A 57,047-nucleotide genomic window follows, 5' to 3' on the forward strand; every position below is an offset into this window, starting at 1 on the left:
AAAAATGTGGTTGGTGTTGAATTCAGGCCAGCAAAATAAGACACTTGAGAATTCCAGCTAGTCAATCAAATGAACCTCTTATTTTTATTTCGTTCTTTAAAATCTGTGTACCTCGCTATCACTTCATTAACAGTCTGAATAGATGATGACAGAGTGACCGAAAGAACATGACAATGACAAGAAAGCTAATTCCTCAGAACTGCATGGTGAATTTAATGGTGACTGGCTGTGGTTGCATAGCTGAGAGAAGTAGAGAGGGGAGTTGATATGAATGTTTGAGAGAAAAAACCTGCTCTTAGGCATTCCATCATTTACGTCCCTGCAGCTTCTCTGTCCCACAACCCCTCCTCCTAGAGAGCAAGAGAGAGAGAGAGAGAGGGAGAGAGAAAGAGACAATACGCAGGGCAGCAAACGGCAGGAGGACTCCAATCTGCCGAAGCACAGCACCGCTGCTCGCCTTCTTGAGAGGAGAGAGGCAGAGAATCACAAGCCTTCTCCTCCTCCATCCTCTGTGTGAGCGTGTGGCTTTTTACACTGGTACACACGTTGGCTGGTGGAATCACACAGCACCGTTCGCATTAGTGGAGGAACTGTGCTGTGTCTTCCAGAATGCTCAACAATCTCACAGAATGTGAAGAGGGCGATGGGGGACCCAACAATCAGGGTGAGTACCCTGATCCTGTCACAGCAATTGGGAATGCGTGTGTGTGTTTGTGTGTGGTAGGGGAGTGCAGTGGAAAAGCAAAGAAAATGGGCATTTTTACCAGTCACTGCTGATGTTACTGGTGTATGTGTGTGTGTGTGTGTGTGTGTGTGTGTGTGTGCTGTTGCAGTGGATAAGCACAGAATGAGAAAATATGAATTTGTAAATATATCTATGTATATTGTATGCAATGCGTTTGTATGTGCAATATATATGTGTGTGTGTGTGTATATAAACAGTATATACAGTCTATACTGTCTATATTTATTGTATCTGTATATTTCAGTATGTGCGAATATGTGTCTATTTGATTAAAGAGGGTAGATGAAGACCAATCATGCACCAAAGATTGATGTCTATAAATGCTTTTGTGTGTGTGTGTGTGTGTGTGTGTGTGTGTTTGTGAGAGAGGGAGATACATTAATGGACAAATCAGAATAGGACTGTAAATATTATTATGGATGGTGCCATTAATGCATAAATGCATTTATATTTGGCATCGAAACAGAGAGACAGAGACAGGGAATGTTTCAAATAAATGATAGGGTTCGGAATTCTTATATGTGTGTGTGTGTGTGTGTGAGTGTGTGTGTGTGTGTGTGTGTGTGTGTGTGTGTATGCTGATGTATGTACAGTTTGGCACAGGCTTGTGCTGCAAGGTTGCTGTGAGGAGAATGATAATGCTTTCTGTGTCTGTCTGAGTAAGTATAGACAGCGGTGTGTGTGTGTGTGGATGGTCCAGCATCGCCACCTCCCTAAGGATCATCTCAGCCTGTCTCCATCAACCTCTTATATTTGTCTTTATTTTTCGGTGTCTGTCTGTCTGTCCCTCTCTGTCTCACTCGCTCTTGCATAATCTTATTTAGTTTTTACAGGCAGTGGATGGCTTCACTGTGTCTCTTGTTCCTGGGGAGTAATTGGGATAATTTGAGCATCTTAGTAAAAGCAGACCCTTCAGTGCATTTAACATCCTTAAGCCTTGAATGTCTTGGAAAGGGAAGGGGTCTCGCACATGCAGGATGCTCAATTTGTACCATAAAAAGCTACATGTAGCCCAGTACAGGTTCATCTGCAATCTGTAAAAGAGAGAGTGCCTGACCTCCTCTGTCATTCAATGCATCCTTATCAACACCCTGCAGTACGGCAGAACATGCACTCATTAGGTGAATCCAAAAACTAGTTAATGATGTGCCATGGATGATATATTCTTTTTGTGTTTGTGAATACATATATTACTGGACATATACATAAACATTTATGTGTGTGTATTTCAGTTCCAAATTCAAACTGCTTGGGTTCTTCATTAGACGTGACAGGGTACTTTACAAGTGTGGTAATTTGATTGCAGAAGTTCTAGCTGATACTCCATGATGATGTCCATGGTTCTGAAATTGATGCCCATTGAGCCAATAGCATCAGTGGTGCTGTCCAGGGTCCTGAAACTGAACAGAGTGGTCAGTGATCACATGCAATTTCACTGCATTTTGAATGTACACCCATTTTGGGGTCTTTGTCACCACAGGACTCTGCTGTTTTGAGCAAACCTGAGTGGAGCTGGCTGCAGACTATTGCATTGAAGCTGTTGCCTTTTTTCAAAGGGTCTCTCTCTCTTTCTCTCTCTCTCTCTCTCTGCCTTTCTCCCTTCAAAGTCTAATGCTGCTCTGAATTTTATATCTCCCTCTCTCTTCCTCCCTTCCAAGGTAGGGACAGTACTGCGGTAGTGTTAATACCTATTTGCTCATAAAATTCATGCACATTTTCAAATGTATTGCCCATGAATAATACTGTTATTTAAATATGTTGAACTTGTGTGACATCTTGCCCCAATTATGGGGCATGCTGTCATACAAAATGGGGTAAGATGTCACAACAGAAACTGTCAGAAATAATGAAAAAAAGTAAGACAATTATAAACGCAAAACAGTTCATGAAAGAACAAAAATGAAAAAGATAATGTAAAAACATTCAACAAAGTGATGAATTGTAACTAATAAAGTGTATACATTTATGAGATTTAAAACAACCTAAGTTAAGAGGGTTTAAAACTTGCTGTTTGAAACCAACATACAAGACCTAAGCTCATAATTTGACTTTTACTCCAACTCTTATTGTTACTGAGATATTGCTCTTGTTACATCTTACCTGTGTGACAACTAGCCCCGATTACACTGCATTTTCTTCTAATGAAGACACTGAAAACATGGTGGCAGGTCATTGTCTCCATTTGAACACTGAAATCTGAAGGGTTGGCAGCTTTAAGGTTGAGAGAATGCCGTATTTGTAATTACAATTCAATTGTAATTTGCAATGAATTAAACCTAAGCTACAGTGTGTGAAATGCCATCTTCTCTTGAAGACAACTGGGTTTGACAGATGTACAATCAAGTGTCACATGTTTCAGCAACTTCAAAAATATAATTTGTTATGATGATCATTACTATGACAGTGGCTTAGTTACATCACTCATAGAGTAGCCTGACACAATTGTTTTTGGCCTTTCCTCTTACTGGCCAATGAGGTTTAAGATCTGACTGATTGCATTATGACACAGATTATCTTTGGCATTTGTCGGCGATGAAGAAGACTAGACTAGATTGAGTGAGAAATTAAATGGAGGGGAGAGGAAATTGATTGTTGATCGACTTCACTGGCAGTGCAGAACCTCCAAGCTATTTGACACATCACATCACAGCTCTAAATGACTAGTGATACCGACACCAATTACGATCAATTTCAAAAATACATATACTGAATCTCCGATTTGAGAATTAGAAAAATGTGATATGTATATTTTTTCACATTTCACATTTCTTGGACTTAAAGGAATAGTTCTCCCAAAAACAAAATTTCTTTCATCATTTACTCACCCTTGCCATCCCAGATATGTAGGACTTTCTTCCTTCTGCTGAACACAAACAAAGATTTTTAGAATAATTTTTCAGCTTTTTTTGGTCCATACAATGTAAGTGAATGGGTGCCAACATTTTGAAGCTCCTAAAATCACATAAGTCAGCATAATAGTAATCCACGTGACACCAGTGGTTAAATAAATGTCTTCTGAAGTGGATATGATGCGTGGGTGAGAAACGGGTCAATATTAAGAACTTTTTTCTATTAATTTTCCTCCCTGCTCAGTCAATCTCCACTTTAACTTTTTCATTCTTCTTCTTCTGTTTTTGGTGATTCATATTTTTCATGCATACGCAGCCAACTGGGCAGGGAGATGAATTTCTAGCAAAGAAGTACTTAAATATTGATCTGTGTCTCACCCACACCTATCTTATTACTTCTGAAGATATTGATTAAAACACTGGCTTTATGGAGTACTTTTATGATGCCTTTATGTGCTTTTTGGAGCGTACAAATTATGGGACCCATTAATGGGACCCACAGAGCTGAAATTTTCTTCTAAAAATCTTAATTTTTGTTCTGCAGAAGAAAGAAAGTCATCCACATCTGGGATGACATGAGGGTAAATGATGAGAGCATTTTTATTTCTGGGTGAACAATTCCTTTAAGAATACGTTAACATTATGAATTTTATATTTCACATATTATCATCAGAATCTATTGAAGCTGTGTAGGTCAAAGCACACGTCACATCATGCCCCTTCATCTCTGCAAAATTTTGTTGAGAATTTCTGCACGAGCAGACAAGTTGTAATTCTGACTTCAAGATGCATTGCATTGCACTTTTGCTAGTATGAAGTTGTAAAATTCGACTTTTCCGAGTTTAATGGAATGCAGCACTACTTTTCAAAACTTGATCCGACACTGAATGCTCCAGCAGCCCAATTTACACTTAGAAAACTCCTGATGTTGCTATATCAATACAAAAACCACTTACCAATTTACTTGAAGTAAAAATCAGCCCTCCTTTCCTGATTAATAAGTTAAGCAATCGCATGGTCATGCAGAACATCCCGTGTTTTTAAATCCATAAGGATCTGTTTCTCAATGGTAATAGCGCCAGTAATGCCAGTCGACTCGTCAGCAAGATCTCGTGCTCTTCACTTTCAAATTACATACATCACTTGAAGCGTCACTCAAGGCCAGGTAGAAGCCCTCGAATGGGACATATCCTAAAAATCATGACAATCAACCTGAATCTAACAATCTGACTTAGTTGCCCATTCATTTGCCTTGTTGAGGGATTCTGTAAAAATTCTGAAGGCCTGACGAGATGGAGCTCAAACTCACGCTCTGCTTCGGGCATGAGATTTGTGAAACAGTTGTCTCGATTCGCTTGAAAGCATCAAGGAATAAACAAAGAAAAAATTAACTTTTAGTTTTCTCTTTTTGTTTGTAGATTAATTAAGAGTCGAAAGATACATAGGCAAAAAGGTGATTGAAAAGGAAAGGATGAAAAATATTTATTTATTTGGCATGTTAGGCCAGCAGAGAAGGCTTTGCTGGTCCTGAGAATTCACCACTGGCTGTAATGTAGTTGGCAGGCAATGACAGGCAGATGAAAACGATGATGATGTGAAGAACCCAAGTGCAGTTTATTCACAAATGTGAAGTTCAAAAACCATGAACAGAAACACAAACATGAACTAAACTATACTTGACTTAACTTGACTTGACTTGACTTGATCTGACATCCAAACAAAGTTACATGAAAAAAATACCTGACCAAGGATCATGGCAAACATGCGGGTATAAATTCATGGACAAGGGTAACAAGACAACCAATAAAAGACAGAACTATAAACAAGATAACAAGACTAATAAACTTAAACCAATGACAAACTAGAACTGATAACAAGTTAACAAGACAAAACACATAAAGTGATAACCTGAAATAGTTACATTAAGAGCAAGTTCTACTTGATCTAACCCTTAAAATTGTTTTGTTGGTGTTTTAAGGATGATTCAGTGATAATCATCATAAATAAAATTTTTGACTAAAAATAAACAAAAATAGTAATTTAGATGCTACCACATAAAGCATATTTTAGCTAAACATTTTTGCATCAGTGTATTATTTGTGCTATCTTTCAAGGTTTTATAGAAAGAAATAAAAAACAATTTGTTGTGATTATTGTCCATATTATACAAGATGTGGCATTTAAACAGGTAAAATTAAACATGAGATACCTTGAGTGAGTATTCATTAGTGGGTTTGTCATTAATAATAATCATATTAATAATAACAATAATTCCTTACATTTTATATAGCGCTTTTCTAGGCACTCAAAGCACTTTACATAGTATAGAGGGAATCTCCTCAACCATCACCAGTGTGCAGCATCCACCTGGATGATGCAACAGCAGCCATAGTGCGCCGGAACGCCCACCACACACCAGCTATTGATGGAGAGGAGAGTAGAGTGATGTAGCCAATTCAGGAATGAAGATTATTAGGAGGCCATGATAAATGAGGGCCAATGGGGGGAATCTGGCCAGGACACTGGGGTTAGAAGTGCCCTGGGATTTTTAATGACCACAGAGAGACAGGACCTCTGTTTAATGTCTCATCCGAAAGATGGGGCTTTTTACAGTATAGTGTCTCCATCACTATACTGGGGCATTAGGGCCCACCCAGACCACTGGGTGAGCACCTCCTGCTGGCCTACCTAATACCACTTCCAATCATTTATTGACAGACAGCTTATCAGTCGGGGAAATATTTTTTTGTTTTTGTTTTAACACTCTTTTTATGGGGGTTCAGTTAAGGACAAAAATGCTTTTATCCTAGTTTTATCCTTTTATCCTTTTATCCTGGTTTTATAATTTATCCACAGAACTGACCAAAATTGGGGTCACACATGTGGTCCAAAGGTGTCAAAAGCAGTAATACTAATTAGAGATGGGTGGCTCTGCACTGCATGTTAATAATGCAATTAGCACTGTAAAACAAGGAGATCACAGAGAGATTGAAAGAAAAGACATGCTTTGATTCTGCAAAGAAAGGGAGAGAAAAGAGCTGCTTGTCCTTGTAGCAGATTATCAGGTCAATTGAACATCAGGCCAGATGGCACAGACCTGTTTTAGAAGCAACAGACACATGAGGACATAAAAGCACAACAGGACCACCCTGTATTAGCAACATATGGAGCACTGCTACTTAAAGTCCTCAAAAAGTACACACAGTCACAGATGTACACTCGCAAACAGTGCAAGAGAGAAATATTTGTTCGGATGCAAACATAATTGCTCAGGTATTACCCTGCTGAAACTGAATGCATTTCCTTGCTGGTTCAAGATGGTTTATGCTGGTTAGTAGAATAACCAGCATGGTCTCTGGTAGAGTTATCATGTAGTTAAGAAGTCTAATAGAGACACCAGCAAACCAGCTTCTCCATCAAAACACAACATATCCCGGTCTGTTCAACAGGAATATAATCCTTATTGTGTCATGTACTTAATAGGCAGATGGAGCCAACACCACACTGTAAGTAGTCTCTCTCTATTTCTCTCTCTATTTTAAAACCAGTGGTGCCAGAAGCCATACATTTTGTCACCACATATGTAAAAAATCAATGCTGCTGTATTACAAACTTCATCAGTGCATGTTACATCATAAACTGCATTCAGGTTTGCCGTCAGGCATTTGAAAGCTCAGATATATTTAGAATACTTGTTCATAACACACAGATGCTACTAAATACTATTACCGTGCACTGCTGTTTAATCATAACCATGGCATTATCTGGAACAGGATAATATCAAACACAAGGTTAGTGGATCTGTCCGATGTAACATTTCCCTCTTCCAAGAACTAATTAATCAATGTTCCAGATGTCAACAACAGCAACACCTTGCTCTCAGCCAATGGGCACACAAGATCTTCTGCACGTAGTGTGAGTGTACCTACAATAAGATCAGAGTCATACATTTGTTTAAAATGCAAACTGCAATGATCCTCAGTCTTTCAATATTTCAGTTAAAATCAAGCAATTAAAATGCATTTCCTCTGACAGGATCCAAGCTGAGACTGTGCAGCTTATTTACAAACTAAAATATCTTCTTCAGTTGCTTAGTTCTGCGCTATCACCATCATGGAAATGTGGAACGCTGCGACTACTGGTTAATTTGTTGCTGTTTATCTTTCAAGTACATCAGGTTATGCGCATATCACTTGACAATTACAGTTGTACTACTTATAGTGCATACTGCTTATCATTATGGCTTACTACTGCACTGTATTTGCATTTTGTGTGTTTATGAGGATATGTGTCTTGAAGGTCAAAGTGATATAGTTCTTATGTAAATGTTGCACTCATTGACTCAAGTCAATTTTATGTCACTGCAAAAGAACAATGCATTATATAAGAAGATTTTTCTAATGCCAATTTTTAAAAAATATGCCCTCTTGTAATCCTGCCGATGTATTTGCCCTTGATGGATGGCTTCATTAAGTTGTAATGGCCAGCTGTCTGTGGCAGGTGCCTGGGAAGCCATTTTAGTGTGAAAACAGAGGGTAGGGCAGAGGCTGTTAGGTGTGACATGTAAAAGAGAAGGATGAAGAGAACAGTCTGAAGTCAAAAGAAGAGATGAGAGACAGATGTTACAGTAGACTCACACACACACACACACACACACACACACACACACACACACACACACACACACACACACACACACACACACATGTTGGTTTTTAAACCATAATGGTTTTTATACTGTACAAACTTTATATTCTATCCCCTAAACCTAACCCTACCCCTAAACCTACCCCTCACAGAAAACATTCTGCATTTTTACATTTTCAAAAAACATAATTTAGTATGATTTATAAGCTGTTTTCCTCATGGGGACCGACAAAATGTCCCCACAAGGTCAAAAATTTCGGGTTTTACTATCTTTATGGGGACATTTGGTACCCACAAAGTGATAAATACACACACACACACACACACACACACATTGGTGCAGCTATCCTTATGAGGACACGTCATAGACATAATGATTTTTATACTGTACAAACTATAGATTCTATCCCCTACCCCTAAACCTATCTCTCAAAAAAACCATGTCCATTACTGCTTATTTTTTTCTTATGCCACCTTCTTGCTGGTCTGAGCGAGTTAAAATGTATTACGTGCCAAATGAAAGATGACAGTGACACTGAAAAATAAATGATGTTAGCCTTGCATAACAGCAATGAAAATTGAATAGGAAGACAGCATGTGAGAAGACCACACCAGTGTTTCTTGCTCTTTCAATAATGTCTGGCAGCAAACCTAGCTTTAAATAAGCAGCTAAGTGCCTTTAAGTTTGACCTTTGACTAATTCCCATGGTTCCCATACCTATAATTCTTATTCTTACCAATTGTTTTCTCATCATAACACTGCATCACTGGGCCATTCATTCTCAATGAGAGTAATGCCAGTAAAAGGTATTACACCTCCTATTGTAACTACTACTACAAATGGCTTGATTCCAATAGGTCTTAATCTTGCAGATTACACAGCTATATTTTTATATGCTGTGAATGAAAATGTGAGGGATAACAGTTTGTTCAGTATGTCATACAGTCTTAATGTCAACAGCCTTGTGATACTTTCACAACCCAAGCTTTCTCAAGTTTTTTTTGTTGTGTAATGAAAACAGTATCCTTTTAGTACCTGTATGCATCAAATTTAATATGGTGTCAACCCTGACTAAGGTCTATAGTTTGTACTTGACCAAAAGCACTGTAAGATGTTAGGGCATCTAATATACAGTGTAGTGTGCTTTGGAAGAGGCACATTTGTCTATACACCGCTGAGAACAAGAGAACACCTTCAGAATGGAGATGGTACATGCTGTCCCCGAGAATGCTGGATGAGTCAGTTATACCCCAAGCACACTCTGTGCTTTCTCCATTTCTCTCTCGTTTAATCTCCCATTTTCTCTCTCTCTTTCTTTTCTTAGTGGGGTGAGGATGTCCCTTTTTCATCTGTAACTGTACTAAATCCCTCAGCCTGTTTTCATGCATGTCTCTTTGCTTCTGTTCTTCATTTGCAGTAGAAGCAACTGTCCTCTTTACTCTCTCATCCTCTTTAAATAGAAGTCAGCAGAGCAGCACATATCTCTCTTGTAGCTGCAGAATAAATGGATTTCCACCTTTTATTTCTCTGTCAGACAACAGTGTGAATTTATTTCAATTCATGAACACAAAATGAAGGTCTAACTGTCATCTTACATCTCTGTCAGTCTTTTTTGCTGATAGCCTTGTGTGTGTGTGTGTGTGTGTGTGTGTGTGTGTGTGTGTGTCTGAATGTGTACAGTCATGTGTGCTTGTCCTTGCAATTCACTATACAGAATTTAACTAATATCATCTGTATACATATTTATACCTCTAGTATGGTATGTAAATGTTTGATTTGTGCATCTGGTTTTCTTGTGGTTTTGCATATATTTGCATTTCTTCGTCGTGAAGGCATTTTAATTGCAAAGCGACTTACAGTACAAGGTGTACACTTTCTCAGTATGTGTGCTAATTGAGAATATATCAAAAGAAAACACAGTTATGTGCAGATGTTTCCAATAGCAATACAAGTGTGAGACCCGCCCCCTGTCCCCTGTCTTCTACTAAGATTCTTTTCAGATATATATCCTTTGATATACTGTATATTCAAAGGACATTCATATCACTCAAATGAATCAGCATAATGCGTAAATGCTAAATTTCACACACGCCTGCCAATACACTAATAATGATTAATTCTTTATTAAATATTCTCAAAATGAACTTATAAAGCAATAGTTCACCCAAAAATGAAAATTCTGTCATTATTTATGTATTGAGTTACCTAATAAATGGAAGGGGATCATAGTTCTAGCTGGAAGACCAGCAGGTGCACATCATCACATCATTAGCTGGGTAACTCCTAGCCAATCGCACGTAAGCCAATGCTTTATAAGTCTGCTCACAATCTGTCACATTGCTGTTTCGGTGTGCTAACACTGCAACCTCCACCTCCCCACCACCACCAGTTGAGCCCTGTCCCGAAGGGGGGGTAGGCTCCTCGCCCCTGCCTCCTATCTCCTGCAGGACATGACGGTTCCGGGTACAACTACCTCGGACTGCCGGACGGGGCCTACTCCAAAGAGAGAGACATCACCTCCCGTTTTACATCTATCAAATAAATGGCATCTCAAACTTCACTCAAGCCTGCGTGTCTTCCCGATAGAACTAAATTTATATGATAGTTGGGGATGGGAATCAAAATTAATTTACAGATTTTGTTTTGATTACTCTTAACGATTCTTTTAGTACTTTTGAGTAAGAAATATTTGGATGTATGCATATAAATTCTTATTGCCTTTACTGCCCTCAGCAGCCTTTTGCCAAATTTTCAGACCATTTCATATTTTAACAGAGCAGATTCTTGCAAAAGGTTTGTTTCCACCTGACTTTATAATCAAATGTTTATTCATTCGTTAATTTTCCCCAAAAACTGTAATAAAAATAAAAATAAATAAATAAATAAATAAAATCATAATGTAATAACAACAACCATAGTTGTCTTACATTAAGTCTTTCCCACATAAGTCTTACTAAATTACTTACTTAATAAATAAAACCATATGTTGGTTCATTTCAGATATGGTGAAATTAATGGCTTGATTGAATGGGTCTGTAAGTTTGTGATTCATTAAAAAGAACTGGTTGATAAGAGTCATTCTTTTAAGAGGTAGGCTAGTGCTGTATGTATTGCAGTGTAAATTCAAAAGAATCAACTCAGAAGAGTCATTTGATAGGGAATCAGGCAACACTGGTCACACTGCATGTTTTGTGTTTTAGATTCAATAGAACCAGCTCAGAGTCAGTAGTTCGGGAATCGGACTGCCCTAGCGCTCCTGCCAATTGTGGTGTTGTAGTGCTGCTAAATGTTGGTCCAGGAAAACTGTCTCTGTATTTTAGTACAATGTATCATTAGCATGGGTGGAAGTATGCACGTTCGAGAACCGTTTACTGAAATCTTTGTATTCAGTCCTGGTATTTTTTCAAAAGCTCTGCAGCTCTCAAATATCATTCTCCCTTCCATTCTACATATTCAGCATGTTCTGTCCACTTATAAAACACTTGTAAAACAATGGTGTTTTAGCATCAATGATATCAAACCTGGTGTGAGACGTTTTGAGAGCTATTGCAAAAGGAAAGATTATCAGTGAATTAGATTTGACATTTTCTCCAACAAAGCTATATTATGGCTTCAGAAAACCATGTGGACTACATTTATGGTGCTTTTATGCCTTTTTTTTTTAGCTTAGTGTAACAGCTGTGGTCACCATGAACTGGAAAAAATCTGCATAAAGACTCTTCAACATTTATTTCATAGAAAAAAATGACAGCAAACACGTTTGGATCAACATGAGGGAGAGTAAATAATGACAGAATTTTTTATTTTTGGTTTATCTATTTCTTTCCTGAAATTTTTAAAGCTTCAAAAATGTTGTTTTGATCAACTTATTTTTAATGGATGTTTAATAATTAATAGTACCTATATAATTAATAATTAGTTTTGAAGTCAACATTAATATTGAATGTAAGTTTCAAGTCATCGATACCTTTTAACCGTGACCTGTTTAAAAGCTTTGGTCTGCATATAAATGAGCGTATTGATGAAGACAACAGGATCTCCAAGGGCAAGATGATTTATTACATGAATAAAGTGAGGCACGTGCCCAAGGGCGCAACAGTTTTTTTGTATTGACTGGGATTTTGTTGAGGGTGACTTGCAGCTTATGTGCAAGACTGTGAAATATGACATCCCATCCCATGTGTGAAAGAGGTGGTGTGTGTGTGTGTGTGTGTGTGTGTGTGTGTGTGTGTGTGTGTGTGTGTGTGTGTGTGTGTGTGTGTGTGTGTGTGTGTGTGTGTGTGTGTGTGTGCGTTTAGTCTAAAGGACTGTCTTCACACCATGTGCCATTGGAGTCTGCCAGTTCTCTTAACACTTTTCCTACCCTCGTACACTGTGGGACAAACCTTTAATAGCCGCTCAGCTGGCTGGAATTCTGTCTGCGGCCGCAGATCTCTGTACTCTTGGCTATTAAGTAGTTGTATGCAAGACTATCTTACAGAGACCATCCTGACCTAAGACAGCTTTAGTGTCAGTTCAGCCAGCAACTCTATAAAAAGGCCATTCATGTGGTATGCTGCATCTATTAGGGGAATCCACAGAACATTTTGTGTTTGGAGGAATCACTGTAGTGATGAAATAGCTGAATGACTCATGGGGATTTTAAGCATGGACACAAGCCTGGTGCAATACATGTATATCTACAGTAATTGTGCGTGTGTGTGCATGTGCGTGTATTCTTGTGGCAGCTGCATGCACCATCAGGCAGTAGTTCTCCACTATGTAGGTCAGATTGCATGGAGGGAGAAAGAGAGGGATCTGTGCTTGCCTAGCTTAACAGCACCAAAACCGTGACTCTGCTTGCTTATTTATTCATTTGGAAGCACTGAAAAAAATAATTTTCTTACTGAGGATATTTGTCTGGAATTCAGTTAAATATCTAAGCATCCTTAAAACAAGATAACTTTCTCACAGAACCAAAATGACATTGAGTCTAGTTTTCTGATTAATATTTTTTTTTTTGAGGTTCAGGCTTAAAACAAGAAAAGCTATTTGTCAATGGATTAAGAAAAATATAGAGTGAAAAAAAATTGTTAATCAAAAATGTGCTTCATGTGGAATCGTTTCTATAATATTATTTAACATCACTTATAAACCTGACTACATAAGGTTTCACCATCAAAATTAATTTTATGGGTTAGATCAGGTCAGACTGAAATAGAAGGTTGACGGTTTTTTAGCGAAAATCGGTCTGTGCATACAGAAATACAAAACACTGCCCCCAGTGGCCAAAACGGTAAGTGTTCTTGGGTGTATAGACACATGTGAGCTGCAAATGTCCACACAGGGGTGCCAAAAACAAGTTGTGAAGTGATTTGTTTTCAGTTGTACAGGCTGTAACACAGTGAAGAGGATTCTTATTTTATAAACTGTGACACCCAACCTAAACCCCTAAACTTAACCATCAGTGCAATACAAAATGCAATGTTAGTCAAAATCGCCCTTGTCACTGATTAGACGAACGCAATTACTTTCTGCTTTCAACACAGGACCCAAACTCTGGTCTCCAGCACTGCTGACTTCTGGTTTCACAACAAGGAAATGTAAACATATTGGAGCTGATGCAAAATCGTCTGATAGCTTGTCAGTGACTCGATGTCATGATGAGATGAATCCGCCTGTGAAACTGAGTCCGCATCTGACGTCATAGTGATTCCTAGAAATCCTACAAAATCCTTTATGACGTATGTCAATATAACTTTGTAAATACGACATTTAATAACTTGCAAATCATATGTTATATATGTGTATATTACCACAGCTATAGATCGTGAAATTCAAGATTTCTTGTTCTGTGTGTTTTTCAATTTTGCAAGTTATCTGCTACAAAATGACTGAACCACAAAATTACAAAATATTTTACATATTTACACACCTTACAATCTGATATGCACACCGGCAATTGTGATGGAATAATCATTGTGTCCTGAGCAGATTTGAGTAAATTTAAGAACATTTAGGTAAATCCAACTTTCCAACTTTTTTTAACACATGCATTTCTTAATAAACATGTTAATTGTTTATGTGAAGCCAGTGATGTCATGTTCATATGTACGGCCCTTTTCATAATACACATCGTTTCAAAGCTGTTGCGATAAAGTGATAGGTTTTTGATCAGGCATTACAATTTTAAGGGCGGACTGATTTCATCATAGCATCTGCATATTGTGGCCAATCCTATGTGCGCTGGAACTCTCTCTGCCAATTTCCGTATATGATCATGTTACTCAAGTATAAGTAGTTCCTTAAGTTTGTTTTTTTTTCTAAACCCATTGACAGCGATTTTTTTTCTTGATGTAAGCATAAACCTCAATACCTTTTGTTATATTTCTCTAGAAAAAGACTCATGTCATTTTGCTTCTCAGGTAAATATATCATCGTTTATAGGATGTTTAGATATTTTTACTGGAATACAAGACAAAAATAAATATTTTTGCAGTGTTCAAAGTCAAATATTGACAACTAAATAAGGTGCTCTTTTTTCCAGTTTGTTTTTAATGCTATGATGAACTATTTACAATCTATTTACAAGTTTTCATGCTTTCAATAAATCCAATTTCATACAATTTGCTTGTCATAGAAGCCTTACAGTAAGAGTGACTCCCCGGGGGTTTCAAGATTAAGCCTCAGAGAACTCTCTGGAGGGACAGGGGTTTGCTTGTTTGTTTGTTTTCATGCATGTGTGCGTGTAGTGTGTGCAGGTCCATGGATGGTGAAATATGCAAAGGACAAAGATGCATTCCTGAAAGAAATCCCCCCAAAACATGCCTACAGGGATAGGTATCTCTCTAAGGTGTAGCCTACTGTGGTGCATATCTGTATATAGAGAGGCTGCATGTCAAGTCATCATCCTGAGTTAGAAATGTCACAATTTCACTCAAGACAGGAGATTGCCGAGCATTTACATAATGTAGACCTTCTCAGAAAAAAAAAAAAAAGAATTTGAATAAAAATGCATAGATTCAGGGACTGATTTTTAAAGTAAGCATATTATGTAAGTAAGGATATGGTAGTGCCTGGTTTGATAATCCAATAATTTATAATATAATATAATATAATATAATATAATATAATATAATATAATATAATATAATATAATATAATATAATATAATAAGAGTAAGGGGTTCATATTGACAAGCACCCAATAATGTTACGATCCCAGAATGGACTTCAATTTATAAAAAATATATTTGTATTCAAAAGTCATTTTTAGTGTCAATGAACACATAAAAGTGTTGAAATCTAAACTGGTAAAATGGTTGAAAAGTGTGATAACACTGTAGTTAATGTTAATGACATGCAGAAGTGAGTGAGATCAGAGGCAGTACAACAAAGTGAGAGAGAATGAGATGTCTGTGCCAGATGCGCCATTATAGGATATTAAATCTGATCCAGACCAAGAGCAATCCTGTGAAGAGAGAGATAGACTCTCGGCTTGCCTTAATGTATTAATAGCTGTCAGTGGGTGTCAACAGTTGTATATCAGATTGGAGAGACTTTGATCTGATTTAAAGTTTGGCTGGACAAAGCGGGTCAGTCTCTTCCCTAGTGATACCCAGCACTAAGACGTCTTTTCCTTAAGTGTCTCCAAATGTGTAGTAAAGCAATAGCCTCGAAATCCATTTGAATTCCAAACCTGTGCAAAGTCATTACATCATACACTTGTATTGCTGCGCAAAAGTAATAATTTCCTAGCGCTTCCCCTATCATTTGAACTGTGCATTTGATTTATTAATAATCTAATAGATTTGTATGAATAACCTTAATGAGATTACAAGGACTCTTTCTTGCTATTATAGCTTGGCATGAGCTAATTGCTCAGTTGGAAAGACCACAGTTATTATTAAAGGTATTTGGGATGTGGGCTGAATTGCCATTGTTATTTACATTTGAAGTTTGCTTTTTGTTTTTGCATTTTTGCCAAGGTCCTTGATCATTACACTGTGGCCTTAAGAGTTTGTGCAGAACATTTCAGTGTGGATTGTTTGTGACACTGTGATGTTGTTTTGTTACTCGTTTCACATTCACAAGGTTAGCCAATGCTCAATAACAGAGCTTATTTACATTTTCATGTAACATTTTAAAAAGTATAGCAAAACAAACAAGAGAGAGAGAGAGAGAGAGAGAGAGAGAGAGAGAGAGGGTGGAAAATGGTCATGCATAACTAAATTAAACTTTTTGATGCAGGAAACCTTCAGTAAATAAGATACTGCAATGTGTTGGATATGACCCCTTAAAGTTTAATTATTGCAAATAAATGCTCACTGCGAGAATGTTTAACCTTCCTGCACTGAAGGACTCTGCTTGACAGGCTAGGGAAGGTATGTTGTGATTAAGTTGTTGAAGACCAGTCTAGTTTTCGTTGTTACTAAGCAACCAGTTTCTCTGCAATACCTTACTTGATTTTTGGCAACCTTTGACTTAATTCAGAATGACTGTTTCCCCAGTGCTTGCATGCTGTGTCATCTCAAGTCTTGAATGAAGAACCGAGACATTAGACTGTGCGTATTTACATGTGCATGCACATCTTACATGATTATGAAAATTGTGGAACCATGTACAGTAATCACTAGCACCTGCATTCCAATCTACATCTTGATGTAATCCTTCCTCATGATCACACAGCGTGATTTCATCAGCAGAATGGGAGGCTGAACACTATTAAAGTGTGATGAGACTCTCGCTGCACGTGCAAGCCATTCACGCATCACAAGCCAATCAACTATTTAGCCCTTGTCGGTGAATCGCGCCTGCAAAATACTAAAACTTTATTTCCAGCTTTAAATTATAGTATGAATGGACTTGAAAAGATTTTTGAACCCCACTATATAGGTTTATGTTTTCTCTTTTAATAATTGAATGTAATTTTGAGTGTGACCATGGTTTAAGGAGGGTGTACCTGTATGCTAGGTTGGAAATCTCAAGGATTAATAGTAGTGTTCCCTTATTACATCATGTGTTGTTCTGAAAGCAAAAAGAAACAAATGAAACACTGAATGTAGGCTATCATCCACACAGCCTGATCGAAGCAAAGCGGTCGTGTTTACTCGCGCAATTAACCGAAAGTGAATCGCTGCCGGCTCATTATGCACGAATGGCTTGCACGCACTGCACGAGTCTGTTGGGTATACTGTCTCATCACATTTGAAATTTTTGTTTAGCCTCCCATACAGCTGATGAAAACAAGCTATGTGATCATGAGGAAGGATTACATCAAGGTGTAGATTGGAATGCAGGTGCGGAATTTATATTAATAAAATTGTTCACTCTCTCGCCGATGCTAGTGCTGGAACGCATGCCATAGGATGCCGACCCCTGATCTATATGTTTGTAATTTAGAATGAGATTATTTTTGAAAGTTATTGTCTTTCTAGTTCCCATCATGCTTTTCATTACACTCGAAAAGGTAATGAGTGTAGAATTAGGTGTTATTTTATGTCATATCTTTGTACCAAAGGAATATAAAGGGGGAGACTTGTTAGTGTATAATGTTTTGTTATGTTGAGATTTAGAAGAATTTCTGTTATGTTGTAGTTTTTAGGGTTACCATCATGGTGAAAGTGAAGCTTGAGTCTAGGTTGGGGAATGATACATCTTGAGTATACTACAATTGCACTATCCATTGAGCAATTGCTGTGCCAACTATAACATAGTCTGCATCTGAAATCAGTAAAATGCTGTAAACGGATGTAGGAAGGGGCACAGGCATGTCTGAATACAATGTTCGTGTCACATCCTGTCAACTGAGATACCTTCATCTGATTGATTTTTGAAAGCAGAATAGATGTATCCTTTGCTGCCTTTGAACCCCCACAATCCTGTGCATGCGGCTACATGGCGGTTGAACTGAAGAAAGAAAATGACGGCTGAATAGAGAGTTGATAGTCAGTTTGTGTATACTTTTTCCAACTTTTGATTCGATTTCTTTTGAGAAAGTAGTATTGTAGTTATTTAATTTATGCTTGGTTCTCACCAAAACTCTCTTCAATTTGTTCTAGATTAATAGTCCGTTGTGGTTCATTTGGATTTAATGAATGATGGTATCCTAGCAAAGATGTTTTGCAGTGCTGCCTCGGAAGCCTGTCCAAAACCAGTTTTCAGAATTCATTCGTACACAAATGCTGTCTGTTAAGTCACTGAATGATAGGTCAGCGAGGCAACAAGGTAGCTACATTTGGATTCAGATGCAGCCATAGTGACCAATTTGCACTCGGTAGTGCCAACCACCAGCATGCATTAAACGTGCTACCATTTCATGTCACTAGCTAGCATATCACTAAATATTATAGATATGTTAAATTTAGTTGGCTTTACTTGATTTAGTTAGGATCCCTCTACTTGAAGTATTTAAATTGAAATTATTTGGTCATTTAAGAAAACTACAATGTAATGTCCATGACTGAATCAAGTTCAGCCAAATCGTTTTTTTTTTTTGTGTGTGCTCTCAGTTGCAAGTGTTAAAAAATTGCTGCGTCAGAGCACTAACTCTAAATTCACTTCACTTCAGTACAGCAAGGGCTTTTGGCCACAAATCTGTTTTGACAATGAGTGGCTATAAAAGGTACGTTTAACAATTTAAGAGGATACGTGGCTTGCAGACCGCAGTGTGTGAAAAGGGAGACAGCTGGAGGATTTCATCAAATAGTCTGCGATAGGGAACAAGAGTGTGTGGAAGATGAAGATAGAGAGAGAGAGAGAGAGAGAGGGAGAGAGGGAGGGAGGGAGATTTTACTCCAAAAGCAGCACCTTTGCAGCTATGCACCATTTAGTACCCTGGACGTAAGATATCTGCAGAAATTAATCTGACATGTGTGGCTGTATGTCTGAGTGTGCCTTTACATGGGTGTGTTTTCTTTCAAGTGGCCTATTTACTGAAATTAATGCAATATCTCGCACGACACGATGAGTGTGTGTGTGTGTGTGTGTGTGTGTGTGTGTGTGCGTGCGTGCGTGCGTGCGTGTGTTGCTGTGGGATAATCCTAGTGAACAACACATCTAGTACGCCTTTGAAAGCTGGTGTAAACTGTCCATTTGTATATAAAAGTATCATTTTAGGGACACAACCTGTGCTAAACTAACCCTTTGCTGGCTTTGAAACAGCCTGCTATTCATATAGATGCGTGCCACCATATAATTACAACTTCAAACTGTGTTATTCGTGTGTCATACCTGAAGCCTAATAAATCTGTAGGGAGGTCTGTAGAGAACCGTATACATCAGTAGTCAGCCTTATTTGACTGTAGATCTGTACAGGTCTAACATCTTAATACCTTAAGATGCAGAAACATTAGAAGTGGATGTACATATTACCATTTTTCTATCCTGCTCCAGGTGAATACGCATGCTGTAATACCAACACTGATACACAATCACATTCATTCTACAGCCACTGCTGAATGATCTCTGCATCCCGTCTCACACACACTGCAGCTGCAGCACTGCCTCTGGCTATAGTCCACATACTCAGACACTGACACACAGCTGTGGTCATCCTCTCTGTGCTTTTGACTTGTGGTCTGGACAGTCATTATGTAAGCCTTGAGTCACGGAATTGGTGGTGAGCTCTCCGGGGGAACATGAAGGTTTGTGTCAATAATGTTCACAAAGAGCACACAAGGGATTTCAGAGCAAGGAGTGTGAATGGCTAGATATTTAGACACAGAGCAATGCATACTTTGATTGTAGACAACCTTTTGACTCGGAGTTGAATAGCACACTAGAGACAGGCTTATAAATGATAGATTAACACTTATAAATAAATATAATGTGGTAAGAGCTGACTGAAATTCCAATTTCCATTCTAAATGGCTGGCTTCAATGCAATTTCGTTAGTCAGGGTGCTGAAGTTTTTATTAGCTCACATCTACAGAAGAGCTTTTGGCATTAAATGAATGACTGCTTACTCAGAAAGGTTACCTGATCAAATTTTTAAATTGCACATGTGTCAGCAAATCAAACACCGTGGTAGTGAACTCAGATTGTTTATATTTTAACCACACAGACGCCTACTGACATGAAGTTTATTTGGACTAAGCAAGTTGGCATAGTATTAACTTTCTCTGACACCAATAACACTTTGCCAGCTCCATGAATCAGCACTTCTGGCCTGAGGATAAAAGCCTTTGTATTCAGTTCAACTACTGAGGAAAAGAAGCTTTGAATGTATGAGTATCAAAACACACAATTCCAGAAATGTCATTAAACCAAGATAAGTCCATTTCTGCTGAACTGTTGAGGACTGAGAAAGAGAGGTGACATTTCTCAAGCTCCTCTCTTTTTTATAATCTCTCTATTTCCCCCTCACTTCTTCAATCCCGTCATTTGTCACTTATATCTAAAATGCTGTATTTCATCTCAGATCCATCCTTCTCTTCAGCTTCAATTTACATCGGCCATGGATACATACCATATTTATTAACATGAATGAAAACATGATATGCATTGTCCAAAAGGGTTGGTTTACCCATAAATTAACATCCTGTCATTATTTTCTCACCCTTATTTTGTTTCAAACCCGAATGGCTCTCTTTTCCGTGGAACACAAAAGGAGATTGCAGAATGTTAGTCACCATTCATTTTCATTGTTTTTCAATATAATGAAAGTGGATGGTGACTGAGTCATTCTACCTCACACATTCATTTGTGTTCCATGTTAGAAAGATAGGGTGAGTAAATCATTACAGAATTGAAATGTAAAAAGTCCTATATCTCATTTTTTCCAGCCTGATCCACTGGAAATATTTTAAGAAGACATTTTTTCAAAGTTATGTTGGCTAAACAATAAAATGTGCCATCTAAGCTGACAAATGGCCATTACTATGTAAAATGCTGCTTACATTGTTTTTTTATAAATTACATTACACCTTATGAGCAAACATCATGTGATTTCACTTTTAATATTTCAGGTCTTTCATTTCTTTGTCATGTAAGCTCCTGCATCTAAGGATTTATGTTATAAACAGTAATATGTTTTGTAACAGTCATTGTTGTTTTCTTTTCTCCCCCATCCATTCCTCTTTGTTCTCCCTTTAATAAAAAGACCATGAATGTGACCTTACATCATATGGTCAGAAGTGAACAGCCACAAAAAAAAAAAAAAAAAACAGGAAGGCTTGGGCTTTATCCTGCTTGGGATGTTTTCTTTGATTACTGCATTCTGTCTGTTCCAGGATTGACCCTGTTGCTGATGCTCCTACTTCTGCCCCCACTTTCTGTCTATACCAGATAAGACTCTGAACTTGTACAAAGCAGACTGTTCCTGTAGCTCAACTGGTAGAGAATGGTGCTAGCAATGGCAAGGTCACAGGTTTGATTCTCAGGGAATGCATATGCTGATAGAATGGAGTAGGGCTTAAATGCATTGGAAGATGCTTTGGATACAAGCGTCTGCTTAGCGAATTGATTTATATGTGCCTTTCTGTACAGGGGTGATGTAGTTCTTTAGAAACTTGTTCAAAAAGATAGCTTCTCTAAAACGGAACAAGTCATTACACCAAAAGCTGTTACTACCAGATAACCATCAGGTAATACAAGATGGTGATTAAAAAATGTGGGGGAAAAAAGTACAGGAAAACTCTGAGTAATCCATCTGACACAGCTTGTGCAATCACTTACATGGCTGATGTGGCGATTGCCGGTTTTGATTTAATTTGAGAGAAGCAGTATTTTCTGGGTTATTAGGGCGAGCAGTATTTGCTGTTCCATTCTCGGTGCATGGTTATGGACAGAGGCTTGTATCCAGAGGAAAAGCTACACCAAGTGCTATTATGACAAAAAGGGATGTCTTTTTAACACTGGCGGCATTAAAGACAGGAAGAGTAGAGAGAGTACAGATCAGTTTAGGCAACATAAATAGATTTTTGGAATAGAATCCCTCTTTCAGTGAACAAGGACCAACTACATATGATGAAATGGAAAATGTATTTATTCTCAAGAGACCAGATAATGCTATTATTATGGAAAATAGAGGAAGTAAAGAAACTAGGAAGGTAGTACTGAAAAGAAACTGAAAGCTTCAAAGTTGCTGACTACTTTTAACAAACTAATAAGGTTAATTTTGTCATTTCGGATCATAATTTGATGTATACAACATCTTCATTCAGTGTTCAATAGCAATGACATGGCTAGCCTCCTCTGGTTAACCCGAATGCTAATTTATTTCCTAGTTCCTTAAATTGTATTGTTGGTTTTTTGACCTGTGTCAATGTGCCACTTAAAGTTTTCTGGACTGAATTTAGTTTGTAGTTGCATTGTGAAACTTCCCCTTTTGAATACAGAGAACAGGCACAATGAGGACACAACATATTCTATGATCATATTCTAGGGCCTTTCACAATGAACAATTGCTTTTCTATATAAACATGCACTAGATGGACATTTTTGACTGTTGCGCCATGTCTCATAGTCTTTTTCAGTGTCTTGTGCAGTAGTGCCACATTTTTTAGACACTCTGTCAAGTTTAAAAGAACTTCAAAGTAAAAGAGTAAAAATTATTCTCACCTGTGTTTTGTTCCATTCCTTGCACTGCATATAGCTTTTCATCGCAAGAACACATTCAGTCTGAACGGCCCCTTAGACTGTGCAACTTTAATGCTCTGCCACCCCTAGGATCAGACCAAGCAACTTTTGTCTAAAGCAAACTTGAAATTTAGCAGTTCCCGTTTTCCACCAGGAAAAAAGTAGCTGAGGAGGCCTTAAAGCATTGCTGAATTGTGGGATTGTTTCCTCAGCAACAAACCACTAGTCACTCAAGACCAGCTGAAAAAAGAAGAAACGCCATCAGGTCTGTGGACAAGAAGGAACCAAAGAGGATGCAAACATTAAATTAAGCTGTCTTTCAACAAATTTGGTTCTAGTTTGTTCGTGCTTCCATCACCACATGCTGAGTGGGTTTTGGGTTTTCACAACTTTTTTACCCTTTTCAAAACACTGCATCCTCCATCGTATTCTTTCAGTCTCAGACTGTCTATCTCAGCTGATCTACACAGGAAAAGTGACAGAACCTGAGATAATCAGCCCCAGGGAGCTCAGGACATGAGTTAACCAGTTCTGTGGAGTTCTCAAACAACTACCATCTCGTTCCCTGAGTTAGATAAAGGTGCCTCAATTCTGGAAGTGCCAAAGATGGCATATACCAGTAATGCTAGGGAATATAGACTATCTGATAATGAAGCCTTTTGAGAGGCTGGGCCTGCTTGAATACATGAACTTTAGCAAATCTGGAGCCATTGCAGTTTTCCCAACAGGCTTCATTTATATGCTGCACACATTCGCTCCTAGACAAGGCTGATTCCACAGTTACGATTACTTTCTTTAGTTTCACCAGTATAGTAGTTGTAACACCATTAGGGATGCACCAATGTATCGGCTGCTGATATTTATTGGTTGGTATTTTCCATTATTCATTACACTACTATAGAACTTAAAAGCATGTTTTGTTCCTTTGGCAACTTTTCATTTTTAAATTGATGTGTTTAACATTTCCGTAAAATTGCCAACATAATAATTTGCAAAATATTAATTTGAGATGTTCTATTACAAAGTATCATGTTATGATCTTTTTATATTTATCTTTCATTGTGGCTCTCTTTACAATTTTAGCCTGTCATGGTCCAACAGATCCAATCCATGTTCAATGGAAATTACTTGTTGTTAGAACAAAAGCTTTTGTACATCTTTTTAAGTTTTTAAAACACAATTCATTAAAGTGTTGATCTGATGACAAAATAATGTGACAAAATATCTGTATATCCATTGTTATTGGCCAATAGTTATTTGTCAAAATCGGTTTTGGCCAAAACAATTTCATATCATTGTATCCCTAAACACCATCCTGCCTCTTGGACTCTTCAGGAAGATGCAGGTGAATTTATTGTCTCCTAGGTCATTAGCTATTACTGATAGACTATAATTTGTGAGGCTACAGGACCATGTGTTAAACATGACAATGATTGGCACCAGGCCACCTCAGGAAAATGTCTTGCTTTCTTGTCACCATTTACATAAAAGTTCCAATTTAACACTTCATAACAGCCGACTCTTCCATTGTTGGCTGTATCAAAAATGGAGTGTCAAAGTAACCTGGCAAAATAGGAATCCACAACATGATCACACTGGAAATCAACATGCTGTTTCCGAATGTTCATGTACCCTAAATTTGATCCAGTCTGCCAGATTCTGGCAAGTGCCATGCCCCATCAGACATTTTTGCATCAGATCAGTTTTCCCTGTGGCGCAACTGATTTTGAGGCACAGGTTCTGGTCATATGGAAAGCAGGAAGCAATCACGCTCACAAAAACAATGGTGAGCATGATTCAGAGTTGGATTTCTGCTCTAAAATTATGTTTTTACTCGACTGATGGTTAGGTTTCAGGTTAGGGAAACGGTTTAATAACTGCAACTGCAACTGCATTTCACCTGGAGAAAGGTCAACAGCACTTCCAGATTCAGCCACCGGGGGCAGTGGTTCAAATTTCTGCAGCAGATCTTTCGACCTCCTGTTGCCAAATTCAAAGTGTGATCAGTCTGGAATCCATAATGAATAATTCTGCACATCTTCTCAGCAGTGCAGATCATGGGAGAAACTTTGGATGAAACATGTTACATCTGGCATTAAGCAGTTAGACTTTGCACAACACAAGGACATCAGATAATACATTCATATTTTTCAGAATGTATACAGTGTTATTGGGATAAAGGTGTCATGAGGATTCAGTAGTTTGGTTCTGGCATGAGACTGACTACACAAATGCCAGCGAAGAGATAAATGGGTAGGCAAGACAACATAAAACAATTACAAAGCAGATTGCTTTATGTCCAGAGCTAAAATGGGCTTTGAAAAGCAGATTTTATTACTGTGGATTATAGAAAAGTAAAGGTGCTTAGAGGGAACAAGTGCAGTGCTGTTTTAATTTCACTGAATAGTTTCACAGTAATACAGTAGCTGCATCTTAAAGAAGCTAAGCAATATGTTCTCAGTTTATATTGTGTTTATATTTGAGATTTTTATGGCACACTGGGGATTTTACTGTAGTTTTTCATTGTTTGCTTTATATTGGTTTTATAGGTTATACAACATTGAATTTAGGTGTTGTGCTGATGTATCCTGACACTCTCCAATATTTCCACTATACAGTTTATTAAATAAACCATTATCTGTTTGAAAATCAATTGTAAAGTCAATTTGAAAAGTCTATTTAGCTAAACTCAACTGAATTGCTAGCATTGTAAATGCAGAAAACAACAGCAACTAGTTAGCACTAATTAGCATTTATTAAGAGGGGCTCTATAATTGAAATATGCATGAAGTCTTTTTTTATCTGTGATATGGAATGAATGATTCATTAAGCTAATCTCACATGCTGATGTGTGCATATCAAGTTTCACTGATATTAGGATTGAGACTATTGCAAACATGTCATTTAGCTGATGATTTTGTTGAAAACAACTTACAGGAGCAACCTGGGGTTAAGTGAGTTGCTCAAAAGCACAATACTGTCTATAGAACACCTGTTGCAGGGTTTGAACCTACAGCTGGTTACAAGCCTACCTATAGATCTGTAACCACTAAGCACAAATGGTGGGAAAGCATTACAAGAATGCACACAATTTGTTACTTCAATTTAAGATCAGTTTGAATTATAATTTTTTTTTCATGCATAGTTTTCAAAAGAACAGATTTTGAGAGAATACAGAAAGAACAAAGAAACATATGTAAAATAGTTACAACCAAATATTGAAAACTAATAAAGATGGGGAGATGCTAGAATAGCCACACATTATACATATACCATGGCTCAGAGAACAAATATACCAGAGCTGTGTCAAAGCTGTGTGTCCCCAGTCACCAATTTGACCGAGATTTAGAAGTAGAGAAAGCTGTAGGGAAAGAAGGGGGGAAATAGTTCAGAAAAAAGTACAAGCATCCATCTTTTGTCCTGCCCTTGCCTTTTCAATATTGCAAAATCTAGAACACTGAAACTGACAGCAGACAGAATCAGCAGACCACCATCAACCCCCACTGCTCTACAAATATGTCTTATGTGCTTGCATTTTGAAATACTGTAGAAAACACAAGACATGGTGTCATATTGATTAAGTGAAACTGCTCGGTGTTGAATTGTTTTTGAAGGTCGTAGGGTCACAGTTCAAAACGCAAGCAAATGTGGTGAAAATTAAAATGTGCAAAGCTTTGACAGGCACCAAGATTAATTAAACTAATACATCAGATTAAATTGGGTGAGCTAAGAGGCAGGATTCCCCTGACCATTTAATGAGCATGCCCCAACATATAATTTTGAAAAAAACAAAAAAGGCAGGGAAGGTGACAGCATTCAAAAGGAATTACAATAAACACTCCAATTTAGAAATACATACAATTAAAACCCATGGCTTTTGGGAAAGATATACAATGATTGTTATTTAAAGGGCACAACGGCATCAATGCGATCATGTGAGGGTTTATTTTGCACTCCTTCAAAATTACTCGATCAACGGTTCCTATGATAAATGATGTACGTATGAAAGCAGTAGGGTAAAAATAGGCTCAAATCCGGGTTGTTGCCATGGAAGAGCATGTAGAAATCCTGAAATTCCTCACCCACACACACATACACAGACACACTGATATACATACAAGGATTGCTCCTTGTTGACACATCACAGTTTTTTGCTCTCTATATCATGCCCGCCCCCAACCTTTTTAATTTTTTCAAATGGAAAGGAAGTTTTAATGACTTTGAATAACTGTGAAGAAACTGTACAACCACTGAATACTCTAGCTTAAGATTAAAATGGCAAGACAGAACATTGTGGAAAGTAATGTGAAACTCTTAAAGGTATAGTTCACCTAAAATAAAAATTCTCTCATCATTTGCTCACCCTCATGTCATCCCAGATGTTTATGACTTTCTATTTCAGCTCTGTAGGTCCATACAATGCAAGTCAACAGGGTCCAAAACTTTGAAGCTCCAAAAGGCACATAAATAAGCATAAAAGTAATCCATACTACACCAGTGGTTAAATCCATGTCTACATAATACATATGATAGGTGTGGGTGAGAATCAGATCAAAATGTAAGGCCTTTTATAATATAAATTCTCCTCCCTGCCCAGTAGGTGGCGATATTCTGGAAGAATGAGAATCGCCAAAATAAAAAGGCATGATCGAGCATAGGAGGGCTGGTGAAAGTGAGAGATTTATATGAAAAATGCATATGTTTTTCTTACCCACACCTATTATATCACTTCAGAAGATATGCATTAAACCAGTTGAGTCTTTTATGCTGCCTTTATTCACCTAAAAATCTTTGTTTGTGTTCAGCAGAAGACAAAAAGTTATACACATCTGGAATGCCATGAAACTGAGTAAATAATGGGAGAAGATTCATTTTTGGGTGAACTATCCCTTTAAAACAAGTGATAATTTTTTAACAAAAATGCTTAGTGATGATTCTGAGTTATGGAAAATCGCTCTTTTGTATTAATGCAGTGACATTGATCTTATGTGTAAGCAAATGAAATGTGAACAATGTTTTAGTAATGTGATGCAGGATGTAACTCTTACAGTATGTATGATTCACTGAGGTCATGATATGAGACATTATTTTTGATGTTTATCATTTTTGGCTCTCTTTTTAAAGAGCATTTATAACGTGTGATCCACATACCATAAATGTGTGCTAGCGCAGGTGGTATTAAACACAAATGCTTTATTTCTGTACATTCATAGGAGATGCAACTTCCAAGGAGAGCAGCCCCTTTATCAACAGCAGCACAAGTGATGTAGAGAAAAGCCAGCAGTATGATGGAAAAAACATGGCACTGTTTGAGGTACAGTTAAAGATTGTAACTATTGATTCATTTAGATGGAACGTCAATGTTTGAGAAGAATATCCACTTTCTTTATAAGCACTTATATTTGTGTTCTTGCTAAAAGTCAGATGCTAAGAAATTAATGTTTCAAACAAGTTTACACCTTTGTGTCTATGTGTGTGCTTTGTAGGAGGAGATGGACACTAGTCCCATGGTATCTTCTTTGCTCAGCAGCCTAGCCAACTACTCCAACTTGACACAGGGCAGTAAAGAGCATGAGGAGGCAGAAAACAATGAGGAAGCACGCAAGAAAACTGTACAGGTGAACACATACATGCAGACAGGTTACAAAGATTTACTGACAAAAAACAAGAGCAGTTTTCTATGGTTGTCTATGACCTACCTCTACACTAGCTCTACAGACTACAGACCCTCCTTTCTTTAACCTATCCTGTATACATCGATGGATGGTGCCTAATTAATGATTGATTGACAGCTTCAATAGCTGTTTAGAGGCCTAATTTATTTGTGTCCTTTAGATCATGTCTATTAGCTTTGAAGCCATCTATATGCTAGCGTTCTCCCAAAAGTTGACAACATTTTAGCAGGTATGCACATTTCTATTCTGGGTTAACAGACCAAAAATATTGATGACTCATCTTGCACTACACAGATTTTTGTCCAATCAAATGCTGTCTAGAATGAGATTGTCCCTCCTTATTAAACACCCTGCAGCTGACATGCTAGTGGAAAAATTTGGTTTATAGCCGTAACATAAACTTAAGCCTATTGGCTAGTTAAAAAAAGGGGAGGCTTTCGTTATGTCCAAAGAAAACTGTGCTGGTTTTCTAATATCATGTCATCTTTAATGATGGAATCTTACACAGTAGTATTTTTTAAATGTTTTATGTACAGTATTATTCATTGGTTGATCCTTTCATTGACAGGCTCCACGCATGGGCACATTAATGGGCGTTTACCTGCCATGTATGCAGAACATCCTGGGGGTGATTCTGTTTCTCAGGATGACCTGGCTGGTGGGTGCTGGGGGTGTATTGGGCACCTTCAGCATCGTCTTCATGTGTTGTTCCACGGTCAGTCTCAGATACACACTCTTTTATAGCATCTATAAGCAGGGCTTGCACCAAAAACACTAGAAGGTCTGTCTGTTATACAATATTTTGTGTTGTTATCATTTAAAATATTTTTTAAACAATATTTGAAAGGATTTTTTATTTATTTTTTCAGGTTAATTGCATCACAGCCATTTTTTGCGTTTCAAATTTTTTTGAAAATGGCTTCGCGGGCCAGGTAAAATGGTCTCGAGGGCCTTATATGGCCCTGAGGCCTGACGTTCCCCACCCCTGCTCTAAATAACACATTTTTGTTTATGTGAACACGATTACTTCCTGGGACCAGAACTAGAGGAAAAGGTAGACAAGTTTGAATTGATGCAAAATGTCTGATTGGAGAGTAATTTTACTAAATGGGGTTAATTTCAGGGTACATTAACTTTTGAAAGCAACATGTTGATTTCCTGTATGATCATGTTGCTTACCATTAAGAAGCCCAAAGATATGTAGTGCACTCTCAACCATCCTAACGCTCTCTCACCACGACCCTTTTCTAGAGATAAGGTTTTCTTTTTACCCTGCTGCACCTTTAAATAGGATTGCTTACAGTTATGCAATCACTTTGGTGTAAGTCACTTTGGTAAGGCAATATCTCAGAATGGCATGAGTGCCAGCACTGCCATTCTGGGTTTCTGCCAAGACTGTAAATGTAACTGCTTACACGAGGTGTTTTATTTCAGAGCTGCCAGTTTAGCACCATGGACAGCAGTCACGGCTTAGCCGCTCCCTCTGTGATTCTTTTGTTTTGTTTGCGTGTGTTCTGTGCGTGCTCATATCACAAATTAGTAAATATCTCCTCATGACTTTGTCGTGAGTTTGGAGAGTATTATGTAAGTGAATTTGCAGTGTTGCCACTCTGAGCTCTTTACCCTCCTGTCATATCTGTTTTAATAATGTTTGATTTCCAAAAGCTGAAAGCTGTCCCTTCCGATTGTACTGCCAAAATCCCCCATAATGCCTTCATGACCCTGCCAAACCCAAGCAAATGCACATACAGTCACCGACTGTCAGCCTACACTCATAAGTCATAGTCACTATCACTCTAGATTTGTTTCAGTCTTGGCAACCCTAGCAACTTTTAAGTAAATAATGGATGCTCTGAGGAACATTCTGGTCTCCTTTACTACACAAAATATGGTCGAACGAGTAACATGCATTACTTGTCAAGTGCTCATGTATGTATGTTATTTTAGGTTGATTTAGACTGAATTATTGATTTAAAAGGTGAAATGGAAGAAATGTTTGTGCCAATTGCTGCATCAAACGAAATTGCAAAAATAATTACTGTTTTTGTAACAGGTTTCTCTCAAACATGTTGTCCCACCCTAAACTTACACCATTCATTGAGTAACTGTTTGACAATTTGGGCCACTCAAACAAAAAGAACAAAGTTTTGATAGTGCCACAGAGCCACACTGTTTACACTTTTTTGGGAAATCAACCGACGAACAGCTTCCTTATAGCTCTCTCTGAACATTAAACTGGGGAGAATAGGAGAAAGTATTAAATATATATATACTGTATATATATATATTAGGGATAAAACGATTAGTTGACAAAAATGTCAGTTGTCAAATAGTCGTTTGATCTCATTTAACGTAACATGATCATATGAAACTAATGATGGTGCACGAGAGGAGCACTTTAGCTTGAGAACATAGGGCTGTTTGATTCCAGATATCTACTCCTATTACATCTACAATAAATCTACTAATTCCAATTACTGGTTTTTGAATCGATTCCAAGAGTCGATTCCAGAATCATTTATTAGATTCCGAAAAAATCAGGAGGTAAAGTTAAATCTCATAATAAACAGCTCACTACAATGCGTTCTTTGCACTAATGGCATGAATGACATTTACTATTAATAGGTCCATTCTTAAATTAAATCAGGGCCTATATGCACATACCAAAGCATGAGGCTTCAATCCCATGAGATACATTTGAGGAACGTTTGAGTAGATGTGCCTTTATTTCAAAGAACTAACACAAATAGTTTTAAAAGCACAATTTAACCTATATTGAAATCGTCTGTTAACACTCATGAGTTCTTGTTTAGAAGGAGTTTTATAGAATGTACAGTAATTGTCCCACAAAGGTTTTAAACACTGTAAAAATGTCAATAACGAGTAGAGGAGTGTTAGATTCCCGCTTTTATAAGTGCAGCACATTGATCATTTAAACTTTAACATACAGAATTATTGATGTTAACTGGGAAGCTAACTAAACTCTGCCATCTCCTTATTGCAGACTTGTGTTGTAACATCAGAGAAGTTGTTATTGTATGCCAATTTACTGTGACAAATTTGGCACGTTACTTGATTATTAGTTTAATCCAAATTAAAATACCGGCAGACTATACAGGTCTGGAAAGCAGATGTGTTGAAGGGCTTGTGTGACTGCTTCATACAGATTAACAAACAGAGTGTATTTAATGACTCAGAGTCAGGTTAATGGTCATTTTATAATCCCTTTGTAAATTGTATTAGTGCTGTTAGACTTCTAAAGTGTGTAGTAGTTCATTGGTCGAGGAAATAAACACAGTCCGAAAATAACAACTGGTTTCTCTGAAAGGAATTGACTCCAGCTTTGGAGTCAATTCCAACGTTTAGAGTCGATTCTCGATTCCCGAGATTCTTTTTGAATATTGTACCTCGCGTGAACTTGCTGCAGATAGATTATAACATGATGGACATATTAAATCATAATATGCATGTATGTGTAAAGGTGAGAGAGGGAAATCTTTGGCCAATATACACTGCAACAAAATACATTTTTGATTTGTTTTTGTTTTGGCTTGTTTTCCAATATAAATATATAAATATGTTATCTGAAAATGTTGTACATAATATTAATAATGTAAATAATTTTTTATATTGTTATCTAAAAACCCTTAAAGATGCATTCTCCTGAGAAGCAGGATAGAATATTTAGACTTCAAATAATTTCAGATCATATATCTTAAATATAAGTATAGTTTGTCAATACTGCACTAGCAGTATAAACAAGTGATTAAAATATCTAGTAAATACACTCATATTCAACATGCATTGCTTAACAGGTAAATATATCTTGTTTTAATGATTTTTAGACAATTTTAAAAGGAAAAAACCAACAAAAAATAACTTGATAGCAATAGTATTTTTTTTTAAACAAAATTAAATAGGAATTAATCTTAATAAAAAAAAATATTCAGTGAATATCATTTAGAAGTATTTTAAAAACATTATTTTGTCCTCTATTGTCTAAATAGTTCACCCAAAAATTCTCTCATCATTTACTCACCCATTCCATCACAGATGTGTATGACTTTCTTTCTTCTGCAGAATATAAATGATTTTTAGAAAAATATCTCAGCTCTGTTGGTCCATACCATGGAAGTGAATGGTGGTCAGAACATTGTAGCTCCAAAAGCACATAAGACAGAACAAAATTAAACCATATGAACCCAGTGGTTAAATCCAGATGAAAGATATTATGAGAGCATCTTAATTTTTGGGTAAACATTTCCTTTAATGGTACAAGATAATACAAAATACCTGTCTTAGTGCAGGGCTGTCGCTTAAATTCAATAAATTAAAACAACAAAACTTCTTGATTTGTATACTGTATACAGGATATACCCCCCCCCCCCCCCAGATCCCCCAATTGCAAAAAAAACACAACTCCTTTATGTTTTATATTTTTTTTTTATGATTCATTGAATGAATTAGCAGTCGGTCCCCTGTTGATGACACTGCATTATGTCATGTTAGTCTCTCTCTCTCTCTCTCTCTCTCTCTCTCTCTCTATCACTGAAAGTCCTCTCTGCATTGAACATTATTTACCATATTTACAGACTATGTTGACTGCTATCTCGATGAGTGCAATTGCCACCAATGGAGTTGTGCCAGGTAAGCAAAAATTCAGTGTTTGTGTATGAGTGTAGAAGCTCAGATCTGTTGGCAGTTAGCTTCAGTACACAGTACAGCTCCCATCTGTGCTGAGTACAGCTTCTTGCTTATGACTGTGTTTACACTTGTATAATATGACTGTCTGTGTTAGAAATAAACAGAGTAGATATATCAGACTGACATTGACCCTCCTCTTGCCTTAAACTGACATTTCAAGGACAGGACAATACTGATTATTTTTATAGAATGGCAAGAAACAAATGTTTTAATATTGACTTACTACCATGTTCTTATTTTTTTTTAACTGTGGGAACAGCTTTTCTGTTTGACAATTTGTAAAATTTTTTTGGGATATGTGCATATGGGGATTGTAAATGTTTTTTTTTATGTCAACATATAGCTGGTGGTTCCTACTACATGATTTCTCGTTCACTGGGGCCAGAGTTTGGTGGGGCTGTTGGTATATGTTTCTTCCTGGGTACCACTTACGCTGGAGCCATGTATATCCTGGGCTGCATCGAAATCCTACTGGTGTGACACATATTGCATTTTTATTAGTTTTCTCTTAGCCTGACATTTATTTAGACATTTATGGCTAAATGTGATAATAAAACAATGCATTAACATTAAACAAAAGATATGGAGTATGTTTTCCCCTCCCTTTTAAAGGTTGATAAGTCTTTATAGTCCTATCCCCCTAACTGTGCACAATTTTATTTTTAGTTAGCCTATTTTATTATTTGTATTTAGTATTTTGTCCATGACCCACCTTTTGCCACCCACCATTGCTTTTTACTGTTTACACACAATATAAACCATTGAAATCTTCTTGACCATCACTTAGTTTATTTTTCTTGATGTCTTTGTAGATCTACATTGTGCCGTCAGCTGCTATATTTAAAATGGAGGGTCTGGAGGGAGCAGAGGCCGAGGCAGCGCTGTTGAATAACATGCGAGTGTACGGTACCATTGTGCTCTCCTTAATGGCTTTGGTTGTTTTTGTCGGTGTGAAGTATGTCAACAAATTGGCCCTTTTGTTCCTCGCCTGCGTTATTCTCTCCATCCTTGCTGTCTATGCTGGGGTCATCAAGACATCTTTTGATCCACCAGAATTTCCGTAAGTACAATTTTGTTTTAGTAATTTTGTGAAAAGCATATTTATATATTTCACGAAGAACCGTAAACAGACAGAACTTTTCTTGTGTAGGGTCTGTGTGCTCGGGAATCGAACTCTTGTATCAAAGACCTATGACATTTGTGCAAAGACCATAGAAAGTGGCAATACCACAGTCACCACCAAGCTCTGGAGAGCCTTCTGTGACTCTGAGTTCCTGAATGCCACCTGTGATGAGTACTTCACCAACAATAACATCTCTCAAATCCAGGGAATCCCTGGAATCACCAGTGGTATCCTGGCAGGTTAGAAAGTTACATTAATTAAAGGCATTGATGGGTTAAAGGGATAGTTCACACAGAAATGAAAATCCTCTCATCATTTACTTACCCTCATGTTGTTCCAAACCCGTATGACTTTCTTTCTTATGCAGAACATGCAGGGACTTCCGCTATTTGGTGTTAAAAACAACAAACGTTCATGTGTAAATGAGCTTCTCTCATATTGCTGATGAACGTGCAACAGATGTCAAGATTTACACTGAGAACTACTTAACTTTCAGGGTGTTTCTCATTAAACCTATCGCATGCCTTCAGAAGACTTGGAATATGATGCACAAGTCATATGGGCTACTTTTATGATTCATTTTAGCTTTAAAGTGAAGCACTATCAACTGCCATTGTACTAAAAATGGGCCGACTTATTAAAACATCTCCTTTTGTGTTTTGAATCAGAAATGAAGTCTTTTTGAATGATATGAGGGTGATTAAATGATGACAGAATTGTAATCACTTTAATTTTTGCTCTTACTATTACAAAATGTTAAAATGGGATTAAACTGACATACCCGATACAGTATAAGCTTACGACAAGTTTTGCAAGTTTAAACTAATATTTAAATATACATATGAACATTTTTGCAATGTGACATGCTATTCTCATGCTATCTTAAATTTTGTTCTGGTGTACTGTATGATAATTATGTATAATTATGACAAAGTATGTTTTTATGAAGTCATATTAATCAACAAACTTCATGTAAAAAGTATAATAGTTTTATATAGCTTATGTTCAAAACAATATAATGATTTTATGTTATATGTTATGATGTTATAAGAACTTTACATAGAAATAAACATTTGAGTTGAGAATCGTCTCTTAATTGAAGAAAGGTCTCTTTTTTCCCATATAGAGAATCTTTTCAGTAGCTTTATGGAGAAAAATTCTATCTTAGAAAAACGAGGTCTGCCAGCAACGCACAACCCTGACAGCCCACTAACCAACACTAACCGATATGTCCTGGCCGACATCACCAGCTTCTTCACCCTGCTGGTGGGCATCTACTTCCCCTCTGTAACAGGTCAGTACCAGATATGTACTGTAACAATCTGATCATTAATAGGGGAATTATTCATTATATCTGCACGACTATGACAAAAAAAACATAATTTGCGATTATTGCCCTTGATATTGTAATCGCAATTCTTCATGTCGATTAACATGAATATTAAATACTTATTTGTTCAACTTCATCCCATATATCTTTTTTTAGGCTACACATCCAAAGCTGAAAACTGTTAAGATGAATTACTTTATTGCTGTTTAACACATCAGTAATGTGCTAGATGCTGCTAAATAGCATGACGAAACTAAACTCTTATATTTCTAATCATTGAAGCGATCACTTACTGCAGGTTTACACTGATGAACTCATGAATGCTCTCAGTCTATATGAAGCTATCTACAGGGTATAATAGATTTGTCGCATTGACCCTTTGTGGTGTATTTACCATCTACATTGCAAGCAGTGACAAGCAGCGCAACATGGATCAAATAAAAGAATATTCCAAATGGCCAACTATGGTTTTTGTTTTTGTTCTAAACAAAACTCTGTGTCAGGTGATGTTTCTTCAGCCCTCATTTTAACGTGTATCAGAGGTGAAACCTAAATCTGACTGGCATCCAACTATTTTAAACTTGTGCACAACAGTTGTTGTTATTGATAGGACTATACATTTATTTAAGCATATCTTAATCGCCGTTATGCCATTGCCATTTAATTGCTTAACGGACATGTTATGATAGTTAAAATATTAAACATGTAAATAGAAACCATTGAAACAACAGGAGCAGCTTTTAAGATAACAGTTGCGACAGCCGGGATTCATTTTTCTTTAAATAGTGCAGCCTGTTATTAATAATCTAATAATCTATGTATAATAATAAGTGGATGTCAAAAGTCCACTGGAAGCTTCCACGGCATTGTTTACATGTGTATCGCCCTTTAAACAGCATTTAGTGACACAAATACGTGACAGGAGAATATGTACACATCACAACGCATTTTAACAATTAGACAACAAACCGATTTATGTACTAACTGTCATATACACATACCACATATTCATGTAATTTACAGTCAGTACCAGATTACCAACCTGGTCTCATAGATTAAATGTTATTTTAAATGACTTTTACAAGCTGCTTTCTACGTTTTGCTGCAGTTTCCTGGTGAAATGAACACTAGAGGCACTACAACAACTGTGTGGTTTAGTCATTGTCATGTTATGATATTAAAGCACTTTTATATTAACACGTGATTTAAAAAACAATATATTACAGACCCACCTACATATAAACAATTATTCCAATATGAATAGCTTACTTGGTAGCTTACCTGATAGAGTCTTGGACTTTGGACTCATTGACCATGGTTCAAGTCCAGCCAAAGATGTAAGAAAATGAAAGTGCCATAGAAGTGATGAGAAATGACGTTACTTCAGAAAATGTGCTTTTCATTTCAAATTGCCATTTTATAACACTATCGGTTACGGTTAGGTGTTGGTTAAGGGTAAGGATGTCTGTTTTGTTAAACGTAGGATGGTACGTTTTACTCATTAAAACCTCCTTCAGAAATTCACCTTGTCTGATTACAACCTCAATTTACCTGGTTTTGGTGCACCCCAAACTGCACATTTCACGTGGAAACTGCAGCAAAATGTGTAATACAGCATGTAAATTCAGTTTTACAAAAACATTGCAATGCTCATGTAAATTTAATGAGATCAGGCTGCAGATTACAAATCTACCCAACACAGTGTTTGCATCTGCTCATAAGTAATGACAACTGTACGATTGTGTTACTTGCAGGGCAGGGATCTGTTTAAAACACACAGAGTACTTTACACAGAGTACCCATGATCCATCTTCATTATGAGCAACTTTCTTATGGAACTCCTTTCATAATATTTATTATATGTGTGTATCGCGCAGGCATCATGGCTGGTTCCAACCGTTCTGGTGACCTGCAGGATGCTCAGAAGTCCATCCCTGTTGGTACCATATTAGCCATTGCCACTACCTCCTTTATCTGTATCCTTTACTGAAAAGCCATTACAGTAAACTTCTCCAATAAATGACCCCTGACTTCAACTCAGTGCAGAAATATCCATCTTGGAAGCATACTAGTGTTATTGGATACGCAGAAAACCACAAAATGACAAGATGATAAACATGTTAGTTGTGGGAAAATAGCTGAAATAGAATGAATGCCTATTTTTGGTTGTTTTTTGCTTTGCGTTGTTTTCCTAAATGTTTGCTCTTACAGACATGTCTAGTGTGGTTCTGTTTGGGGCCTGTGTAGACGGAGTCGTTTTGAGGGACAAGTGAGTCTTAGTTCTGATTTTTCATTCACTTTGGATGCAATATAGGCTCGAGTCAGTTCAAACTGAATTTAGCTTAGCTTTAGCTTAAATCAGTTCAGTTCTGCTCAATTTAAAAGCTCCATTTAAAATATGTTTAGAATCTTCTCCTGAATGAGGCTTACTGGACCTTTTTTTTTTTTTAAAACACAGGTTTGGGGAAGGTGTCAACGGTAACTTAGTTATTGGCACGCTGGCTTGGCCTTCGCCCTGGGTCATTGTGTTTGGCTCCTTCTTCTCCACCTGTGGGGCGGGTCTTCAGAGTTTGACAGGAGCACCTCGCCTCCTTCAAGCCATCGCTCGAGATGGAATCATTCCTTTCCTTAGGGTATATATTTGTCATTCTTTATAGTAAATATGATTGATGCTGCATATCATATGGGTGGTACTAGTATGCCCCCTGATTTGTTCTCTGTTTTGATCCTTTGATACTTATCATAATTAGGGATGTCCCGATATTGGTATCGGTTTCGATACCACGCTCATGTACTGGTAATCGTACTCATAAAAATGTGCCGATACCAAAAACTAAACCATCTGACGTACATATATGTAAATATATATGTATATATAGTTTGCATGTAATTCAAATGTGAGTGCTTGTGAATGTGTGGAGACAGTGTTGTGTTGTTCGTACCTTTTAAAGCTCCTCTAAGGCTCACACAGGGAAAACACCATCATGAGCATTGCACGCTCTGTTTGTATCAGATGACAATAAACAGAGTGAAAATTCACATTGTAGCGTGAGGCACATACAGAATACATACTTATTTAATTAAATAGCAGTCTTTTGCGGTTTAATAATCACTTTGAGTCATGTAGCAACCGTCTTTTCCAGAGTGGGAAGCTGCCTCCTTGATCAAAATAACACAAACACTTCAAAATAAAAGCTCTGTCGAAATTAAAGGTACATTTATAGGAAAAAGTATGACAGAAATATATCACTTCTATAAAGTTATGTAAAATTCAGTGTAATACTACTACTACTACTACTACTACTACTACTAATAATAATAATAACTCAGTAGTAATTGTATTATACTTAAGCAGTATCTATCATCTGTGGTGCTCTGTTATGCAGCACTTTATTTGACAAAATATAACTCACTGGCTGTGAGGTTCTGTATATGAGCACTTAATTTAATAAAAATAATACAATATTGTGTTGGAAATGTATTGTTATATTTTAATGGACAAGTTTAATGAGTTTGATTTCATTTATTTAAACACTATTTTGATGATTTGATGATAAAATTGAAATAAAGAGTTGATATGGGTTTTAGGGAAAATGAAAAACAGGTATTAGATTCGGTATCGGCGAGTACCCAAAATTAAGTATTGGTACGCGTACTCGTTCTCAAAAAAATGGTATCGGAACATCCCTAATCATAACTACAAAAGCATACGTTTTTATACTGAACATTTGCATGTTTTACAGGTGTTTGGCCATGGCAAAGCTAACGGTGAACCCACATGGGCTCTCCTCTTGACAGCTTGTATCTGTGAGAGTGGCATCCTTATTGCCTCCCTGGATGCAGTTGCGCCCATTCTCTCCATGTGCGTAACGCTAGCAAATAACACACAACCCCAGCTCATTATGGTTGCCATAAACATTCAGGGTTTAAATTGGGAGGGAACCATCTGGGATGGTGTTCCACCACCGTTCAAATATAAAAAAAATTATTGGTAGTTTGGTTGTTAATCCATTCCATTTTCAACCTAGTGTAATAGAATTAACATCACTATAACTACATTTTTGCAAATGAAGCCGAAGTTTTGCTGCAGTTTCTTGCTGAAATTAACACTAGGGGGAGCTACAACAACTGTACATTTGATTTACTTTCACACAAATCACTTCTACAATGGCTGATTGCGATTTTATTAACACATATTTTTGCTCTATTAGTTTCGTATTAGCTCTCATACTGCTCATTATTACTAATTTGAAAAACGATACATTTTAATGCTTTTAGTACAGACTCACCTTCATTTACACACTTATTCCAATCATTTAGCTTCCCTGGTAGCTCACCTCATTTAGGGTTTGACTTTTAACTTGGAAGTACGCTGTTCGAGACCAGTCAAGTATGCAAGCTGTCAAATGATATGTCATAGAATCGAGAACATGCTCAGAATATGTGCTTTTCACTTCTAATTATATTTTTTGGACACTATTTTTTAGATTTAGTTGTTGGTTTTGGGAGAAGATGTCTGTTTTGTTAATGCCTCTTTTGGTTTAATATCAATATTGGTTATGTTTAGGTGAGGGAGGTACGTTTTACTCATTAAAACCTCCATCTAATATTCACCTTAAAAACCTCATCTGATTATGACAACATTTAACTCACTTTTGGCTCCCCCCACTGGATAATTCACTGGGAAACTGCAGCCAAATGTGTAATAAGGCAAAAAATTTCCATGGTCACGTAATTTACTTGAGACCAGGCTGTCCATTTTGTATGTGGATACAGTTTTAGTTCGTCCCAGTGCAAATATTCTCGCTTCATTTAACATAAAGTACTTTCTCAAAGAAAACCAAATATGCCCTGTTTTTAAAACAATTTCTTATCTCACCCAGAGCACCAGGATCATCACTAGTTCTTAATGTTTCCCCACCTCCAAAATGCTGATTAAACCCCTGTTAATATTTATCTTTAATTGGCCCTTTAGTGTAAAAAAATAAATATTTATTTAATGTATTTACTTCAGCATCCAAGAAGCATGTGAACACTTAACTTTTACAGCTATATAGCACATTATGGGCTTCACGCCATCTCAGCACTCAGTGAGATTGCCCTCAGTAGTATTGCATTCCATTAATGTACTTCATAGATCCTAAAATAACATATTTACAGTATATTACACACCATATTCTGATGGAGTTTTCCTCTTTTTTGCTCTGTGTTCTCCAACAGGTTCTTTCTTATGTGCTATATGTTTGTAAACCTGGCTTGTGCCCTGCAGACACTTCTCAGAACTCCTAACTGGAGGCCACGCTTCAAGTTCTACCACTGGTACATAATCACATATGTACAAAAAACACACACACACACACACACACACACGTTTGTTTCATCATGATGGCAGCTTTCCATTTACATCTTTTTGTTTTTATACTGAGCAAATAATATTTTCCATCTGCTAAACATACCCCTAAACCTAACCCTTGATTTGAGGAGATGAAAGTTAACAGACTAGACTCTGTTAATTAATAACCTACAGGGCCTTTTCTAGCTATAAGCGGTCGCTTAGGGAACCACAGGCACCTGAGTTTGGGTTTGTGTTGAGGGGGTATTTGGCCTCCAAGCAGAATTTCGCTTAGGGCCCCTATATGCTCAGAAACGGGCCTGATAAACTATAAAATATTGATAGAGGCTGCAGAAACTACACATCATAATTAAGCCCTACTTCCAGGCCTGTCTCTTATTAGTACAAACACATCTGTCACTAAACCAGTGTTACTGTCACTAAATAGACAACTAAGCGTAGATAGATTTTTTAATCCTTTGTCTGATTTTTGTTGTTCTTTTTCAGGGCTTTGTCACTCTTGGGCATGAGCTTGTGTCTTACCCTGATGTTCTTGTGCTCTTGGTACTATGCCATTGTTGCCATGGTGATCGCTAGCTGCATCTACAAATACATAGAGTTCTGCGGGTAAGCAAACTTAAATCAGCCTCGAGGGAAGAGACTGGACAAAAAAGAAAAGAAAAACTTGATGATTTTCAAACAAATGAATAAGATCAATCTCACTCTTGGCAAAAACATTATTAGCTGTACAGTTTTCAGGCCAGGATGAGATTTGTTTAGTTAGAGGATCTATTTTAAGACAAGCAGTTGTGCCTGATAATTAGGCATAGCATGTTATATTTATCTAGTTTCAGATGATTATCAGTGGATGATGCTAATGAATAATTTTGACCAAAATACATGCAAAAATGAGCAAAGGTTTTTCTGCTTGTCGCTAAACTAATTTAGAGTTGACTAATAGCCTGAGCAATAATACAATAAAAAGTGACTGCACAAAATACTGCCCTATTTTAGGAAGAGAGTTAAGGTGTCAATAGCGTAATCAAAGAAAAAAACGGGTGTGACATCATTCCCCTTATGAAAATCAAGAGTTAGTGGCGAATGGCAAATTTGCCACATATTCGCCACTGATAATTTTCACATGCAAATGAGCTTTGTGGCAAACTTGCTGCATTGTCCATTGTAGCCAAAGGTTTCCTGGAGGTTTACCACTACCGGCGAAGAGCTGCATACTTCAGGCATACATTTGCGGCAAATCAAAAGCTCATTTGCATGTGAAAATAACAATCTGCAAATTTGTGGCAAGTTTGCAACTATGCCGGCTAGTTTCGTTTTTTATGTAAGGGTTCGAACAAATTATTTCCAAAAAGAAGATATTTTAAAGTTCCTTGCAGTGGTTGAGAACGTTTGCCAGTGCAAATTTTCAGGTAATTCACATATAGCATTTTAGTGTTAGCATTAGCCCCACGAATGCTGAATGTATGACAAATTACACATTCTTTACTGCATAGATGTTACTTTCAATCATAAGTGGTTAAAACAGCATCTTATCTCATGTGGATTCTATTCATAGAATGAGGCATGTAGTAATTGATAACACATAAAAGCAGAGACAGTTAAGCAGATATGGACCTCCGGTATTAAAATGAATGTAAATAGGAAGTCCCACCTTACAAGTAAAAGAACCAATCACCTTTAAGATACAGATATCGAAGGTCAGTCAATTCGAGAACATGAGAGCGTGAATCAGCCTGAAAAATAATGTTTGTTTAGTGTGACCTGAGCTAAAGAATCACAATTTATGATACTATTGCTGTCAGATTGTATTGCTGATTTTAAATATATTCTTTAACCATAGTCTAGTCCATTCAAGTAGATAGGAGCTGTACTTTTATGCCTCTTGTTTACATAGAAAATAGCCACCCAGCCTGCCCAGGAGCTTTTCAAAGACGACCACAGAGTGGATTGAGTTGCCTTAAAAAGGACTTTGATAAAGATCACATTTTAATGTGACATTAGTCAATGTTTTACATGTAGTGCATCTCATATTTGCTCCTCTAAACATGTGAGTGGTATCCGAATGTCCATAAACAGTATACCGTTGCTCAACTGATTCATACTTTTTTTTGTTGCTATGAGCCAAGAACAAAGAAGAACTTTGCTGTGAGTGTGTTGGAGCATATACACTTAACGTGGTTATATGTTCCCTTTCTTTAGGGCAGAGAAGGAATGGGGTGATGGAATACGTGGCATCTCTCTCAGTGCTGCCCGCTTTGCTCTTATGAGGCTGGAGGAGGGTCCTCCTCACACTAAAAACTGGAGGTTAGGCCTGATCAGAATTGTACCTGTACAAAGAGATACTATTTCTTAATCTGCAGTATAAGCATACAGTATGAAGTAACTTATATGGTCACAAGTGAAAACTTTCCACCAAAATAGTGGCCGTTTATTTAAATTTTTCATTTAAAATGTACACAACTTCCCAGACCACAGATTCTGGTGCTTGTGGGTTTGGATGGGGAACAGAATGTAGAGCAACCTCGACTGCTGTCGCTGACCAATCAGCTGAAAGCGGGCAAAGGTTTGACCATTGTGGGGGCATGTGTGGAGGGCACCTACTTGAACAACCAACCACAGGCACAGAAAGCAGACCAAGTATGCACACTCATTAACACACACACATGGAATCAAAACTGAACACACTTGAGACCAAACTGAGCTCAGTGATCCATTATTACACAAAACCAACAGACTGTTTGCCCGCCGTCTGTCTCTCTCAATCTCTCAGTCCTTAAGGAAGCTGATGGAGGCAGAGAAGGTGAAGGGGTTCAGTCAGGTGGTGATCTCTTCTAACCTTCGGAATGCCACCTCACACATGATCCAGGCTGGAGGACTCGGTGGCCTTCGCCACAACACTGTGCTGGTCAGCTTCCCCAAGAACTGGAAACAGGCTGAGGAGCACCACCGTTGCAGGAACTTCATTGGTAAGACAATGGTGTCAGTTGGGCATTGCATTTACATTGTCCAAAGATGTTTTTACTCAGCTGTATATTAGGTGCCTACAAACAGCTTTATGTTTTTCATGCAATTAAAAATAATAATGTAATTATAATGTACACAGTTCTCGGCTTGTTTTGATGCATAGCCTACATACGAATATGACATGCAGCAGCCCCAAACAAAATAAATATTTTAATGTAAATTCTATTAATGTAAATGAATAATCACAATTATAATATTGAAGGAAATAATCAGCAATTATGATTTTTGTCATAATTGTGCTGCCCTAGTTTCTATGTGTAAGGAGGACCGCATAGCCTCTGGGATCTAGTTGAGGCCTTAGATTAGGCAAGGTTTAAAGGGATGTTGCACTCAAAAAAAAAATCAAAACATTCTGTCATCATTTACTCACCGTTATGTTGTACCAAACCCATATGCCTTTCTTTCTTTAGGGGAGCATAAAAGATGTTAGGCAGAACGTAATTACAGAATGTTATAATTTTTTGCATACACATAATGTTAAGGTTGACTGTTATTTTCACAATTTTTTGGTGAACTATACCTTTAATGCTGAATTGGGAGCAAGCATGCTGTTTTAACTCATGTTGTCATTACTTTTGTGGTAATGTAGCTTTACTGCTTAAGATGACCTGTTATGAGCAATGATAAAAAATGATAAAACATAGTAAAAAGCGATAAAGGCACATATTTGCATAGATAAATATTAACTACACACATGCATTTGGCCACACAAGAAAGACAGAACCATTCGTCAAATGGTGTGTGTGTGTGTGTGTGTGTGTGTGTGTGTGTGTGTGTGTGTGTGTGTGTGTGTTTGTGTTTGTGTATATTGGCATTTTTTCCAACAGAGATTGTTAGGGAGACCACTGCGGCTCATTTAGCCCTACTTGTGCCAAAAAACATCTCTGCATATCCATCAAATGGTGAGCGTTTCACTGAGGGACACATTGATGTGTGGTGGATTGTCCATGATGGAGGCCTGCTCATGCTTCTTCCCTTTCTTTTGCGCCAACACAAGGTACACACACACACACACACACACTTCTTCTTCGGTAGTCCATCGTATCCGATGATGACATTCCACTTCATTTACGGTGTACTCTTTTATGACTGTAGAGTCCAATCCTTGATCCACAAATTTTATTACATATTAGACATGTAAAGGCTGAGTTTGTAGAGGCAGACATGGTTGCATGTCTCCGTAGTCTTTTTTGTTGTTTCCTTATATTCCTCTCAGATTCCAGCTGCACAATTCCTGTTGGAACACACACACACATGTTGGTGCAGCTATCATTATTAGGACTCTCCATAGACATAATTATTTTTATACTGTACGAACTATATATTCTATCCCCTAAACCTAACCCTCACAAAAAACGTTCTGCATTTTTACATTTTCAATAAAACATTGTTTAGTATGTTTTTTAAGCAATTTATTAATTATGGGGACAATAGAAATTACCTCATAAACCACATTTATAGCATAATACCCTTGTAATTACCAGCTTGTAACCCCTAAATAAATCCTTGTAAACCACTTAAACCTGTACACACACACACACACACACACACACACACACACACACACACACACACACACAGTTAGCACATTGGAAAAGGAAAAGGAAGGAAAGACACTCTTTTGAAAAACTAAACCAATACATTTAAAATCAACTTAAAACATTTATGTTTGAGATGAAAACAATCTAGGAAAAGTCCAAGTGAAAATAAACATAGTCATCAAACATTGATATGGTCACATTGCTATGAAATGTTCAATCAACTGATTTTTACTGCTTGCTTGATTAAATTAGTTAATGCAACACAATTCTATAGCATTTGGTCTCAACTTGTGGGATCTTCAGTTCCCTGCATGCTTTGTATGGGACTGGGTTGGTAATTAAGTGTTATTTCAATGTTTTCCAATGCAAAATATGCAAGTAGGAGATTTGTAAGTGTTTAATGTTATGATTTTGGGATTTAGAGAATTTTCTGTAATGTTGGATTTTTTTGGAGGTTAAAAGGTTTTTTGTGGAAATTTTATTGACTTTAAATAATGGTAGTGTGCTTACACTGTAAAAAGAAGTAATCTGCAAATGTTTCCTTAAAGGAATATCCCATGTTTAATACAAGTTAAGTATTAATCGACATAATGTTGATTATCACAAAAATGTATTTAGGCTCATCCGTCCTTTTCTTTAAAAAAACTAAAAAAGCCAAAATTGTGGTTACAGTAAGGCACTTACAATGGAAGTGAATGTGGCCAATTTTTGGAGGATTTAAAGGCAGAAATGAGAAGCTTATAATTTTATAAAAACACTTACATAAGTTTTTCTGTTAAAACTCATGTATTATTTATGTAAAACTCATGTAAGCTGTAAAGTTGTTTAAATAATTATTTTTAACGTGATTTTAGGGTTTTGGGGTTTGTTGACATCATCATGGCAATAAAGTATATAACTTTACACAAAAAAGGTTAGTAGGCGATTTTATCAAACTAAAACGTCACAGTTACTATTGTAACCTCTGTTCCCTGAGGGAGGGAACGAGAAGTTGTTTAGAATGAAGTAACACAAGGGGTCTTCATTGGGAGCCTCGCGTACCTCTGAACTTGAGAAAAGGCCAATGAGAAATTGGCAGGTAGAATTTGCATTTCCCGCATTATAAAGGGAAGCGGCGTGTGTCTGTCAGTCAGGTTTTTGCACTGAGGAGCCGAGAATAAGGTACGGCCGTTTACAGCGGTAGTGTTGTGGCAGAAGGAACACAACGTCTCGTTCCTTCCCTCAGGGAACGGAGGTTACAACAGTAACCGTGACATTGTGTCGAATGAAGTGACACAATGTGTCCCGTTCAAAAGCGCCATGCACTAGACCGTGTTATGTGAACTGCTGACACAGGTGCAAGCAGGCTGCTGTGTGCTAGAAGCATCTGTATCGGCTGCACGTAACCCTCCCCAACGCCCCCAGAAAAGGTATCATATACAGATCTTAGGTTCCCAGCACCCCTGAGGGGGGAACAGGGGCTACATGACTAGCATGAAAGGGAATTAATCTTTTGGAGCCCTACCCCAGTACAGAACACTTGTGGCTCGTAGTGGGTCTGGTCGCAAATTGCTCCACTGAATTCGCAGGCTAGAAGGACAGGAAGCGACACTTATTGGCTAACCTGGGAGAGAAATTCCACTGGATCAACTTAGTGAAGGGAGCTGGGTGCAAGCGGAACACCAGGTCGGTTGTTCCGCATTACAGAGTTCTGACAAAACACGGGACGAGACCGACTCAACCCTGAGATTGTAAAATCTCGCAAAGGTATTGGGTGTTGCCCAGCCCACTGCTCTGCAGATGTCTGTTAGGGAGCACTGGCCAACGGCACGTTGGCCAGTGCCCACGAGGTTGCCACACTTCTCGTCGGGTGTGCTCGAACCTGCAAGGGGGAGGGCACGGCCTGGCTCTGGTAAGCCAGAGAGATGCGTCAACGACCCAGTGAGCTTACCTCTGTTTGGAGACGGCATTCCCTTTCCACCGTCTACCAAAGAAGACAAAGAGCTGCTCAGAACATCCAAAGCTATGTGTGCGGTCCAAATAGATACGCAAAGCACGTACCGAACACAGCAATGAAAGCCTCCCCTCCAGCCTCTCTTGCAGGAATGAAAGCACTAACTGAACTGTGTATCTCTGTGGGTTTTTGGCTCGGGAAGAACACCAATTCGCAAACAAGCGCCACCGCAGGGCATAAAGTTGCCTGGCGGAGGGAGCTCTGGCTTGGCTGATCATGTCTATGACTGCAGGTGGTAGGTCACTCAGACCTTTGGCGTCCCGTCCAGGGGCCAGACGTGGAGATTCCAGAGGGCGTGGGTGCCAGAGGGTTCCCCGTCCCTGAGAAAGAAGGCCCTTCCTCAGGGGGATTTTCCAGGGAGGTGCTGTCGTGAGGAGCGTGAGATCCGAGAACCAAGTCCTAGTGGGCCAATAAGGAGCCACCAAGGTGACTTGTTCCTCGTCCTCCCTGATCTTGCACAGTACCAGTGCAAGAAGGCTCACTGGGGGAAATGCATGCTTGCGCTGCCCCGGGGCCAACTGTGTGCCAAAGCGTCTGTCCCGAGAGGAGCTTCTGTCAGGGAGTAGCAGAGAGGGCAGTGAGAGTTGTCCTGGGAGGAAAAGAGATCTACCTGTGCCGTGTCGAAATAGCCCCAAATCAGCTGGACCACCTGGGGGTGGAGCCTCCACTTTTCGCTGGGCGAGACCTGTCGCAACAGCGTGTCTGCCATTGTGTTGCAGTTGCCAGGGATATGAGTCACTGCTGACTCCAAAGGAGGAGATGGCTGGCGTCAGCGTGCCCTTTGCACACGGTGCCCCAACCCAGTTGAGAGGCATCTGTGGTGACCATGACACATCTGGACACCTGCTGTAGGGGGACTCCTGTCTTCAGAAAACAGAGGTCTGTCCATGGGTTGAAAGATGAAGAAGGGGGTGATTATCACATGGTATGTGCCGCTGCGCCATGCCCATCATGGGACTCAAGTCTGAAGCCAGTCCTGAAGTGGTCTCATATGCATCAACCCATGCCATGCAGATACCCACTTCCCATAGCGTGACACGGGCTGCCTCTGCGACCTTGGTGAAGACGCGAGGGGACAGGGACAGGCCGAAGGGGAGGACCTGATACGCCTGGCTGACAAACGCGAACCGTAAGAAGGGTCGGTGTCAAGGCAAGATGGAGACGTGGAAGTACGCGTCCTTCAGGTCTACTGCCACGAACCAATCTAGCTGTTGAACGCAGATTAGAATCTGTCTCTGTGTGAGCATTTTGAATGGGAGTTTGTGTAAGCCTTGTTGAGAATGCGCAAGTCCAAGGTTGGACGCAACCCACTGGGGTCTGAAGTGGTGTTCACCTTAAGGAAGGAGAGAGGCGACTGCATTGTCGCCATGGTCATGTTCTCGCAGTGAGTACATGAACCATCCACAAACGGCGCCTCAGTGTGATCGCTGCCAAGGCACACAAGGCAGCGTCTGTGGCTGTCGGTCTTGGAGAGATATCGACCGCATCGAGGAACTACACAGAGGCGGAAGGGCATCTTTAAAAAGACGCATCCTGAAAACGACGTTCAACAACTACTTGTGTATCGCTATTTTATGAGTGAAAACTCAAACTCTTTTAGAGAAATTACATTCTTTTAAGGAGGGAAAACACTCTTTCAGACAAGGAAAGCGCTGTTGAAGCGCCCAGGGGTGTGGAATGCACAGCATGCAGAGAGAGAGAACGGCGCTGGAAACGCACCGTAGGATCCAAAAGCAGTGCTCCTTTATACCCGTATGTCTTGGGGCGGGACATGCAAATTCTGTCTGCCAATTTCTCATTGGCCTTTTCTCAAGTTCAGAGGTACACGAGGCTCCCAAGGAAGACTCCTTGTGTCACTTAATTCGACACAACATCGAGTGAGTGACAGAAGGGGAATCATGTTTACATGCATATTGTTTATGTGTTGTGGCTAAACTTTTGAAAAAGTGAGTATTTTAACCAAAAAATTGACCACATTCACTTCCATTGTAAATTCCTTTTAAAGAAACGGTGAGGCAAGTCAAAATTTATTTTTGTGCCAATTAACATTATGCCACAAATGCTGTCGATTGAGCTTAACTCGAAATATTAATTTAAGAAAGACAAATGTCTACCTAATGTAACTTAAAATAAAGGACTCTATTTCAGTTTTAAATTTAATTGCATTCAGAAATTGAAAGTATTGCACTTTACGAGAGAAGCGTTAACAGTTTGCCACACGAGATTGCCCATGAAGAGCGTTTCAATTCGTTCACTTTTAAAGTTGCATTTTCATTTGGATGCAGCTTAGAATGTTGTTGCCTGTGCAGACAGATAGCAAGGCAGTTCGCTAGGGTTTGAAACAAAGCCTACATTAAATTCACATTTTTAAATGGTCTGTTTACATTTTAATAAGTACTCCAACCTAGTGTGTAAAATTGCGAATTTATTTAATATTTACATTTAATATTTTAGGGTTCAGGGAGTAGGACTTGATCACTGTCCTGGGCAATTACTGTCTGTGTTACATTTATGTGTAATGTTATAATTAAGAACTGATTGTATTAATGCACATGTTTCTAGGTGTGGAGGAAGTGTAAGATGCGTATCTTCACTGTGGCTCAGATGGACGACAACAGCATTCAAATGAAGAAAGACCTGATAATGTTCCTGTATCACCTGCGGCTTGATGCTGAGGTGGAGGTGGTGGAAATGGTGAGGAACGCACACACTGCCACTGCACACATGAATAGAGACACTCATCCATAAATGCAAACACAAAATAACCTTGTTATTTTTTGCTTCAAGCATGACAGTGACATCTCGGCCTACACCTATGAAAAGACCCTGGTGATGGAGCAGCGATCACAAATCCTCAAGGAGATGCATCTTACCAAGAACGAGCGAGAGAGAGAGGTATTCATACTCCTACTGAGCCAGTCAAGTCACAATATTGACAGACAAAGAACATAGAAAAATGTCTTGTTCTAAAAACTATTCGTTTTCATTAAAGCAATAACCCACAAGAGTTGGCTTGGCACAAAGTTGAGTAAATAAACAATTTCTCCACCAAGTAGTTCATTGGTGCGTGATATTGTAGCTTTATATGGTATTGTTGGTATGCTAATATTGAATTTAGTTGACATGATAACAGGTGTGTGTGTGTTAGCTGGCTCATCCAATCATATTTCAGTGATATTTGTAATACTATGGTTTTGGGATCATGAATGATTAAAGGAAATGGGAGATGCAATTTAATCTTTCACTTCAGCGAGATTTCCATTCTTTGGTTGGGCTGGGACTTGGGCTGTCAATCTAGAATTTTTTTAATGAATTAATAACTATGTAAATTAATTAATCTAATTAATTGCAATTAATCGCATGGCAGAATACCTCATACAAAAAGTGTCTTAAAAAAATGGATTGTTTTATTTCCATATCATTAATCATATGTCTGTTACTTGCCTTATAGCTTGCCATAATTACCAAATAAAAATAAAAATGGTGTTTAATTATAATAATGTATTTTTTTTAAATATTAAACCTACTCAATTTTGTAACACATTAAATTGACAGCCCTAGCAATAACCAATCAAGTGTGTGTTTCTTAACCTTTAATCAGTCTAAAAGTATTGATGTTCTCGTCACAGATTCAGAGCATCACAGATGTGTCTCGTGGGTCAATTCGTCGAAAGAACCCTTCCAATCTGCACACTCAGAGGAGTATTGCTGAGGAGTCAGTGGCGGGGAGTGGCCAAGAGAAACCTGAGGAGGAGGTAACTTCTTTCTCCTTGTCTCTAGTTCTGTTTCTTTCTCTATGCAGTTATCCATTCAATGTGTGACTTTTGTGCTTGTTTTCCATTTGAGCAAATCACGCCCTTCTTGTCTCTGTGCCATTGGCTTGCCGATTAGTTGATAGCACAGACCTGTCAGCCATGAAGATAGCATCTCTTTATCACTTTCTATTTTTGTCTCTATCTCTCTTCTCTCAGTCATTATCTACTAGAAAATCTCCCTGTTCTGTTAACACCCTGGCAGTGTATCTCTCTCTTTCTTTCTCTCTCTCTCTCCTCCCTCTCTCCGTCCTTCTGAAAAATGAGGCCGCAAGAATAGTGTCAATTTTCACTTCTCTATTTTTTTTTTTATCTCTTTTTACCTTTCTCTCAGTATGTCCATATCTCCCATCCTTGGCAGGTTCAACTCATTCAGGAAAAAAATGCCACCCCCACTAGCCCCACATCCCCTACCTCTCCCACCCCAGTAGCCATAACTCCTGGGCAGGAGATGCAGATGACCTGGACGGATGACACAGAGAAGGCCAATATCCCGGCGGTAGCCAACCCAGAAAGCATAAAAGATATGTTCAACATGAAACCGTGAGTCACGCCAATGAAGGTCTTTACTAAATAGAATGGAGCAGCGCTATCTCTAGACTATTTGTATTGAATCAGGTGAACAGGGAAGGTCAAATTTATCAATCAATGAATGAAGCAAAAATTGGATCCAAGTTTTAAAGAAAATGTTCAATCAAACATTGTTCAATTGTATCGAATTAGAGGATAAGATGTTAGTCAGTCCTTTTGCAGAAATAGTCAATAAAAATAAGTAAATTGACAGTAAAAAGGTCAAATAGGCTGCTTAATGCAAGACTCTGTGTTGGTGTTGATGTTTAGTGACGACTTTAAAGACTAACAAAGCTAACAGACATGGATTAAGAGACACAAAACTGCAATTTCTATTTACATTTATGCATTGATACTTTTATCCAAAGCAAATTACAGAGCCCTTATTACAGAGACAATCCCCCCGAAGCAACCTGGAGTTAAGTGCCTTGCTCAAGGACACAATGGTGGTGGCTGTGGGGTTTGAACCAATGACCTTCTGATTTCCAGTTTACCATTTATGTGGTTTAGACCACTACACCACCACTCCAGTGGTCTTATAACATGTGATGTAGTCAGTGTGTTGTGTACTTTTTCTTTCTATTTTTCTCTGTTCACTGTTTTTTTCACCCTTCTTTTCCTTTGTTTATGCCTCAGGGAATGGGAGAACCTGTGAGTACACTTTCAAGCCAATATTAATACTACTTCATTAGATTCCCTTGTATATTTAGGAAAACAGGGCACATTTAATTATTATCACACATGAATGCACAATTCTGGCTCCTTTTTTGACTGTGCTATGCCGTTGCATGTAGTGCTGCGTCTTATCTGATTTTTGTGAGAGCGCTAATTCTAAGCTGGTGGGAGTGTTTGCACTATCTGTGAGTGTATGTGTGCAAACTGTGGGTGTATTGTGTGTTAATGAAGTGGTGCAAAGCGTAATTTTCCTGAGAAATAGGTCATTGCGCTAAGACGTTGAGAACCCTGTCTGTTTTCAGTTTGGGGATTCTACCAGCTGATGATCAGAGCTATCAATCACTTTTAATACTTGGCATGATTTGTGTGTCATTAGATCAATATTATGACAATTATTATTATTATTATTATTATACAGTATGTATCTTTGGTTGCACTTTATAATAAGGTTACATTTGTTAAAATTAGTAAATCTATTAGTTATCATGAACTAACATGGAACAATATATTTACAGTATTTATTAATCCTTGTTAATGTTAGTTATTACAAATAGAATTGTTCATTGTTAGTTTATATTAGTTCATAGTGCATTAACTAATGCTAACATATACAACTTTTGGTTATGTTAGTTATATGTTGAAATTAACATTAACCAAGATTTATAAAAAGTTTTAATTGTTAGTTCATGTTAACTAATGTTATTAAGTAATGTTAAAAATATAACCTTATTTTAAAGTGTTACCATTCATTTTGTATAGCACCTGTCCAAAGCCAAAGGACGCTGTACAGAAATTAAACATAAAACATTCAATAGAGAATCATATAACACATATACTTTACATAACAATAAACAATAGGAGAGCAGCCAAGCATGTTTCAAGTGTCCTGTAACAAGACCATGGGTGAGATGCGGGCGAGCAGGATGAGAGCAAACAGTCCCAGAGAGGGCGATAGAGAACATACAACACATCGCGATTCTGAGAAGTTCAGCAAGCAATACAGTCACAGAGCAGGGGATTCCTCGATCCCTCATTTATATCGAAATTGCTTGACTGAAGTATATAATAGGACGCAGACTGTGCCATTCCCACAGAAGAACCTCAGAATCAAATTGCAATTGACCCAGCCCATTAGTGCTCTGCGAGCGCAATTTCCCTAATCCACTTGCGCCTAGACTTAGTGCATACTTCCACAAAAATATCAAAACTTCATGGCAATGCCCACTGACTTTACATGTATGACTTATTATATAGTGCTCATAAAATAGGCCCCTTCATATCACCCTGCTAAGCAGAAAAATGCAAATAAATTTGGTATGAATTATATAAAGAAATCTCACACTTACAAATAAATCTTTGCAATGACTTTTCCCCCAACTCTTCCACAGGAATCAGTCCAATGTGAGACGCATGCACCATGCACAGAAGCTCAATGAGGTCATCGTGAAGAAGTCACAAGAAGCTAAACTAGTCCTGCTTAACTTGCCTGGACCACCTAAGAACCGCACTGGAGAAGAGAACTGTATCCTTATTTTTTTCTTCCCTTGTCTGTCTACCAATTTTTTACTTGTTTGTCTCTTTTACAATCAAGGTACTTCATGCTTATTTATGTCATGGACTGCTCTCATGTAAATTAAAAAATTTGCCTCTTAACTTCAGACATGCAGACATGGAGTTCCTTGAGGTCTTGACTGAAGGTCTCAACAGGGTCCTCCTCGTGCGTGGAGGTGGACGTGAGGTCATTACCATCTACTCTTGAGAGGCTCAGCTCACCCATCCAAATATTCCTCTCTGCATTGCCGGAACGCCCCAGGAACTCGACCTACACCATGAGCAATAACGCCCCAGCACATATCAGATGACTTTGCACTACATAGTCTAAGACCTCTAAAAAGACACCAGCTTAGTAGATGTCACTTCTTTCACATTCTTTTACACATTTTATCTCTATATCTTTTCAATCTTATTTTATTGGCTTATTTCTCAGCTCATGAACTCAACAAATTATATATTTCACAGTTCATGAAATGATTGAGTTGGTCTTTGTTAATACACTCTGATGACTAATTTTCAAATGTTCTCCAGTGACACTCAACCAAAATTTCAATCCATCTAACCTTATTTAATATAACATTTTCTGAGAACTCAAAGCTCTTAAGGGGTGGCCAGACTAGATTTTAAGCATGCAAAATTACTTAAGGTTTATGTTTTTTCAAGTTTCCGCCATATTGATTTTCAGCCAAGTGGTCCATCTGTGACGTTTAGATCATGTATTGGTCAAACACCTTATTGCAGTTAAAGTTTACCAAGATTACCAAAGCAATTATAACAAAATTTCTTTGTATGTATTTGTATACATACAGAAAAAATGGAAGTAAATTTATCTCAAAATCTAGTATGACCACAGCAGTACACAGTGTCCTTACCAGATGCATTGAGCAACAGCACACTTTGTCGATTGCTTGATTACTATTTTTGCTGCATCGCACCGTGTAGCCCTATCTACAGTGAATTCTCATCGGCTTCCACATAGCTGTATACGAAACATCAAATATGTCCTTATTGGCTGTTTATGTGCTGTGTTGCGCAGCATTTTTGCTTTCGGTGTGGACAGATATATTGCTTGTCCCTGGAAACTTTTGAAAAACCACTGTTTAGGACACTGTGTTAGGCTTTATATAGCTAATGATTTTCTTCCTCTACAGTCACTCCATTGTTCTATTGTTTGTCATAGGGTGAATAGAAAGGTGAACTATTTATTTGTTGAAAAAAGTCTTCCAGTGTACCATGTAATTGTCTAAGGTGTGTTTTTACACCAAGGACAGAAATGACCAGGGTTTATTGTGAGCCAGGTGTAAGCACTCCAGAGGTTTTTACTTCTGGATCAGTGACTATCAGCTTTCACCCTTCATCATTGCATGTCTTCTTGTCTACATCAGCCTTCTACAAGTCATGTACAACATGAGAGTGTGTGACTGTCTGTGTGTGTGTGTGTGTGTGTGTGTGTACTGGTGTAGATTTGGAGGGTTTGTTAATTGCAGAATTGCAGAACAACTTTGTTCCTTTCACAAATATGTTCACTTAATCCATGGTACTGAAAAATAGTAGACATATTAGACATTAATTTTATTGCTCAACCCACACGTGTGTACATACTGTGGAGAATGAGAGTTACAAAAAACTGAATAGTATCTGCTGTATAATGAAAACCCATATACAGTTTAAATATTCAGTACAGATATAACCCTGAATAGTCTTATTTAAACAGTAGAAATATATATCTTAAGGGAATGTAAATAGAAAAGGGGAGAAAGAAAATTACATTTACATTTAAAATATTTATTTACAAAGAAAATGTTTATTCATACAGCAATTTTTTGATTGATTGTAAAAATTGTCTATAAATGGAATTTACATCTCTTGCCAAATCATAAAATATGAATTGTGCCATATGAAGACAGAGGAAAAAGAACATATAAACAAAAACAAATAAATAATTCTTATCTTTACATTTTCATATAAAAAAAAAGGACAGTGCTGGGTTAGATGTTCTAACATTAACACATCATGTATCTGATTTACCAGTTATTTTGTAAAGCAGATCCAGTTTTATCTTAATAACATTTTCTCACAGAAATTATCCTTTTTCACCAGATTTGTTAACAAAAATATATTTTAACTGCATAATATTTGTCTAATGTTTGTCATGAACGTCTGAGATTTACTTTTATTTTTCACATTTGTAAAGACACTAAATTGCTACAGTACATATAAGCATCATCTGTGAAAGACTGATGCAGACTGTTCAAATCACGAGCACGAGATATTTAGTTTATGTGTGGTAGAAATAGAAAATATAAAACAAATTTAACAAAAGAGTTATATACATTTTTTTGTAATATTGCAATGACAAAAAAATAAATATATTAGAAAACTGAATAGGCTAGTAAAATAAATTAATATATTGTTGTGTGTAACTGTGAGACTTTAAAAAGAAAAATACGTTACTAAATGTATGTTTTTAACTTTCAAATTAAATTGTACTGAGTTTGCTGCTACCTGTAACGCTGGGTTCTTGGAGTGTAGAGAGGAGACGTAGGAGTACATACTTTAAATTTAATAACAATTGCTGGAGTGGAACAAACAATAAAGCTTATCATAACATAACACAATGTAACACTTCAAGGACTGACAAAAGAATGTACAAAACAGGAGGGTATTTATACAAACAAGGGCAGATGATGGAATGGAGGACAGGTGAGAAGGATTGGAAACAGATGGAAGTGATGAGGGCAGTGAATTATGGGAGATGTAGTCCAGGGGAAAACTTCAAAATTAGAGTCCACCACCCCCCTTAAATAGCGACTCCTGGCACCCAAAGAAGGTTTAGGAGGGTAGGGTGATGCAGAAGGTGAAGGAGGATCCAAGGAGGACGATCAGGAGACCTGGG

At 37.8% G+C, this 57,047-nt stretch overlaps 1 protein-coding gene across 1 annotated transcript; it reads left to right on the forward strand.

Annotated features, from left to right (window-relative positions):
• The first annotated feature begins 447 nt into the window (after positions 1-447).
• Positions 448-55,883, forward strand: slc12a5b (solute carrier family 12 member 5b). The gene is made up of 25 exons (XM_052108771.1): positions 448-664; positions 28,014-28,114; positions 28,287-28,418; positions 29,044-29,190; positions 33,068-33,122; positions 33,523-33,653; positions 33,992-34,239; positions 34,330-34,541; positions 35,429-35,596; positions 37,510-37,608; positions 37,844-37,901; positions 38,091-38,265; positions 39,376-39,494; positions 40,853-40,951; positions 41,472-41,591; positions 43,182-43,286; positions 43,451-43,619; positions 43,753-43,948; positions 44,834-45,003; positions 50,103-50,234; positions 50,328-50,435; positions 51,170-51,295; positions 51,714-51,895; positions 53,986-54,119; positions 54,265-55,883. Exons 1-25 carry the CDS (start codon positions 610-612, stop codon positions 54,354-54,356), a joined length of 3,333 nt encoding a protein of 1,110 aa, XP_051964731.1. The 5' UTR covers positions 448-609; the 3' UTR covers positions 54,357-55,883.
• Positions 55,884-57,047: the final 1,164 nt, after the last annotated feature.

This window comes from Xyrauchen texanus, chromosome 37 (genome assembly GCF_025860055.1).
Source record: "Xyrauchen texanus isolate HMW12.3.18 chromosome 37, RBS_HiC_50CHRs, whole genome shotgun sequence".
NCBI lineage: Eukaryota > Metazoa > Chordata > Actinopteri > Cypriniformes > Catostomidae > Xyrauchen > Xyrauchen texanus.

What these genes read in the sequence shown, in the direction of transcription:
- slc12a5b (XM_052108771.1), top strand. Translation starts at nt 610, where the DNA reads ATGCTCAACAATCTCACAGAATGTGAAGAGGGCGATGGGGGACCCAAC. An exon ending in GGAGTCGTTTTGAGGGACAA is followed by an intron (nt 37,902 to 38,090) that starts GTGAGTCTTAGT and finishes TTTAAAACACAG; the next exon opens with GTTTGGGGAAGGTGTCAACG. An exon ending in AAGAGAAACCTGAGGAGGAG is followed by an intron (nt 51,296 to 51,713) that starts GTAACTTCTTTC and finishes CATCCTTGGCAG; the next exon opens with GTTCAACTCATTCAGGAAAA.